This window comes from Xenopus laevis, chromosome 8L, assembly GCF_017654675.1.
Source record: "Xenopus laevis strain J_2021 chromosome 8L, Xenopus_laevis_v10.1, whole genome shotgun sequence".
Taxonomy (NCBI): Eukaryota; Metazoa; Chordata; class Amphibia; order Anura; family Pipidae; genus Xenopus; species Xenopus laevis.
In genome coordinates, this window is record NC_054385.1 from 20,167,423 (window position 1) to 20,235,363 (window position 67,941).

Here is a 67,941-nt window from a genome sequence, read left to right on the forward strand (position 1 = left end):
TATCAGTTTTACTAAACAATTCAGTAAAAGAAGATAAAAGAATGGCACATATCCTCCAGGAAGGAGAACCCTAACCCCTGCCTCCTATCCAAATCCCCATCAGTCTGTCCAACTTTCCCCCCAGACAGAGTCACAAGAAGTGAGGTAAAGTGCCAAAGGATTGTGGCAGTTACAAGTGGTCTTTGCTTATCTCCACCTGGCATAAGGCAGCGCATCATAGAAAATAGTCAATGAGTATTATTGATATGAGCCATTAATCATCCTATTTACCTGTTTATTACCTCCTCAGACAGTTTCTCAGCTAATGGCTCTTGATTTGGCTCAGATTCACCTCTTATTTCTTGTATAACAATTGGGAAAACTTCACTGATCACTTGGAGACTCGTTCGGTGGGGGTGTTTGACTCCTTCCCTGTTTGCTATGGAGTATTAATAAGGGAGCAAGATATCACACCTGACCTGGTTAGCTAGTGGAAGTGGGTTAGACTTGGGCTCACTGGGGACATGAGTTCAAATCAGCCTTAAGCCTGAAAAGTGTTTGTCTTCTCTCTAAAGTGCTGAATACAAATGTCCATGATATGAATTACCAAAGACAAGCTGATTCTTGTGCAGTGAGGTGTGCTTGATTGCGGTTAGTACTTTCCTGCACAACAGAACTTTGAGGGCCTGAGTTCAAATCCCGTCTGTGACTATGTGTAGCAATGGGGTTGTGGTCTGTTCCCACACCAAGGAGAAGCACAGGCAGATGGGGGAAGTGTGATTTGGGCCATGTGGCTGCCACAGCAGCACTCATAAGCAAGTCAAATCTCATATTAGATTGTAAGGGGGCAATAATAACATGGTTGGAACACATGGCCTTGCAGTCTGGGCCCCAGCTCTGGCTGTCTGAGGGCGGCTTCCTGATGATTGGTTGGGTTCCAAGACCCAAGGGTGATTCGTAATGAAGGTCGGAAGATAAGCTGACGGGGCCCTATCTGCAAGGCGTTTGTGTGTTCCTCTCCATGTAATAAACCAATTCAGATGAGCCCCAACTGGGGCAAACCCCTGCCCCAGTGTGCTCTCCTTCCTGGTTAAAGCAAGGGGGAAAGTACCAGGCCAAGGGAGAGAGAGCCCAGCCAAAGGGGAGTTGACCCAGGGGGTTATCAAGAAGGAATGGTTGAAAAAGTGGAACTTTGGTATAACATTTAACTATCCTATATAGGGTAAGGGCTGCCACCAAACAAGATTGCATTAACCCACTCTTTTCTGGAATGGAACTGAAACACAAGCCTTAGGAGGAGTTGGGTCTTGGCAAACCCAAGCTTCAGGGAGGAGTTCATCCTTTGTTGAGTTGACACCCAGCTATCATGGGGAATCAGACTCAGGACCCAGCCTTCAGGAGGAGTCACCCTTTTGAGTGTGGAAACCCAGCGTAGCGATTGGGAATCAGACTCCAGCCTTCAGAGGAGTCACCCCTTTTGAGTTGAAAACCCAAGCTATCATGGGGAATCAGACTCAGGGACCCAGCCTTCAGAGGAGTCACCCTTGAAGTTAAACCCAGCATCAATGGGGAATCAGATCAGGACCCAGCCTTCAGGAGGAGTCACCCTTTTAGTTGAAAAGCCAGCTATCATGGAGAATCAGACTCAGGACCCACCTTCAGGAAAAGTCATCCTTTTGAGTTGGAAACCCAGCTATCATGGGAATTCAGGACCCCAAGCCTTCAGGGAGGAGCCACCCTTTTGAGTTAAACCCTGCTATCATGGGAATCAAACTCAGAACCTTTGCATTACAAGCGGAACCAACAAGCTATTGCATCCCTTTGATACAAACCACTGATTTTTCGTAAAATTACATAGCGTAATAAGTTTAGACAACACTTAAAGGGATTCATTTACCCAAGTGCACAAGCAGGAATTCAAAGCTTCAAGAACTCCCATGCACAAGGTAAACCAACAAACCTCTGAGCTACTGCGCATCCCTTGATACAAACAATGATTTTTCGTAAATACATAGCATATACAAGTTTGGACAACACTCTTAAAGGGATCAATTTACCAAGTGCTTTAAAGGGGAATTCAAAACTTCAAGAACTCTCACGCACAAGGGAAAAACAAAAACCTCTAGCTATTGAATCCCTTTGATTCAAACCTGTGTTTTTTCGTAAATATATAGCGCATACAAGTTCAGACAATTTGCAGACATCGCTTTAAAGTGCCCAGTGCTACAAGGGCAGCAAACTCGGAAACTGGGTGCTATTAAAGAGACACCGATAGCCAGCGATCCATGGCATAGTGGCTTATAAATGTTGCTAAGAAGAATTATTAGCCATTCTATAACATGGCTAATTGCATCATGACGTTCCTGCACTTCCATAAAAGTGATTTCTTTTGGGGGTAGGGTCCAAGATGGGGACTTGAGAAGATGCTTTTATTAGCAGCTCCGTACCTCACCTGCTACCCTGACTAGCAATTAACGCCATTTTAATCTTATTTCTCGCCCAAGCTGTCTATACATCAGTGAACATCATGGGCAAAATACACAGCAAAAAGCAATGCTTCCCGGTATGGACAAAATATCTAAGGCTCATCGCAGTCGGCACCCGATCCTGAGGTAGGCCAGGAAAGCACTACTTCTAAACCCTCCGACCCTGACGGAGCATCAGCCCAACCACCCGAACCTTCTAATGCCGAAATCCTCCAGGCAATTACTACCTCACATGCCAGTATATCTAACCTATTTGGACACAATCAAGATCGACATCTCCACATCTGCGCCAGGATATGCAGAATCTTAAGGAAAGAACGACGGAGGTTGACCAGTGGGTCTCCACAATGGAGGATACCGTGCGACCTCTCCCGCTGAACTTTCCCGCCTGGCCAAACAACTAACGGAGGTGAATGCTAAGAACCGGCTACGTCGGGAACAACCTCAGGTTAGTCGGTCTGCCGGAAAACACTGAAGGGCAGGATCCCAAGCGCTTCTTAGAAGAGTGGCTGAAACAAACACTAGGCCCGGAGGCGTTCTCTTCCTATGCTGGTCATTAAGAGTGCCCATCGCGTCCCCACCAGGCGCATAGCCCAGGCCATTAATAATGAGGTTCCTTAATTATCAAGATCGAGACTCAGCTATGGCTTTCTGCAAGAAATAAGGGTCCACTCACCTACAACGGAGCGCCTTGTGTCACCATTCCCGAGACTACTCCATGATTATTCAGAAGCAGCACGCCTCCTTCAGGGGGTTTAAAGAAAGGCGACTACGCACACTAGGCCTAAACTATCCGGTCCTATTCCCAGCGGAAGCTCATAGTAGTGGACGGGGACAGAGCGCACTTCTTTACGCCATTGGAGGAGGCTGATGGCCTGGATAGTCGCCACCGGCAGAGACCCTCCCCGCAGTAGCCCTGAAGAGCACGTCCACGTAGCGAAGCTCTCTAATGGCAGGACTCAAGGTAGAACTGGCGCTTGAATATCAGTCCATATACTACATTTTAGCTTGACGGGATGACATCTCCCTCCAGAAGAAGTCACCTTAGTTCAGGGTACAGGCTCATCCATCGCTTGGGGGATGGGCAGGGTGGACAGAGGGTTTGTGGGAACTACTGTTGTTTTGATTTTTCTTTATATATATGCTTTTTCTTTCTACTCTATACTGTCAAGGTGTACACAGATCCCAACCTATATGTTAGTATAATATGCAGAGTTGATATGTTGATTTTAATCTACATGATAATACAATATGCAAAGTATAACAATTGTTTCTTGCAACATTAGGGGCCTCCAATTGCAAGTTCAAAAGGGCCCTCATTTACATCCCTCTATACTAATGCTGCAGGAGACGAACCTCACTGGCCAAAAGTTCTCTCTCAAACAATATTGGGTGGCGCATGCACCTTTCTCAACACATGCTAAGGGAGTCTCCCTTTTGGTTCGGAAGGGGATACTGTTTGATCTTCTTGAAGTTCGTACCGACTTCTATGGCTGTTACATAATTTTGCACTGCAAAATCAACAATCAACCATGCTAACCAAAATATATTGTCCAACCACCCTTTTCACTAGCAGTACTGGAACACATATACAAAATCCTGGCTTCCCTACCAGCTTATTGTATTATGGGGATTTTAATGCTACAGTGGACACCCATTTGGACAGGGCAGGCCATACCAGGGGCCACAACTCAAGGTTAAATAGATGGATGGAATCCTTAGGGTTACATGAGCTGTGCCGATGGAAACATCCAGACGAACAACAATATACCTGCCACTCTACCAGTCACGCTCCCTGTCACGCATAGATATGGCCCTGGCCCTCAGTGGACTTTGCACAACTAGTTGATTCTGCAAATTATCTACCGAGGGCCTTCTCCGATCACTCCCCGCTATCAGTGAAACTCCTGCCTAGCTCCAGAAGCCAAGCGGGACTCCTGGGGATGAACACACCATGACTCTGTCATCCCAAAGTCAGAGACCTTTCCCAGGAGGAATATATTAGTTACTGGACTACCAAACAAAATACTGTGTCTCCAGCCATTTTGTGAGAAGCTTCTAAAGCCATGGGCCGGGGTGTCCTGTAAGCAAAATCTCAGCTGCCCGAGCTGTAAGTAAGGAGGAAGATAGAGGAGGCCGAGCAGAACTTGTAATGGCCAAGAGCAGATACAAGATGGACCAGACAGAGAGTAATCATGTGCTCCTAATGCAGGCCCAAAGGAACCTTGAAATAGCCCAAACTAAACTGACCAAGAAAAGACTTCTGTACTCTAACCAGAGGGCATTTGGGAAATTGTTAGCCCGCTTAGCCACCACCAGAGAACTCAAACCTTAATACCAAGATCAGAGATGTAAGAGGTGACCTTGTAAACAGCCCCCCAAGATATATTAAACAGCTTTGCTAATTTTTATGAAAACCTCTATTGTTCAAAAGGCCACTTACACAGAGGCGCAATTGGCGGAATTTTTAAACTCCAACGCATTTCCCAAATTGACACCTGATGAGTCTAACTACCTGGATCAGCCTATCACTAAGATTGAATTAGCGGAAGCAATGGCCTCACTACCAACAGGCCAAACCCTGGGACAGATGGGTTCCAATGGCCTGGTATAATTTGCAGGGAAATCCTCTCATTCATCACCTGCATGAAACATATCTCAACTCAATTGAAGCAGGCTCCCTCCCCTCCTCATTCCATGCAGCAGTAATAGTCCTGATACACAAAGATGGAAAAGATCCAGAATACTGCAACTCATACAGGCCAATATCCCTGATCAACACAGATGCCAAGATCTTAGTGACAAGGCTGGCTAAAGTGATCTCCTCCATCCTCCATCCTAATCAATCAGGATTCATGCCGGCGAAATTCACCTCACCAACCTCAGACGGGTGTACACGCACCTACAAACTCAGCATGAAAACGTTGGCTCCAGGAGTAATGGTCTCCTTGGACGCTAACTAAAGCATTCGATTCAGTGGAATGGCCGAACCTTTGGGCAACTTTGAGACACTTTGGCTTTGGTCCCCAATTCACCAGCTGAGTCCAAGTACTATACCAAACACCCACAGCACAGATTAATGGGTCTCTTTCTCCACCCTTTCCCATGAAACGTGGAACCAGGCAGGGCTGCCCCCTGTCGCCGCTGTTATTTGCCATTGCTATTGAGCCGCTGGCCCTAAATATTCGACAGACTCCCACCATATGAGGCTTCAAGTTTGGAGGGACAAATTTTGCACTATACGCCGACGATCTTCTATTATTTTTGGCGACTATCAGGACTCCTTGCCGGCAGCCCTTGAAGCACTCCAACGATTTGAAACTTACTCGGGTCTTACAATAAACAAGGGAAATCAGTCATAATGCCCGCTAGACCCAGTTCCTAATCAACCAACAACTAAACAAGGACTAAAATGGGTCACCCAAATTCAAATATCTCGGAGTTTCCCTAACAGCTGACCTCACTGCCTATATTGAAGATAACATCGAACCCACTATAGGCCAACTTCGCTCCACAACAGCAATTTTTTCCTACCGCTTTACTGTCTGGGGAGAGTAAACATGTTTAAATAATCTATTTGCCAAAATGTTTTATATAAGCTTCATAACTCTCCGTGTGGGTTCCTAGGACAGTATTTTGTAGTGTAAACTCAATCCTTATCCCCTTCCTGTGGGCCAACAAAATGCCCCGTCTATCGTGGAATCTGCTTACAGCTCCCATAGCAGATGGAGGTCTTGCACTCCCACACCTCTACCACTACTTTTTGGCCAGCCAAATACACCACATTCATGGCTGGTTCCACGTGACGAGGCTGACAGCGGCCTAACCCTCCTAGCCCTTAGACTGGAATCTCGAGAAGCTTTTATAAACTTACCATATAGGGAGATTAAACAGACTATACCTCCTGTCCTGCAATAATCACAACCCCCTCAAGAGCTTGGACGGCTGCCTGCAAAGCTCTGGGACACCCCCAGTCTATACTATCTCCCTTTCTGCCTCTAAGGAAAGACTCCCGCCTACAACACCTTAAGGGACTTCAAGACTTCCACTACTGGCCGTTAATCGGAATTAAGCTAGTGGTGACCTCCTGGTAGACAACATCTTCCTCTCTTATATGCAATTACGAGCTAAAGTTTGGAGGACCGTCCTGTACAATTGTTCCGTTATTTACAACTGTGGCACTCCTTTCAGGATCAATTCTGCTCTCTGAATGTGGATTATAAAACCCCCTCAGTAGAACTTATTCTGCGAGATCCCCAAGCCAAAAAGCTAACATCTAGCCTTTATCGAGCCCTCCTTGACTACCCCCCCCCACCTTTTGCCAGAGCAAAGTCCAAATGGCAGCAAACACTTCCAACACTTGCAGATGAGAGCTGGGAGGAAATCACAGATACACTATATAGCGACATAATCTCTATAAAGGACAAAATGGTCCAATTTAAATGTATCCATCAGACCTATATTACTCCATCGATACTTCAAAAAGATTGGTGGTAGACTAGTGGCTGACTGACCCAGATGTCAAACTTCAAATGGCTTAATTTTCTCCACTTGGCTTGGGAATGTCCTCCTATAACAATGCTACTGGAAAAATATAACTCAATACCTTGAAAATAATCTGGACTTTCCGAACCTACGCACTCCAGAAATGTGCCTTTTGGGGCTGATTCCCAATTAGCTGACAGTCCATGCACTGGATGGGAGGCATGGCACCTGCAACTGCTCAATGGGTCAATTTGATCAATAAACTTCTACCTGCAATCAGACTAACTTACGAAGGTAGGGGTTGCCCGTCGATTTGAAAAGATATGGACTCCCTGGTTGGATATCTATGCAATAAAGGCCTCTAATCAACCAACTAATTAATCAGTTAAGTATCAGTAATGTGATATCAGCTCCTAACATCTGCAAATTAAGAGTATCTTGATGTTAAAATGGTCTTATTTCATACCAAAATACAAGGGGAGGTATAGGGACAGTTATATTGAGCAATAAGGGGAGGTATAGGGAGGGTTATATGGAGCAATAAGGGAGGTATAGGGAGGATTAAATTGAGCAATAAGGGGAGGTATAGGGAGGATTAAATTGAGCAATAGGGGGAGTTATAGGGAGGGTTATATGGAGCAATAAGGGGAGGTATAGGGAGGGTTATATGGAGCAATAAGGGGAGTTATAGGGAGCAATAGGGGGAGTTATAGGAAGGGTTATATGGAGCAATGAGGGGAGTTATAGGGAGGGTTATATGGAGCAACAAGGGGAGGTATAGGGAGGATTATATGGAGCAATAGGGGGAGCTATAGGGAGGGTTATATGGAGCAATAAGGGGAGGTATAGGGAGGGTTATATGAAGCAATAAGGGGAGTTATAGGGAGGTTATATGGAGCAATAGGGGGAGTTATAGGGAGGTTATATGGAGCAATAGGGGGAGGTATAGGAGGGTTATATGGAGCAATAAGGGGAAGTATAGGGAGGGTTATTGGAGCAATAGGGGGGAGTTATAGGGAGGATTATATGGAGCAATGGGGGGAGGTATAGGAATGATTATATGGATAATAAGAGCAATTAAAGAGATGGATTAGATGGAGATATCAGAGATCTATTTGGTGTAATATGCAGCATTAAAGGCTATTTAGGAGAATAACACATAGCAACATGGCCAGAACTAGGGATAGGCAGGGTGGGCACATGACTATGGAGCAGCTGTGGGGTGGGGAGTTACAGTTCTTTGCAAAGTTGGAGAGTGCAGGCCTGAACAGTAAGTAAGTGAGTGACAGGGGTAGTGCTGGTGGGGTTGGTGGGAGTGTGTAAGTGTACAGGGGACTATACTACTTGTCCTGGCTCTGTATAGCACCATTGTACTGTATGTCACCAATTCACCTGTGCAATGGGATGAGTTAATTCACTGACTGTCTGACGTCTTCTCAAGCCCCCCCCCACTCCCATTTGGAGGCACAGACTTTGCTCAGGGTCCCACTTAGCCGATAACAATATTACACACATACTGTTGTACCAGTCATTTAGCTATAGTTCCAACAATACCAAGGCCATCAAATATATATTTACCCCAAATCTGAGCCTCTCCACCCACTGCTCCAAGTCTCCCCAAAATTTAGTAACCACTGAGTTAATGATTTGGTGTAATAAGAAATCTAAAAACCAAGAGCATTGAGTATCAGAGATTTCCTTAGATTCTATGATACAACTGAATTCTGTACAAACCTGAATGAATTGTTATTGTTGATTTTCTCCAGAGAAGGCCCCATTCACTTTCCCACAGCAAGTCCTTGTGTGTCTGTGATATCCCTGCTCTGTGCACTTCTTTACTCCTACACAAAGAAACACCTATATAAATATATACTGTATTATTACACGGTTCATCCCCCTAATAGACACTGCTCAATGTGAAAGAGTTGGAAGAGTTACTGCCTGCTCTGCTCTAATTACCCTGCAGAAATAGAGGTTGGTAGCACCAGGTAGGTACCTAATATATTTGGACAGAGTCAAGGGGAAAATGTTGGAAGGGTTACTGACTGCTCTGCTCTAATTTCCCTGCAGAAATAGAGGCTGGTAGCACTAGGTAGGTACCTAATGTATTTGGACAGAGACAAGGGGAAGTGTTGGAAGGGTTACTGACTGCTCTGCTCTAATTTCCCTGCAGAAATAGAGGTTGGTAGCACTAGGTAGGTACCTAATATATTTGGATAGAGACAATGGGAAGTGTTGGAAGGGTTACTGCCTGCTCTGCGAAAGCTCAAAAGAGACGGCACTTCTGAAAATAGGGTTTTATTCGTGTTCCTGCAGAAAACCTTACGCGTTTCGGGAGTTATCCCTTAGTCATAGGTCAAGAGTTCACTTGTTACAGCTAAATTATTTATACACAAGGTGATGACGCCCTCTAGTGGGCTATCCATAAAAATTCCAACTTTATTTACATCCTTTAAAATCTGAAACGAAGTGAAACATAAAAACATATTAAAAAGGGGGAATTTCCTGAAAACAGTGTTCATTGGGTGATTAAAAACCAAACAAACTATCGAAACAGCTTCTGTAGTTAAAGTCGTTTGGGTATCCTGCCTCTCTACTAAAAATCACTGGCCACTAGAGGGCTAGAGTCCCTGCTATTAAGATGCGACTTAACAGATATATTCAATTGCGGCTTATCAGAAATACTAAATAGGGGCCCTTATAACAGTTTTGTTAGAATAGATAACTAATATCATGTCTATAGTTTAGACCATTCGGGATCCTTGTATCCAATTTAAGGATCCAGAACGCCTCTCTGAGGTTTAATTTGTGAATGATGTCTCCGCCTCTAATGGGGACCCATACTTTTTCAATAACTTTCACTTTTAGGTCTTTTAGACCATTGGGTGAACATATCTTGAAATGTCTACCCACCGGAGTGTTCTCCTCTCCATTATTAATACTTCTGATATGTTCTCTTACCCTTTCTTTCAGCGTGCGGGATGTACGACCCACATACTGTTTATTGCAATAGTTGCATTCCAATAAGTATATCACGTTCCTCGTATTACAATTGTAGAAACCCCGTGTTCTTAAAAGTCTGTCCTGATACATTAGATTTAAAATCAGGCCCGACTGAAACCCACTTGACATGTCTTACAGACGTTCGCCCCCGCATTTGTAAGTACCCTTTACTTTTAACCAGTTCCCTGCCTCTTTGGAAGGAACAGATGAAACTAAGCTCGGTGCCAGCATATTCCCTAGAGTTGGGGCTTTTTTTGGAACACATTTCACCTCAGTTTGGGCCAAGATTTCGGACATTTTCGCATCACCATTCAGTATAGGTAAGTATTTTTAATGATCTTACAAATATGGCCGAATTCCTCACTATATTCAGTGACGAAAAACATTTTCTGTTTATCTGGCTTAGTTGGATCAACACAAACCTGAGTCGACCGACTTTCATCTTTTTCATCCTTGCTCAATACTGGCTTTACTTTAGCCTTCTCATATGCACTTTTTATGAGATGTTTGGGGTATCCTCTAGCCTGTAGTCTATGGCCCAACTGTTGTGACTCAAGATCAAATGTGTCATTTTGACTACAGTTTCTCCGGAACCTGACGAATTGACTGTAAGGGATACTGTTTAGAGTATGTTTAGGATGACAGCTATTATATTTTAAAATTGTGTTACCTGCCGTTGATTTCCTAAAAACTTCAGTGTCTATACGGTTAGTGCTTATGTTCCCTTTAAGAGTTAGATCCAAGAAAGAGATTGTTTCCTTGTGATGTGTCAGTGATAATTGAAGGTTATAGTGATTAGTATTTAAATATCGATGAAACTCGTCAATTAAATTAGAAGGGCCATCCCATATGAATAGCAGGTCATCGATGTATCGACCGTACCAAATAATGTGATCACGAAAGGGGTTAGCACATCCAAAGACGTGGCACTGTTCCCACCGGCCCATATACAAATTAGCATATGAGGGGGCAAAGGATGCCCCCATCGCAGTGCCCCCGTCTCTGGAGGTAGTAACCCCCATCGAAGTGAAAAAAATTGTGAGTTAATAAAAATTCAAGAACCAATAGATTAAAGTGAATAAAGTCAGGTGTATAGGTAAGTGATTCCGTCAACGTGTCAAAAATAGCTTGTAGCCCCATATCGTGAGGGATCATGGAGTATAAAGATTTAACATCCATGGAAATCCAGTGGTATGTATTCAGCCAAGTGAGCGTGGATAACTTTTCGGTGAGGTGTCCCGTGTCCCTTATGTAAGAACCCATAAGGGGAACTAGAGGTTTCAGGTTCCAATCAAGCCAGTCTGAGAGCCCCTCATTGGCCGAACCAATGCTGGCGACTATGGGTCTGCCCTCTGGTGCCTGGATGGATTTGTGTATCTTAGGGAGATGGTGGAAAATGGGGACGATAGGAGTGCGTCTGACCAAATAATCTCTATCACGTATATCCACCACTCCCAAAGATATGCCATAAGACACCAGTTCTTCAATGGCTGTCATAAATTTTTCTTGAGGATTAAAAGTAAGGGCAGAATAGGTTTCAGGGTCATTAAGCTGTCTTTTAGCTTCTGCTATATAATCGGCTGTGTTCATAACAACCACACTCCCTCCTTTATCCGCCTGCCGTATAGTGATGTCAGCAGATGACTTCAAGGATTTGAGGGCTTTTCGTTCCTCAAGGGGGATGTTCCAGTTGTCTCTATATGAGACGGTGGTATACAATTTTTTGAGGTCCTGTTCCACCAGGTCCTGGAACATATCCATTGAGGAACATCTGGACTGGAGAGGGTAAAAATCAGAATCACATTTTTTGTTAATTAAGGTCGACTTGCCAATTAGGAGCTCCCCTGGGGAATTAACGTTAATGCTCTCATTTCTCAGCGTGCTTAAATCAGAGAGGCAGCAGAGCTCCTTGAACGTCTCAAAACACACATCCTGTTTGGATGTTCCTTTATCCCTCAGTTCTATGCTATAGGGTCGGTGGGGGGGGACTAAATCCACTCCTTCCCCTCCAGGCCCAAAATGTCTTCTAAGGGTTAATTTTTCGGACAAATCTATTCACATCTAATATTGTATTAAATAAGCTGAAGTGATGTGTTGGAGCAAAAGATAACCCTTTGCTCAGTACAGAGTTCTGCGCTGGGGTCAAGGTAATAGAGGATAGATTAACGACATTCAAGAGGATCTGTCCTTCTTCTTGGGGTTGGTTCTTAGTTTGTAGGGTTTTTCCCTGGAACCGTTTCCCCCCTCTTCTTGTCTTCTTCCTGACTTGTCGTTCTTCCTGTTCCAGTCTGTTCTCTCCTGTTTCTTCCGATTGGTGTACTGATCCTGACCGTGATAGTTTTTTGACTTCCTAGTATCCTCCTTTGGCTCCAAATCCTCCAAATCCGCCACTGTAGGTGCACGTCTATTTTGGCGTAAAGAGGTTAAGTCATCAGTGCAGAAGGAAGTTTCTTCCCCTGAATCACTCGAGAAGGAAACAGATTTAGTGCGATCACGTTGATAGCTTTTGGATCTTAGAATGGATTTTGGTCGTTTCCATATATACACCATGTTGTTCTCATAGTCAATTCGATCTCTATTTAGTTTTCGCTTTTTACGTATGCTGACTGTTTGTTCCAGGTGTGAAAGGTGCTCCTTTAAAGTCTTATCCAGCTCTCCCAGGTCGGGCAAGTTCTCCATGCTTGACAGGAGAAGTTGAGATTCATTAATATTCTCCCTGGTGTCAATTAAATCATTTTTCTTATGATTAATAATCAGTGCCATCAATTCAAAGGAGCATCTTGACAGAGTATCATTCCATTTATTCACAAACCCCTCATCATCCCTAGCGAACGTGGGGAACTTCCTTATCCTCAGGCCCCTCGGTATTCTGTTCAAGGCCACATATTTCTCAAGTGTTACGATATCCCAGCACAGTAACAATTCCTGTGACATATATTTTTCTAAATTTTTGAAAATTTCTGGAACAATATTGTCAACATCTTCCTCCACATTGTCGTTGTTAAAAGCTGTCTCAAGCTGGTTAAACCGTGACACCCTATCCTCAAGTTTCTCAAGGGCATATAGTTTGTTTGGTATTAAAAGTTCAGCAGGATGATTGTTTGCCATTGCTTTAAATATTAAAAAAACTTTTAGTTGGCAATACTCAAAATGACACTTAAAATAAAGTGAAAAAACCCAGAGGGGGAAAAAGAGGGAAAAAGGGGAAAAAAAAGAAAAAACGAGAGAGGTAAATCTTCCTTAAAAGCTTAGCACACCAAAAATTTGACTAGTATATGTATAGCCATGAAAACAAATGCGCTTGTTTGGCAGTAAATATGGGTATTTTCCTTTTATCCTCCAGGGATTAGCAGCCAGTGTGAGGGTTTATTTTAGGGAAACGCTCAGTACACAGAATAGATGAAATCCCTAATAGGTCGTATTCCCTTGGATCAGGATGTGTCCAGTATGGCGTTCTGTAGTAAAATCATAGGCTCAAAGGCGTCAGAAAATAGGTACTGATACAAAAACGTCCCTACCCCGACACATGTGTATTGTTAATGAGCTTGTATTATTGTGGACTCCAAACGCCACAGAATGTCCCCAAAGTTGCCAAAAGTCAGTGTAGAAAAGGTGCACACAAGCTTAATACTTGCAAGTAGCCCGCCACATAGAATCAAAAATCATTAATCGGTACAATACCTAGGTTCGGCTGGCTGTTGACAGTGCAAGCGAATAGGCAAACAGTCTCCCCTTTATCCGTATTCGGCATGCGCCTCTTTAGTTTGCGCTGTAGCTACTCCACTGGCCGACAATACGGTGCTGTTACCTCAAGGAAGCGGACGTGGTGCTGGTGCGCCTCACGGTGCGTCTGACCCCGTATAAGTAAACTTGCCGTGTTCACCGTCGGGTCATCCAAGGGCTAATCGGTTGAGTCCGTTGATGGAGGTAGTCGGCTTGCTTCACTCCATGCTGCTATTCCGAGCCCGGTACACCACGTCCGTCCAACTCTCGTCCAATTCTCGCGGGAGCGTGCAGGTCCAGGGACTGTAGGGCAATACGTAGAAAAGAGATAAGGACCGCACAGCTCACCGTTCCCCCCTCACAATTCAGGTGCTCAGTCCAGCAGTGTCCCCACTGTAGATTCCACGAAAGCTCAAAAGAGACGGCACTTCTGAAAATAGGGTTTTATTCGTGTTCCTGCAGAAAACCTTACGCGTTTCGGGAGTTATCCCTTAGTCATAGGTCAAGAGTTCACTTGTTACAGCTAAATTATTTATACACAAGGTGATGACGCCCTCTAGTGGGCTATCCATAAAAATTCCAACTTTATTTACATCCTTTAAAATCTGAAACGAAGTGAAACATAAAAACATATTAAAAAGGGGGAATTTCCTGAAAACAGTGTTCATTGGGTGATTAAAAACCAAACAAACTATCGAAACAGCTTCTGTAGTTAAAGTCGTTTGGGTATCCTGCCTCTCTACTAAAAATCACTGGCCACTAGAGGGCTAGAGTCCCTGCTATTAAGATGCGACTTAACAGATATATTCAATTGCGGCTTATCAGAAATACTAAATAGGGGCCCTTATAACAGTTTTGTTAGAATAGATAACTAATATCATGTCTATAGTTTAGACCATTCGGGATCCTTGTATCCAATTTAAGGATCCAGAACACCTCTCTGAGGTTTAATTTGTGAATGATGTCTCCGCCTCTAATGGGGACCCATACTTTTTCAATAACTTTCACTTTTAGGTCTTTTAGACCATTGGGTGAACATATCTTGAAATGTCTACCCACCGGAGTGTTCTCCTCTCCATTATTAATACTTCTGATATGTTCTCTTACCCTTTCTTTCAGCGTGCGGGATGTACGACCCACATACTGTTTATTGCAATAGTTGCATTCCAATAAGTATATCACGTTCCTCGTATTACAATTGTAGAAACCCGTGTTCTTAAAAGTCTGTCCTGATACATTAGATTTAAAATCAGGCCCGACTGAAACCACTTGACATGTCTTACAGACGTTCGCCCCGCATTTGTAAGTACCCTTTACTTTTAACCAGTTCCCTGCCTCTTTGGAAGGAACAGATGAAACTAAGCTCGGTGCCAGCATATTCCCTAGAGTTGGGGCTTTTTTTGGAACACATTTCACCTCAGTTTGGGCCAAGATTTCGGACATTTTCGCATCACCATTCAGTATAGGTAAGTATTTTTTAATGATCTTACAAATATGGCCGAATTCCTCACTATATTCAGTGACGAAAAACATTTTCTGTTTATCTGGCTTAGTTGGATCAACACAAACCTGAGTCGACCGACTTTCATCTTTTTCATCCTTGCTCAATACTGGCTTTACTTTAGCCTTCTCATATGCACTTTTTATGAGATGTTTGGGGTATCCTCTAGCCTGTAGTCTATGGCCCAACTGTTGTGACTGAAGATCAAATGTGTCATTTTGACTACAGTTTCTCCGGAACCTGACGAATTGACTGTAAGGGATACTGTTTAGAGTATGTTTAGGATGACAGCTATTATATTTTAAAATTGTGTTACCTGCCGTTGATTTCCTAAAAACTTCAGTGTCTATACGGTTAGTGCTTATGTTCCCTTTAAGAGTTAGTATTTAAATATCGATGAAACTCGTCAATTAAATTAGAAGGGCCATCCCATATGAATAGCAGGTCATCGATGTATCGACCGTACCAAATAATGTGATCACGAAAGGGGTTAGCACATCCAAAGACGTGGCACTGTTCCCACCGGCCCATATACAAATTAGCATATGAGGGGGCAAAGGATGCCCCCATCGCAGTGCCCCGTCTCTGGAGGTAGTAACCCCCATCGAAGTGAAAAAAATTGTGAGTTAATAAAAATTCAAGAACCAATAGATTAAAGTGAATAAAGTCAGGTGTATAGGTAAGTGATTCCGTCAACGTGTCAAAAATAGCTTGTAGCCCCATATCGTGAGGGATCATGGAGTATAAAGATTTAACATCCATGGAAATCCAGTGGTATGTATTCAGCCAAGTGAGCGTGGATAACTTTTCGGTGAGGTGTCCCGTGTCCCTTATGTAAGAACCCATAAGGGGAACTAGAGGTTTCAGGTTCCAATCAAGCCAGTCTGAGAGCCCCTCATTGGCCGAACCAATGCTGGCGACTATGGGTCTGCCCTCTGGTGCCTGGATGGATTTGTGTATCTTAGGGAGATGGTGGAAAATGGGGACGATAGGAGTGCGTCTGACCAAATAATCTCTATCACGTATATCCACCACTCCCAAAGATATGCCATAAGACACCAGTTCTTCAATGGCTGTCATAAATTTTTCTTGCTCTGCTCTAATTTCCCTGAAGAAATAGAGGTTGGTAGCACTAGGTAGGTACCAAATGTATTTGGACAGAGACAAGGGGAAAGTGTTGGAAGGGTTACTGCCTGCTCTAATTTCCCAGCAGAAATAGAGGTTGGTAGCACTAGGTAGGTACCTAATGTATTTGGACAGAGACAAGGGGAAGTGTTGGAAGGGTTACTGACTGCTCTGCTCTAATTTCCCTGCAGAAATAGAGGTTGGTAGCACTAGGTAGGTACCTAATATATTTGGATAGATTCAATAGGAAAGTGCTGGAAGGGTTACTGCCTGCTCTGCTCTAATTACCCTGCAGAAATTGGGGTTGGTAGCACCAGGTAGGTACCTAATATATTTGGACAGAGACAAGGGGAAATGTTGGAAGGGTTACTGCCTGCTCTGCTCTAATTACTCTGCAGAACTAGGGGTTGGTAGCAGGTCCGGACTGAGAATTTAAATAGGCCCTGGCATTTCAGGTACACAGAGGCCCAAATAAGCCCACACAGAGGCCCAAACAGCCCCCACTAGCCCTCTAAATACTAACTTTCTATGGCACATTATAGCAGCCCCTCTGGCATTTGCCAGAACCCACAGATTGCCAGTCCGGGCCTGGTTGGTAGCACTAGGTAGGTACCTAACATATTAGGACGGAGACAAAGGGAAAACGTTGGAAGGGTTACTACCTGCTCTGCTCTAATTACCCTGCAGAAATAGGGATTGGTAGCACTAGGTAGGTACCTAATATAGATGGACAGAGACAAGGGGAAAGGGCTGGAAGGGTTACTGCCTGCTCTGCTCTTATTTTCCAGCAGAAATAGAGGTTGGTAGCACTAGGTAGGTACCTAATATATTTGGACAGAGACAAGGGGAAATGTTGGAAGGGTTACTGCCTGCTCTGCTCTAATTACCTTCCAGAAATAGGGGTTAGTAGCCAGGGGCATGCCGCCAATGAGGCGAGCTGAGACGCTCGCCTCAGACGGCAACGCCAGAGAGGTTAACAGGGGCGGTAAAAAGCCGCTCCTGCACCTTTAAGAGCCGAATTTCCGTTTTTTTAAACCGGAAATTCCGCTTTACTAATGCGAGAGAGCGCAATTGCGCTCTCCACATTAGTGTTCCTGCCTCCCGACAGGTAAGTCGGTGAGGGGGGGCGGCATTGCAGGAGCCACCTCAGGCGGCCCTTAGGTAAGGATCAGCACTAATGGTAGCACTAGGTAGGTACTGAATATATTTCAATAGATAAGATGGGGAAAGTGTTGGAAGGGTTACTGCCTGCTCTGCTCTAATTACCCTGCAGAAATAGGGGTTAGTAGCACTAGGTAGGTACCTAATATATTTCAACAGATAGATGGGGAAAGTGTTGGATGGGTTACTGCCTGCTCTGCTCTAATTACCCTCCAGAAATAGGGATTGGTAGCACTAGGTAGGTACCGAATATATTTGGACAGAGACAAGAAAAAAGTGTTGGAAGGGTTACTGCCTGCTCTGCTTTAATTACCCTGCAGAAATAGTGGTTGGTAGCACCAGGTAGGTACCTAATATATTTGGACAGAGACAAGAAAAAAGTGTTGGAAGGGTTACTGCCTGCTCTGCTTTAATTACCCCGCAGAACTAGTGGTTGGTAGCACTAGGTAGGTATCTTATATATTTGGAAAGAGACAAGGGTTAAGTGTTCAAAGGGTTACTGCCTGCTCTGATCTAATAACAGTTGATAGCACTAGGCAGGAAACCTAGAATATTTTGACCATAAGACCCCCTAAAAGTATGAAGACCCCGAAAGTCATATCTTTTTGGAACGTTCTAATTCCAAGTACTTAAAATGGTTACACGTGTCTTTCTAATCCTAACGGCAAAGCTGAAAAAACATAATGTACAAAAACACAGGGATAAAAATGCAATTGGGGAGGGAAGCCTGAATACATGCAAATCAACACATATACTCTAAAAAGGGAACTTAATAACGAGATAATACTTAATGTGTCAGTGGGGCTTCTATAACATGAATGGGCACATTTGCAATTAGCTTTGGTCTCCCTACTACATGTAGAATAATAAAAGTGATTCACTGATTTGTTGCTACGGGTTACTGCACCAGGGCAAATCTACATGGCATCTGCTTGAACAGGGACTGAACACAGAAGGAAGAATGCATGGTGAAAAGTACAGGGTAAATCCTGCAAGGGAACCCGTATCAGGCAGCTAAACATATGAACATTGGGATAAAACTGATCTCTCTGCAGTACAATGATCCCAAACTCAAGGCAAAGTAACACTGGGGTTGAATGTCCCGCAACTGCCCAATCATAGTCCTGATCCCAATGAAGCTGAGGATACCATATGACAACTGAGAGTTCTTCTGTCCTCAAGACAATCTGTTTGATCAAATGCTCCAAAGAGATCACTGTATAATCAGTAGCGATCCTAGAGGGGGGCGGGCCCTGGTGCGTGACACGCAGCCGGGCGCCGCCCCCCGTACGGCCGCATTTGTTGTGGCGCACAGACTGCCGGGGGCCCTGAGGGGTGGCCCTGGCCCGCTCGCACCCCCTGCTCCCCCGGTAGTTCAGCCACTGTGTATAATTACTCCTGTATGAGAGAAATGATGTTAAGATGGGGGACTCCTCCTTTACAGTGTGCCCATTAGTGAACATAAATGAAGCAGCCACAATACACACACCAGACAACTTGTCTCAGACAATACCCGGCTACTTACCTACTAGTTGGGGAGTAGTCCAGTACTTTCTTTCAACTTCGTGGGTGGAACTCGGCAATAGCTGCAGATGCTCATTCTCCCCGAATTTCTTCTTCTCCAAAGCCTCAGCTTCCAGAGCCTTCAGATCCACCAGTTCTAAAGCAAAGAACGAGAACGTTAATGTTGCCGGATAGAAGTATAAGAGCCTGAATTTCCTCTGGTTAAGGAGAGACAACGAGCAGTAGTCTCATTAATCCCACAGGGGTCACTTTATAAAAATCAAATCTTTTTGTACAACTAACTGGGTTTTTATGTTTTGGCTTCTATGTGGAGCAAAGGGGATTAATGAATGAAAGGAAGTGCTGTCTGTACATATAACGTATATTTGCTGTTTTGTGACCCAGAAAAAATTGTGCACCTTCCTAGAAACCCGCTGCCTCATAGGTATAAATAATATACAGGATTTATAAGGTGTAATTCATGGCTGGTTTCGGGTAGTATGGAGGAAGGGGGCCATATATATAATATGCCAGTGGCCTCATACATTTATTTGTACACTATAGGTGCACTTTATTAGACCACGCGTCAAAGAACTCTGCCCGACATTTCAGCTGGGTGGAAGCTCATCCAGGGTGTAACGATACCTGAGGAGCAATATGCAAATTAAAGATTTAAAGCAAAGCATGATCACTCCAAATTAACACAAGCAAAAGAATCTGGCACAAGTCCTCAATGTGGGACAAGCATAAAAGCCTGAGGGCAGTCATAACAAGCTAAGAGACTAAACTAAGAGAACCTCCTTAGCCCCCAGGATACCAGAGAGACAGAGGAACAGCACAGTCGCTGCCACAATAATGAAGATCGCCTACTACTAGGGTTGCCACCTTTTATAAAAAAATTTACCGACTGCTGGGGGCGGGGCCTCAAAGGGGCGGGACGTGATGTCAAAAGTGGCGGGGCCACGCCACGGACACCACGGACGCTAGAAGAGGCAAAAGAAAAGGTAAGTTGCAGGGGATTGGGGGCGATTGGGGGCAGGCCGAGAGTTCCTTTTGATCGTATTACAAATTTACCGACAGCTACATTGCTGGTAAATTTGTAATACCGGCCCCGGCCTTGGCAGGTATTTTACCGGCTAGGCCGGTAAAATACCGGCTGGGTGGCAACCCTACCTACTACACAGTGCAGGCAACCATCGCCCACCCCCAATAAAGCAGGCCACGAGGCTCAAAGTGGAGCGGCGCACGGGAGCGAGGTGGCAGGAGGGCCCAAATCGGCCAAACCACTGACACCGGAGAGATGCGCTAAGGGTGAGTTACAGTCACAGCACAGCCAGCAAGGGCAGCGCGAGTGACGAGCAATCTCCACACAATCGTTGAGTGAGAACTCTACGAGCCGAGTACCGGGAAACCCCGGAGGTCAGCGAAGGGCAATAGCTGAGAAAATCTACAGAGAATATAAAGCTGGTGCCCAACCTGAGACGGACAACAGCACTTACCTCATAATTGAGGATAAATTAAGCTAACGTTGTTCTGCCACACTTCCACGGAGGGCCCCATAATGCCCCCTCTACCCACTGAATCACACAAGCACATAATTACAGTGCCAGAATTACTGGACAGGCTTAGGAACTTACATGCTCGATCACCCAGACACGGGCTGCATAAACAGGCTTTACCTCAGCCTCAGCCAGACCTACAAAAAGTGCTCAAAGAAGCACCAGAGGAGACAGGCACCTCTAGGACTATAACAATGGAAAACTCACACATTGAGAAACCAGTAAAAGACAACTGGATGCTACCGGCACTGGGCTGGATACAATTGTTAAGGAAACCCTGAGTTATAGCCTGCAAACCGGACTTACAATAGATATACTGTAACAGCTGCAAGACAAGCCAAAATATAACACCTTTACCCCCCATGACTCAACACAATGACAGGGGGCAGACAGAAACAAACAAATGCCACGACAGAGGGATCAACAGACTTTTTAAGGGTTGTGACTAGGGTTCCCACCTTTTCTGGAAAAAAATACTGGCCTTCCTATACATTTATCTTTTTTCCCTATTAATAACATTGGGATCAGCCATCATTTTTAACGGCCAGGCAAATACCGGCCAGGTGGCAACCCTAGTTGTGACTAGGGATTCACCGAATCCACTATTTTGGATTCGGCCGAATACCGACCGAATCCTAATTTGCATATGCAAATTAGGGGTGGGAAGGGGAAAACATTTTTTACTTCCTTGTTTTGTGACAAAAAGTCACGCAATTTCCTTCTCCAGCCCTAATTTGCATGTGCAAATTAGGATTTGGTTCCGCCGGACAGAAGGATTCGGCCGATTCCGAATCCTGCTGATAAAGGCAGAATCCAGAACCGAATCCTGGATTCCGTGCATCCCTAGTTGTGACACATGGCCAGAGTCGGGGAGATTTAGTCACCTGGCGACTAATTGCCTCTTCTTCTGGGTGACAATCTCCCCGAACTGCCTTTGCGTATCTTCCTGTCCGACTTCAGAAAAACGAAGCGCCTTCGCTAAAGCACACGCGGCACTTCGTTTTCCAAAGTCAGACAGGAAGACACGCAAAGGCAGTTCGGGGAGACTGACGCCCAGAAGAAGAGGCGATTAGTCGGCAGGCGATTAAATCTCCCCGTGTGTCACAACCCTTAAAAGTAGAGAGTCATCTACAAAATCTACAAAGCAACCATCTTCGACCGGAGAGAATGACCCTGAATCTCCATGCACCAAAAAAGATATAAACAAACTAAAAACTCTTCTCCTTTGTTTCAAAGACTAGATTCAAAACGAAATACCAAACTCCCTCTCTGAAGTAAAAACTGAGCTCAATGCAATAGAGTCCAACTACTAGAGCAAACCACTGACGCATGTATTAAGACAAAAAAACATACCATACAGATAGGGTTTCCCAATCAAACTTATATTTCAACAAAACGGCCTCACATACACTGTCTACATTCCCAATGACATAGAGGACACCCTACCATACCTTCAGGAAACCTCAAACACCCCACCAGAGGCAGAAACAGAAGCACAAGATCAAACTGAACAAGAATAACGGAACCACCACCTCCAGAGCTTTAAGAATGGACTGGCAACAGCTTCAAACTAACAGGCACAAGGCACAAACTAAAGGACATGACAGAAAACTGAGATCAGCCGGCCACCCAATTATAATTCTTATGATGATAACCCTCGAGGATAGCACTGGGATTGACACAGGATGGGCCCAACCTCACACAAAGTCATACAGACTGTTAACACCTTTAAAGAACACCAAAAAGCCCATTAAAAGAATATACAGCTGAATGTACAGTCCCAACCCAATTAAAACCTGAGGCAATGATCTAGTGCCACGGTCTCCCTTACACTACAGACAACCTGATTTAGGAAAAGGTCAATAGTAAAAGATGTATCCCTTATTCCATATAGAAAGGCAAAAAAAAAAAATTACATCCTACCGCCAATTACAGGGCATATAAGAAACAATAAGATGGCGGGTAATGCAGATAGGCATCTATTTTGGGTGCTATTCCATGACCCCCCAATTAGAGGTTTTCCAAGTGGTGTATAACTGAGTTAACCTCCCCCTCGGAAACCATAAGTGGACTCTGATTATGCAAGTCGACTTAAATTTCACAAGTGATTTTATTTTGTAACTGTATTTTGTTAATTGTTATTTGTTAATTGGATATTAACAAATAACCTGCTACCTACTCTCATACTCGTTTTCTCTATCGGGTTCTCTTTTAGTCTACTTAGGGTGGCAACAGCTGTGATGGACCCACGGACGCACTCCGGCTCCCACCCCTTCGATCTAAAGGTAGGCTAACACAATGTTGTTGGCCTGAACGCTCCACAAAAAACGTACAATGGCCTTCTCTGACTGTTCCAAAAAACAAATAGATATCTTGCTGCTACAAGAGACACACTTTAGTAAAACATCGACACCTAAATACATATCGAAACATTATCCTCAGGTATATCTCTTTAGCTCCAGTTCCAAAACCAAAGGAGTAGCAATTCTTATTGCCAAACAGATCAAATTCCAACTCAAACAAAAATACACAGACCAAGCAGGCAGATACATAATAGTTACAGGCCTACTACAGAATCACCTAACCACACTGGCACAAGGGTTGCCAACCGGCCGGTAAAACATCTGCCAAGGCCGGGGCCGGTATTACAAACTTACCGGCAATGTAGCTGCCGGTAAATTTGTAATACCCCTAAAAAAGGCCTAATGCGATCAAAACATACCTTTTTCGCTGCCTTCTGCCCATCGCGTGCCGTGGCCCCACCCCATTGATGTCACGACCTGCCCCTTTTGTTCCTGCCCCCACCACTGGCCCATCGCATGCCGTCGCTCCACCCCCTTTGACATCACAGCCGTCCCTATTGTTCCTGCTCTCACCGCTGGCCGGTGAAAATTTTGTAAAAAAATGGCAACCCAAACTGGCATCAGTGTACGCCTACGCCCCCAACACTTCTAGAAAAAACTTTTTTCAGAGGCTTTTTTTGCCAAATTGACAGAACTCTCAGAGGGCAGAGTCATAGTAGGCGGAGATTTCAACACCACCCTAAATAACAACATAGACAGGTCACGAGATGTGCTGGAAACCAGACCCAATAATACCCAAGACCAAGACTCCAAACACCTAGCTAAATATCTGACCGCTGAGACCCTAGTAGATATACAGTAAGGAGAGAAAAACATCCTATTGATAGGGACTACTCATACTACTCCGTCATTCATACCTCTTATTCACGAATTGATTACATATTCACATTTGTAGACTACGTCTACTTGACTGACCATGGAATGGTAAAAGCTTTACTTGCTAAATGGGACAAACGTAAGAGGTCATGGATGCTGGAGACGGAATGAATCTCTGCTATCAGATACTGAAATCTGCACACAAATCTCCAACACACTCACAGAATATTTCAAAACAAACACTACAGCTGATACATCAACAGCTATCAGATGGGACGCCCTCAAAGCTGTAATTCTGGGTATATATTTATTAAACATGCCTCAAGATGGAAAAAAAGCAGGGAGGAGAAAACCCAGCAACTGTCACAGAAACTACACGATCAGCGCCGCCCTAAAGCAAACAGCGAAAGTAAAAAACAGAAACAGAAAATGAACCAAAGGTTTCCCTTTAAACAAGACTTTCCTTATTGTTCCGGGGCTGTATACATTTAGGTTTAAGTGTTTTCAAAAACCTTCACCAATTTTGGCTAAAATGCCTACAAACGCTGGTGCTCATTCGCACTCAATAGCCAGGCGAATTTGCGCACTGGCGAAGGGACATAACTACGCAAATTCACTAAGATGCAGATTTCACTGAACGTTGCGCCAGACTTGCCTTCGCCACCTCAGACCAGGTGAAGTGCAATAGAGTAGATAGGACTTCCTCAAACTTTAGTTGTAAAGACGCTGGCGTCTTTTCCTTTTTTCAGGGTGATAGGCTGCAAAAGAGCGTATACATTTTTTGGGGTAACTGGCTCCCCCCTACATTTCCTAACATATGGCACATAAACTATACACTGGGCTCATATGTAGGGCAATATAACAACTCTATTTTTTTTATTAAGGTTCCCTTGGGCTTGTGCAATGTTATGTATTTGCTGCAACATATGCGTCCATTCCACTTTCACTTCCCGCCGTATACAAACTAGCCAACGCTAACGCAACTTCACTCTTGCTGAATTAACGCTAGCGCAACTTCGCCAGCGTTCGGTGCCCTGGGCGCAACTTCGCATGTTAGCAAATAGGCGATGTCTGAGCGAATTTTCATCTGGCGAAGTGTTGCGAAGCCGTCGCTGGCGAATTTTTGCCGTTTAGTAAATTTGCCCCTATAGTCGGGTAAAGCACCTGGGCCAGATGGATACACGTCAAAATACTACAAAAAATGTATAAAAAACCTGGCCCCACACTTGAAAGATCTCTCTCTTTCAATCATTTACAGAGGGTTCCCCCTCTATGAAACACATGCAAATGGCCTCCATCATAATGATTCTAAAGCCTGCAAAGATCCTGAAAACTGTGACAGCTACAGACCTATTTCACTAATATTGTCATTAAATGACAGAATTACTGACATTAAAATACTGACATTAAAATTTTTGCAAAAATATTAGCTTATAGACTCTCCATGGTGTTCCCGAGCCTCATTCATCAAGATCAAGTTGGATTCGTGCCAGGATGCCAGGCGGCGGATAACATCCGTAAAGCAATAGACTTGATCAGTAGGGCAACTAAAATGTCCTCTTCCTCCCTCCTTCTCTCATTAGATGCACAAAAAGCATTCGACAGAATAGACTGGAACTTTATGTTTGTGGTATTAGATAAATAAAACATACCTAAACCATTTCTCACAGGTATAAAACAACTTTACACAGCACTCTCGGCACAAGTGGCTAGCATGGGACTTCACTCCAACCACATTGGATGGACACGCCAGGGTTGCCCCATGTCCACCTTACTATTCGCCTTATCTCTAGAACCGTTGGCTCACGCCATCAGACAAAATCCCAATATCAGGATTGTCAACCTCTTCGCAGGTGAAATCCTCCTCACACTCACTTCCCCACAAACCACACTACCAAACTTGTTACAGACCCTAGAACACTTCCAACTCATCTCAGGATACAAAATAAATCACCACTGCATATGTCCAAAACAGAATTAAACTACTACAACTTAATTTTGATTACAAAAGGGAAAAAGACTCAGTAGCATATTTAGGAATACACCTAACCCCCTCTTACGACACTCTATACAAGGCCAACTATCCTAGGTTGCTAAACAAGATGAAAAAAGACCTGGCAAAATGGCATTCCTACAACCTATCCTGGTTTGTCTGGATAGCAGCTGTTAAAATGACCCTACTACCCCAACTACTATACTTATTCAGAACACTGCAAGTACATTTCCCTGAAACAATAGCCTTGTCACTTCAAAATAAGAATTCATCTGGGGGGAAAAACCCGGAATTAAAGCAGCAATCATGACCAAACTGAAATCATTAGGAGGATTAGGAGTATCCCACCATTACAGATACTATCTTGCTACCAGACTAGAGGTAATGGTACACATCCATGCCCCAACAGGGGAACCCTGGAAAGAAATTGAAAATCACTTTGCAGCCCCAGTACACTTGGCTCACTTATTTTGGATACCCAAGACAACTAGACACACCAAACCAGACCTCCTACCCCATCACAACAAGCACTAGATCTCCAGGATGCCATAGCAATCAAAATGAAACTGAGCACCCCCACTACCAGATACAGATCTGACAATACAGACAAACTTCAGCCTTACATGTCAAAATGGGAAGAGGATATAGATATTACGATCTCTGGTCAGCATTCTAGGAAACAGCCAAAAAAAAAAACATCCATATGTGCAGTCTCTAATGAAAGAGCATAAAAATGATATTTCGTTGATACTAGACCCCCTACACATATCAGTAAACTTAGCGGTAACGCAGATCACTGTAGGTGCTTCAGAGGCTGTGGAGAAAGAGGCTCCTTCCTGCACACTTGGTGGACCTGTACCAGGGCCGGACTGGGAGGAAAAAGCAGTACTGGCAAAAGTATCAAAGCAGCCCATGGATTCACGCGCATGATAAATATTTTTCAACCCCAAGGATAACTAGAACTACTGTTTATTAAAGGAAAACTATACCCCCCAAACAATGTAGGTCTCTATAAAAAGATACTGAGTAAAACAGCTCATGTGTAAAACCCTGCTTCATGTATATGAACCATTATCATAATAATATACTTTTCTTGTAGTATGTGCCATTGGGTAATCATAAATAGAAAATTGCCATTTTAAAAAATAAGGGCCACCCCCTGGGATCGTACGATTCACTGTGCACACATACAAACCACATGTAAGGTCACATGAGCCAATTAACAGACAGAGTTCTGCCTTTTGCTTCCTCACTTCTTCCTGTTACAGTTAGTGTTGTAGTATTTCTGGTCAGGTGATCTCTGAGGCAGCACAGATAGAGTCACGAAATGGTAGTTCAAGGCAAGAGATGTAAAAGGGCAATATTTATGTAAATATATATTCCAGTTTGGTAAGATTCTTTAATATGTCATTCAATTTGATATAAACTATCTGTTGCTTAAGTATTCATTTTGGGGGTATAGTTTTTGTTTAATAAATAGAGCTCTATTTCCTGGACCAAGCGGGGGTCCAGTATAGAATCCCCCACATTATTATACACCCTATGTGCTGAAATTGGCTCTTGCAACAAGTATCTCACCCCAGTTTCTATCGCGGCTATTCTTTTCATTGGATTAGTAGACTGACCCCATTTGCATTTTTAGGTGAGCAGCAGTTCGGGCCTAATCTGTACTGTAGCTCAGAAATTCTGGGGGATGGTAGTGACTCTGAGGTTCTACATTGCACTATACAAGCAGCTCCACACACATTCCTATTAGGAATGAAGATCAGAGTCATACTTTCCAAACAGCAAATTAGATACTTATATCCTCACTGCAGATCTCTATTAGCAGCAAATTGGAAACAACAACCCAAAATCACAGGGAGACAAGCACTGATTTCAAAGATAAACTGGATCAGAGCAATGGAATCCATAAGAGACAAACTTCAAGATAGAAGCTACGAGGGGGAGCTGGAGTGGTATCCGTTAGTTCAGCACCTGGAGAACTTGCAACCTAGAGGTACCACACTTTGAACACAAGATAAACCTCTCTCTCCTCTTTCTCCCCCCTGGTTAGACTTTATTCCTACTATGCCCCCCTTACCTACCCCAATTTAAACCGTTACTATATTTGTATTGATGCAGCGATATCATGAAAAAAGGAGACTCGCCCCGGCACAGATGCCTACTAAAGAAGGAATAACATGTCATGAGACAGACTGATGATGCCATTCAGGCAGTTGTATGTATACTGTTTAACAAAGCTAATCCTTTGTCAACAATAACATTTTCTTTTATTTGAAAATGAAAAACTTTAAATTAAAAAAAAAAAAAGAAGTGGAATGGTATCTTTATAGATATCCAAAGATTTCAGTGGATAAATGTAAAGCCCCAGCTACAGTGATGTTAATAATAACAATTACAATTGTAATTAATGCCTGCATAGTAAGGGAAGTAAAGAGGGAAGGTAAGAGACCTCAAGCCAACCACATTGCTGAGACTGACGCTGCATGGGTAAAGCCAAAAAAGAACCCTCCCCAGTCAAAATGACAGCATTTTGCCCCACAACCGATCCACCATTGCACAATAAAGATGGTGCATCAGAACAAAGCAATAGTCTGCGTCAAGCAGTAGATAGGGAAACAGTACCCCAGAGATATGCGACACTGCAGATACACATGCCAGTGACACTGACAATGCTTTTTACTCACCTCACTATGGTACGATATCCAGGATGATCTAAAGGAAGCTATGGCTCACATACGATCACATGTCCAGCAACTTGGCTCCTGCGTGCACCCCTCTAACAGAAAATGGATGAAATTGTGAGTTCAGACAATCAGTTAATAATAGGGTTGCCACCTTTTCTGGAAAAAATACCGGCCTTCCTATATATTTATCTTTTTTCCCTGTTAATAACATTGGGATCAACTATCATTTTTACCGGCCAGGCCGGTAAAATACCGCCCAGGTGGTAACCCAAGTTAATAAATTCACACACAAATTTAAGCGTGGAAGTGCAAAGGTTTACAAGTAATTAGCAGATACTGAGGATCACAATAGGTGTAATAATGTTAGAATAAAGGGAAGTGCTAAGTCAGTCTCACCAAAAGAGTTGCCAAACTTTCTTGCCAACATCATACTCCCCCAAAACTCCCCCTATAACTCAGCCCCACCATGTGCTCACAGGCTTCCTAAAATCAAGGCTGTGCCTGCTACAGGCCCACGAGGTGTTATAATGAGATTACACTTCTATTAATGCAAAATCAACTCTCCCGCATGAAACCAAATGATGTTTGCAGACCTCTCTTTGCGCACCTCACCAAAAAGAAAGGAATTTGCTGCGGTTACAACAGCATTAAAACAGCGCAGTATCCCATACAGATGAACCCACCCAGCAAAAACTCAGGCTTCTCAATAACAGAGAACCACTGATTATAGTTAAACTGAAACAAGACAAGCAAATACTCAAACAGTGGAAACTGGAAGATGACTCTTCTTCACTGAACTGCTGTCTAACAAGCCCATAGGCAAGAACCATAACAGAGACACACATCAAAACAATCATCGCCATTTAATACCCAAACCAAGGAGCATTGTATACATATATTTGTTTCTTTATGTTACTGACTATCAATGCCTCCTGTTTCTCTACACTTTCTCTTTACTCTCCCTGCCCCTAGAAACACCCAACAGGAATGAAGCAAGGAACAATACTCTACAGCAGAACAAAGAGAATGTGGAAGAGTTTAAAACTTTACTAGAGCATCTGACACCTCTCTACCACACCAATGTGAATAATAAACATAAATGTAAATGGACTGAATATCCCATAGAAACGGTCCTAATACAGTCACTATCAATGCAGAGTGAAGCATAACTCTGTTTATACAAGATCCCACACAATTAAAAGAACAAACCCGCTGCAACACACAAAAGCATTAGCCTAACATTTGGCACCCCCGAGTGTACAAAGCCTTTCCTTCTCTTTAAATCACATAACCTGTACAACATGTGGGGACTTTTACACAACGATGAAAAGAGATGTCACTCACTACTCGCACCCTCACCAAAGCTATTCCGTAATTCACTATATTTCTGTGAATAAAGACACCTTGCACATAACAGAATAAAGAGACACTGGAACCCATAACTTGTCTGACCACACACACACACTTCTAATGGCCCTAATAAACAACTTGACCTGCCAAAAAACCTTGGCAGGCCTCCAAATACAAACGTAGAAAAAGAACACACCGGCACAGGTGGGAACTGCTATCAGGAAAGGCCCTTGCTTTTATGCGTATGCAACGTTGGGGTACCTGCTAGCAGGAAAAGCCTTGCTCGTTTTGGATGCAACGTTCACTGAGAGCTTGACAAAGGGGGTTCACCCGAACATACGAGCAAGGCTGTATACTGCTAAGTACCACACGTTGCATCCGCAATAAACAAGCAGGTCTTTTCTGCTGTGCCGTGTGTTCTTTTTTCTTACCTATATTCAATCTCTACACTGGTTGAAAGGGTTATGCACCTAGTTGTTCACCTTGAGTTTAAAATTTCTAGTATGATGTAAGTGGAGGTACTATCCTGAGATAAATTTGCAATTGGTTGTCATTTTCTATGATTGGAGTTATTTAGCTTTATTATTTCAGGCAGCTTCTGTTTTTCAATTTTGGCAATCCTGGTTTCTAGGTCCAACATCAATTGATTTGACATACGAGACTCGCAAATGATAGGAGAGGGTTGGGTATAAGGAAAGATGAGTAATACAAAATATCCAAATTAGGAGAGGAATTTGAAGCCTTACATGGCATTTGCTTTTTAAATGGGGTCAGCGACACTCATTTGAAAGCTGAAAAAGAGTTCAGAAGAAAAAAGGGGCAAATTAATCTCTAAACTTATATAAGAAAAAAGAATGAGTTGGCCATTCCTACTAAATACTAAAGTTATTAAAGGTGAACCACTCCTTTATAAGATCCTCCATTTTCCGATCTAGGGGACATTCTGCTCTCTGACACAGGGAATTGGTCACTTGAGACAGAATGGGGCAACAGAATCACTAAATCGACCTATTTCCACACTGCAGAACTTTGAGACCTATGATGATATTCCACGAAGCTTTAAACCATTGATGAAACAGGGGGCTCGCTTCTTTCAACACTTCAAGAGGCCATTGACTTTATTGGAAGGCTAGAAAAAGGAGAAGTCACAGACTATAAAACGTTTACAATACAAAGACTCTTGACGCAGTTGTAAAATCAAATTGGAGAATCTTTATCCAGCGGTCACCACTTACCGCATTTCGTTTGTTTCCACATGTAATCATAGGTAACGTGTGGAAACACACAAAATGTTGTAAAGTGTTACCTGTGAATAAAGATTATCCGTTGATCTTACACTGCGTCGAGCAGGTCTTTGGAGTGTGTACCCAAGGCAGATCTGCCAAAGTAACCTGTTCTCCCCAAGCTACTGGTTCGGGGCACAGCACCCGGGCCACCAATGGGAGAGCTGTGAGTGCACCTGATTTAAAAGACTGTACTTAAGTTAGCGACGGGTTCGGGGCAGTGGCACCCGAACCACATCTTTATTTGGTGAGCCACGTTTAAAATTGAAAGTTGAAAATGTATAAGCGACCAAGTAGTAAATGAATAATTAAGTTAGTAGCACCTGTTCTAAATTGGTATTAGTATTCGCAGACCATAAGCCGGCCTCCATCATTGTTGGTGCAACACTGCCAGTGCAATGGCCTATCCTGCCAGACCAGCATCACCTGTCTATTGTGACTAACTTTAGTCAAACGCAGTGGGTTGCTGCAAAATAAATGCTTTTATTGAACACTACATGTTTCGAGGCTTAGCTCTTTGTCAAGTGACACTTGACAAAGAGCTGAGCTCGAAACATGTAGTGTTCAATAAAAGCACTTTTTTTGCCAGCAACCCACTGCGTTTGGACTAAAGTTCATCACCTCTTTCCTATGTGCTCTTGGCTTCATTGAACGGAAGCAGTGATTGAACAGTCTGGTTGAATCCACTTTATTTGTCTACTGTCTATTGTGACATTGAGGGTGAGATTTACATGACATTTTTACTCTGTGCATGGCCACTAACTAAGCTACTACAGCAACCCAAGCTCTTCTATAGTATACAACTTCACACCGAGACCAGGCCCTGGAATATGCCCTCAGTCAGGAAACCCAGACCACTCACAAGGTCCTCACTATTAACTGGTGCTGCAACAGACACATGACACTCTCACATGGGCCCCCCTATGTACAGCATTGCCAGTGCACTCACCATAATCTACCATCTCAATGCCGTCAGCTTTACCACCTGGACTACTGTACAGAAACGACCGTATATGCGACTGGTTGTACTAACTACAACTTCACAACTACACTTAGACTGTAAGCTCTATGGGGGCAGGACCTCCTCCCCACTATGTCTCTTTACCACATAGCCTCTTTGTCCTGATGTAAACTCTGTGTATATTTATTGTGTGAATTTGTTTTCCCTGAGTTATACTTTATATTATATTTACTTTATGCATTGTACGCGCTGCGGCTCCTTAACAGTGCTTTACAAATAAATTATACATACATAACGTACATACATACACCGGCTGTTATATGTATGTATGGTGCTGGACATTCCCCACTGCCAAGGAATTTTTCTGCTACTCGTAAACACACCATTCTAGAATCGACCTAGCTTTGGTCCCTCAGGACCTTTTCCGAGGATCAAGAGATCACATTTCTGCACAAGCAACTTGGACCCACTCGTCCCTGCTCCTCTCATTAGAACTATTACCCAATCCTTCACACAGACAATGGGAAACTGAGCCTTTCCTTGGCTAAAGATCCCCAACATAATGCAGAGACACATGTGGAGATTCGGGAGATTCAGTCGAGCGGCGACAAATCGTCCCCATTCTTTCCAGGCGACTAATCTCCCAGAACTGCCTTCCGGCCGGCTAGAATCTAAATCACCGGCGGATGGTAATCTGAGTCGCTTTGTTTTCCAAAGTCATCCGAAGTTGCCTCGCACGGAAACTTGGGCAACTTCGGAAAATGAAAGCGCTCAGAGTACCATCCCGCTGGCGATTTAGATTCTAGCCGGCTGGAAGTATTGCAGGGCGATTAGTTGCCTGAAGAAGAGGTAATTTGTTGCTGGCGCGACTTAATCTCCCCAAATCTCCACATGTGTCTCTGCCCTAACAGAGTCAGATAAATTCTAATAAACTACACTGGCAAGATAACAAAAACACAACTTCCCTTCCAGTAATTTGAATGCTTCAAAGTTGTAGTTAGGGGAATCCTGAGAGCACTAGAGCACAAGAACTAGAGGCAGCTGTGGGTCACTTTGAATCTCTGTATACCTCTAACCTACTTGTCACATAATCATAACCGATGCTTGCAGCGGCCTCAGTCACCTTTAACCTGCACAAAGAATAGACTTGACTAAAAAAAACTCCCTAAACGGCACTACGCAAATACCTTTTGCTTTATTCCACGAAAAACAGGCAACCATTTTTTCTTTTTCAGGCCACCTAGAACAGCACAGCATCCCAAAATGAAATCCTCTAGCACTAGAATTAACACTGACCTTTTCAACTGCCTGGAATTGATCAAATTCTATCTTACACTCACAAGTCCACTGCCCACTATACCAATTCAGAACTTCACGAACTTCCTTGACACAACCCTAACCAAAACTCTCACCAACCGCAAAACTAAATATATGGATTTCCCCTATTACCAATATACCTATGCGTTTTCATATTTGTCCCAGGGAAATCTCCGGGGGACAGAAGGTTTCCAGGGGATTAGTGGTGCCACTTGACACAGGCTCAGAGGATTCAATTTAAATTAAATGGCCATATCTTGGGAAGGTCATTAGTAGAACTGGCTTCAGTCCACTTAAACAAAGGTGGCTCAAACTAATGTTTAGGGGATAATGGAATCCCCCCCCCCCCCCCCCTCGTCCCACATTAACCTCACACTGGACAGCTTCCGACAAACTCTTTCACCGGCAGTTTACATAAGTCCAGCACTTTGGTGCCAAGTAGGCCAATACCTTTAAATACCTAGAATGTCCTATACATAAAGATACTGGCACAATTTCATGAACACCAAACCTATACAGCTCCTTTGCCAAATTTAAGGGGATAACTTGGGGCGGTGGTACAAAACTAACAATAATACTAGTAGGCAGAATAAATATATGTAAGATTGATCTTCTTGTCTACATTCTGTAAACACTGACACACTTCATGCCACATACCCAAGAAAATTTTGCAAGACACAGACCGCAGCCAATCTGACTTATACTTTTTCAGAGCTACTCTCAATTCTCCTCAAGACCAGTAAGAATTTTACCCAATTATGAACACTATATTACTTTGCCTCCCCAAAGCTCCCACGTAACTAACTGGAATGTATTTATCACTGAAAATCCAGCCTCAATTCTAGGAAACACTGTACTTCACTTCGGGTGGAAAAGTTTACACAATACCCTATACAGTAGCCAAAACTAATATTAGCCCGATACTACCTGTTTGGAGGGGCTACCAAAATGCTATTGGATGCCACGCAACAACTAACAAATAATACAACAACGGTACCTTTCACCAAATTGCAGGCATTCCCTGAAGCAGGAACCTGGGCTATGCTGGGTGTGAATACCTCTATACGAATGGGGTATTCATTGCAAAGCATTACTACACTCTCTGCTAAAACAATTTTCGCAGCACTGCCACTATCGGGGCGATCTTCCTTGGCCCATATACCGCCGCTGAAGCAACAGCAGTTGCTGGCTGCCGCCTCCCAGGAAATCGCTCTTAAGTACCAGGAAGGCAGTATTTTTGTGCTGCCTGGTACATAGTGGGGGGCGCTTGCTGGCCTGAAGGCGACAGCCTCAACTTGCCTATTGCGAAGCAACCTGCTCCACTACAAACTGTCAATACCCTCAGACTTAGAGTACCCAATATCCAACCTGCTAGATCAAAACTCCTCTCAAACACAATACCCAAATACTTTTTTCCAAAGAAACAACCACTGGCTAGGGTCAAATACAAGTTGGAGCGAAAGGGTCTGATTACTCAAACCTAGTACCAAAACTTGGGCAAGCACAAAGAGACAAGACCAAGGTAACAAACCGCTACTATACATTTCTGGGCACTTAACTATGGTATTGTCTGAAGGTCCAGGAATACTCCTGGGAGCAAAGTTGTGGATTTATGGCCATTGACACGATCGCTGCCACGATTCTTCTTTAACTTTTTTGTGTTTCTTCTCATCTTATTCATTCCATTTTCACACACCCCGCCCCGTCTATGTTACCCCTCCCAAATGTGACCAGTACCAGAATAAAGACACACACACAACAGCTTGGTGTTAAATCTGTGTAAATCACAGTTTTATTGATAATAATTAGATAAACTGTGCTATTTGATCCTGAGGAAGGCAAAAAACCTCTAGCAAGCTTGGCTAGAGGGAAAAATTCCTTCCTGACCCCTTAACGGCGATCGGATTTTCTCCCAGGATCAATGCACCAAATTAAAGCAAGGGAAGCAGGGTGAGGGAAAGAGAAGGGAATAGGGTAGCATACGCATTAGCACCATTAAGCTGCTAGGTGAACACTGCATTCCTTTCATTCCGTTGGACCCCAGGCAGCCTACAGACCCGGCTTTGCAGACTGTGGGATGGAGTGAAAAGAAATGCAGGGTCTACCGAGCAGCTTAAGGGTGCTACTGTCTGTGAAACCATATTTCAGGTGTAAGTGGGGGCACCGCTGGTGGAATTACAGTGGAGGGAATTGAAACAGAGGGGAATATGGTAGCATACACATGAGCGCCATTAAGCTGCTAGGTGAACACTGCATTCCTTTCATACCATTGGACCCCAAGCAGACTGTGGGATGGAGTGAAAAGAAATGCAGGGTCTACCGAGCAGCTTAAGGGTGCTCCTGTCTATGAAACCATATTTCAGGTGTAAGTGGGGGCACCGCTGTTGGAATTACGGTGGAGGGAATTGAAACAGAGGGCAATATGGCAGCATACACATGAGCGCCAATAAGCTTCTAGGTGAACACTGCATTCCATTCCATCCCATTGGACCCCCAGGTAGACTATAGACCCAGACTAAAGTCTGAGGGATGGAGTGGAAAGGAATGCAGGGTCTACCAAGTGGCTTAAGGGTGCTCCTGTCTATGGAACCATATTTTAGTTCTAAGGGGGGTGCACCATGTGTGGAATTATGGTGGATTAGAGTGGAGGCAGCACTGGTGGAATTGTGAATGGCTCACCTACCTCTCTGTCATGAAGATGACTTACACAGAGGTGCATCGGTACTTGGTAGTGCTGGGTGTTGGTGGCCGCTTGGTGGTTGCGAGGGCTGTCTGCAAAAACAAACAAAATAACGTTAAACTCATACCACAGGTTTTTACATTAGCAAGTGATATCTCTGTAGAAATTCCATTTTGGGGCATTTTAATCAGAAATATGGCAGGTACGCAAATTAACATAACTAAATGCTTTTGCACCATTTCCCTTGACTCTCTGTGATTATGGGACAAGTTGCAAATCGCAGGTTTCTCTTTATTTTTAAGCCTTTTGATCCATCCCAATTCCTTGCCAAAATGATGAAGATGCACTTCCCATTGGTTTCTATGGCATCTCAATGGGTTTCAGTTGCACAGGAGTTATATGTTCTTTTTGTGGTTGTTTTTCACAAAATCGCAGCATTGCAATGGATTTCAATACATCAGCCCCTTATACTTTCCATTACAAAATAGTAATATTTTAAGAAATATATTCATTAGACACTGTACCTGGATATCTCTCCATGTTCTTCGGAGAATTGCCCGGTTTATTGCCTCTAGTATTTTGTAGAGGTATCTCATTTGGGCTTTGGCCTTCCTCTTGTCCTGCTGGAACTCGGACATCAATCTCATCTTCCACCACCTGGTGTTTCGCATGTTGTCTTTGGCCATCCAATAGTCATACAGTGCCCATTTCATTTGGCATATGATGTCCTGCCTCATGCACTTCAAATAAAGGGCCGCCAGTGGTCCCTCAAACTCCATGATCTCACAGATCCCCTCCTCCTCCATGTAGATCCACTCTAAGCCCTAGAGAAATGTAAGAAACAAGAAGACATTAAGGTTTCCAGCAGTTTGTGTTTAATCCCCAGTAATAATGAGAGTAACAATTTCTTCCCATAGGCACAATAAGCAAAGCAATATGTATTTATTACCACTAGGGGAGCTGTTACATTGATCTCTATAGACAGAGCAAATAACATGGAATCTCTCATCAGTAAGTTCTAACACTAAATATGGAAATTGTAACAGTCAGGGCAAACACTAAGCTAAACCCTGTTATATTTCTATTTCATCACATTTACATGGAAGATACACAATGTTTATCATTGGGTTAGTATCCCCTTTAACCCCTCGGGTACCTTTATCAGCAGCCACTTTAGAGAGCAGACTTACCTTCTGATTGCCTTTTATGTAAAGGCGGTCCATGATGGCACGCAGGCCCATCTCCGACGCCCCTGTAATATAAAATAGAGATTTGGGAAGGTTAGAGTTAATGTGGAGAGGTGCCATATGTATAGGGACAGCACATAGGAACAAGCACATTTACTAATAGGATTTATTTGCCATGATATTATGCCCAGCGCAATAGTAAATGAGCCCTATTTTATTGTGCTTTTAATGAACCTGTTGAACTGGAACTTTTCTAATGCTCTGATTGGCTCCCCATCTGCTCTAAATTGCATAATACATCATTTGCCCCACCCTGGAAATTTTCCAGCGGAGCCCCATGTTAGGGGTGCCCTTTAATTGGAAAACATACAGTCCAGTTTTTAGTAGTGGAATAAAGTGCATTGCTGGGGTGGGGCTGTACAGTCAATTTCAGGGACAATAGTGGGTTTGGACCAACCGGGGGGGGGGACTGCCATGTACAGGGACAGATAAAAGATGAATCCCCCGACTCACAAATCTACAGGTGAGAATAAAGAAGAACAGTTATAGCTACATCTATAATGAGCAGCATGGCAACTCCTACAGCCAAGGGATAAGCTAATCTTACTGTTCCAAGCACATGTTATAGAGGGGGAAACACAGGAGCAGTACCTTTGTCCAGAGGATCCCAAATGGGAAGATGTTATCTCTGGCAGGTGGTCACTGAAGTCTTCTTTCTCTTCTTTCTTCTTTGTCTTCTTGTCTTCTCCTTGATTCTCTCTCTCGTCTTCTTTCGATGTCTCTCTCTCTCTTACAATAGCTGTCTCTCAAATCGCTCTCTCTCTCTCAAATCGCTCTCTCTCACAATATCTCTCTATCTCAAATTGCACGGGATATTTCACTTTTTGGGGAGAAATAAGAGACTGTTAGAAGGAGCAAATAAATGGCAATGCATAAACTACAGATCCCATAATGCACTGTGAGGTCTGTACCCACTATAAGGCTATTACTGGAAGTGAGGGAGCCTGACTGCTGTTGCGTGTGCTATTTAGCTGACAAAAATGTTGGACAACCAGGCTGTAGACTTTTATCACTGGCATGTGGAAAGGGCCTTGATCTCCCATGATGCACTATAAGGGTTGACCATAAGAGGTAGGTAGCGTTTGTATTGCTTATAATGTCATGATGAGGGCTGGCTTGTAACAGGACTACAGATCCCATCATGCTCTATCATTCCTTGGTTATATCAATACAGGGGTCATATTCTATTGAATCCATTTCCCCCTGCATGTACCCAGTGTGGCTGCTTCCCATAACCAGCTCTGCTCTGATCAGTGCCCCCTGCACCCATAATGCCAGGAATCCTAAGGGCAGACATTTATTCTTCTGATTTGTGCTACTTGTCTTTCTACTTAAGCCTCTCTGAACCGTCCCCCCACTCTAGTGCTGAGGCCACTGACTGTCGCTACGATGAGTGTGACCGTTGGCAAATGACCGTTGGCAAATGACAGTTGGAAAATGACCGTTGGCATTTACAGCAGAGGCAGAGAAAATTGTCTAATGGTTCAGAAAAAAACAATAAAAACAAGTAAACCAAACACCCGTTGCCTTAGAACTAGAAGTTTTTCTGCTCTCACTCCCATTAGAGAGGCAGATGGGGAGATTTTAGGCACTTTGACACCCACATGTGTTAGTAGATTGGGGGGCAGGGCTGCCATCAGAAGCCCATTTTCAGCTGATTCCCTGTATAAGTGTAATATGTAGGTGTCTGTATCCAAATAAAAAGACAAGTCAGTATTAATGGAATATATGTTCAGTGCCTCTCAACAGGCTGCAGTCCCAGTGTACAATTACAGACATGTCACATGTAAATAAAGTAATAGCCAGAGAGCACAATGGATCTTATACCATCATAGTGTATTTATTGCAGGAAAGTCATGCCAAGTTGCCTTAAATGACTCCCCCCTTTCCTGCTTGTCACACACATGTCATTTGGAACAGTTTCATGACAAGCAGCTCCCCAAGCAATTAGAGTGCTAGGCAATGGGACAATTTTGGCAGCGATGGCCCCACTACCCAAGCTGCTATAAATGATGGGTGACAAAACACCCGAAATTGCCCTTTATATCATCTAAATATGCCCCCCTGCTCCCCATAAATGGATCTGCTGCACTTACCTCTGAGTCCAGAAATGAAATAACGGTCATCTGTACCTGAGCCGTTACATCACCTTCCTTGCAGCTTTCAGCCAATCAGAGCTGAGCTGGGAGTGATGTCACGGAGATAAGGCATGATATCCCAGTAACTGACAGCCAATCACATGCTCAAGTACAGATCAAACTTGCACAGTCTAAAACAACACTAATAAAGTCCAAACATAAGCAGCTTTAGAAGCAGCGCCCCCATCAGATCTCCTGGGACCCCTGACTGGACTCCCCCTGTCCCCATTTAGATCTGTGTCTGTCACTGAACTACAGCTCAGCTACTAGTTATCACAGGGACTGCTGGGTAGTTTAGCAATGGCTAGAGACATACACAGATCAGTGAGACAGTGATGGGGGCAACCACTGAGGGGGTACAGGGGGTTCTGCATTCAGCGTAGCAAGTGTAACTTTAGTACCAAATGTCACATATAGAACAAAAAGTTTGATCCTGTTGTGCCACATATTCCTGTATGTTTCACTAGCAGGGAGGATGCTGGGAGTTGTATGCCCCAGTATCTAAAATAACATCTTTTCTATCGCTGCCGGCCCAGTCCGACCCTGTATGTTGTTGATCCACATCTTGGCTTTTGGGCTGGAAGCTGTAGCCCTGATCCAATGGACTGTTAATTGCCTATGACAAAACTTCAATAACCCTCAAACTGACTTTTATACAAAGGGAAGTATTCTTAGAGACTGTGGAATTATGGGAGATAAGCATATGAGCTCACACTCTGGTTTGCTTCCCCTTTATCCATAGCTAAGCATGGTGTAACTCCCATTTTCTCCACAGATGAAGGAGTATCACAGAAGGCGACCACTCCAGCACCAACGGGAGGAAAGAAAAAGTCAAGAGAATGTGAGTGAATTTGAGTCAAACTGCTCATTCATTGATCATCCTGCCCAGTGTATTTATAACTATCTCTCCTATTCATATTCCAGTCTCTTATTTAAATCAATACAATACAGATTGCTGAAATTGCAAACTAGGCAGTAACCCTTCCATTACTTTCACATTGTTTCTGTCCAAAAATATTAGTTGCCTACATAGTACTATCAATCCCTATTTCTGCAGGGTAATTAGAGCAGAGCAGGCAGTAACCCTCAATTCCCTGTGTAACTTAGCCTGCAGCCTTGTGCCTTTATATGGTCACAGAACAACCCCTCAGTGACTTCTAATATCCTTATTAACAGTAGGGGGTACATTATCCCTTATAATACACAAGTGATACTTAGCGTTCCCTGTATTACTCAGCCTGCAGCCTTGTGCCTTTATATAGTCACATAACGTCCTTATTGACTTTTAAAATCATTATCATTTCCAGTAGGGGTACATTATCCCTTATAATATATGAATGATGCTAAGAGTTCCCTGTATAACTCAGCCTGCAGCCTTGTGCCTTTATATGGTCACAGAACAAGCCCTCAGTGACTTCTAATATCCTTATCATTTACAGTAGGTGGTACATTATCCCTTATAATATACAAGTGATACCAAGAATCCCCTGTATAACTCAGCCTGCAGCCTTGTGCCTTTATATGGGCACAGACCCCCTCAGTGACTTCTAATATCCTTATCATTTACAGTAGGGGTACATTATCCCTTATAATACACAAGTGATGCTTAGAGTTCCCTGTATAACTCAGCCTGCACCCATGTGCTTTTATGTGGTCACAGAACCCTTCAGTGACTTCTAATATCCTTATCATTTACAGTAGGGGGTACATTATCCCTTATAATACATGAGTGATACTCAGAGTTCCCTGTATAACTCAGCCTGCAGCCTTGTGCCTTTATATGGTCACAGAACAACCCCTCAGTGACTTCTAATATCCTTATCATTTACAGTAGGGGGTACATTATCCCTTATAATACACAAGTGATACTTAGCGTTCCCTGTATTACGCAGCCTGCAGCCTTGTGCCTTTATATAGTCACATAACGTCCTTATTGACTTTTAATATCATTATCATTTCCAGTAGGGGGTACATTATCCCTTATAATATATGAGTGATGCTAAGAGTTCCCTGTAGAACTCAACCTGCAACCTTGTGCCTTTATATGGTCACAGACCCCCCTCTTAGTGACTTCTAATATCCTTATCATTTACAGTAGGGGGTACATTATCCCTTATAATACATAAGTGATACTTAGCGTTCCCTGTATTACTTAGCCTGCAGCCTTGTGCCTTTATATGGTCATTGAACCCTTCATCAAAGTCTAATATCCTGATATGGCCACATAACCCGCTCAGTGACTTTTAATATCCTTATCATTTACAGTAGGGGGTACTTTATCCCTTATAATACATTAGTGATACTCTGAGTTCCTTGTATAACTCAGCCTTGCGCCTTTATGTGGTCAGAGAACCCTTCGTTGACTTCTAATATCCTTATCATTTACAGTAGGGGGTACATTATCCCATATTATACACAAGTGATACTTAGCATTCCCTGTATTACTCAGCCTGCAGCCTTGTGTCTTTATATGGTCACATAACCCCTCACTGACTTCTAATATCCTTATCATTTACAGTGGGGGGTACATATCCCTTTTAATACACTACTGATACTCAGAGTTCCCTGTATATCTCAGCCTGAAGCCTTGTGCCTTTATATGGTTACAGAACCCCTCTGTGGCTTCTAATATCCTAATCATTTATAGTAGTGGGTAAATTATCCCTTGCAATACATGAGTGATACTCAGAGTTCCCTGTATTACTCAGCATGCAGCCTTGTGTCTTTATATGGTCACAGAACCCCTCAGTGACTTCTAATATCCTTATCATTTACAGTAGGGGGTACATTATCCCTTATAATACACACGTGATACTTAGCGTTCCCTGTATTACTCAGCCTGCAGCCTTGTGCCTTTATATGGTCATTGAACCCTTCATCAAAGTCTAATATCCTGATATAGCCACATACCCCCATCAGTGACTTCTAATATCCTTATCATTTACAGTAGGGGGTGATGCTTAGAGTTCCCTGTATAACTCAGCCTGCAGCCTTGTGTTTTTATATGGTCACATAACCCGCCTATGTGACTTCTAATATCCTTATCATTTACAGTAGGGGGTACATTATCCCTTATAATACATGAGTGATACTCAGAGTTCCCTGTATAACTCAGCCTGCAGCCTTGTGCCTTTATATGGTCACAGAACAACCCCTCAGTGACTTCTAATATCCTTATCATTTACAGTAGGGGGTACATTATCCCTTATAATACGCAAGTGATACTCAGAGTTCCCTGTATAACTCAGCCTGCAGCCTTGTGCCTTTATATGGTCACAGAACCCCCTCAGTGACTTCTAATATCCTCATCATTTACAGTAGGGGGTACATTATCCCTTATAATACACAAGTGATACTTAGCTTTCCCTGTATTACTGAGCCTGCAGCCTTGTGCCTTTATATGGTCACAGAACCCCCTCAGTGACTTCTAATATCCTTATCATTTCCAGTAGGGGGTACAGTATCCCTTATAATATATGAGTGATGCTAAGAGTTCCCTGTAGAACTCAACCTGCAACCTTGTGCCTTTATATGATTACAGACCCCCCTCTTAGTGACTTCTAATATCCTTATCATTTACAGTAGGGGTACATTATCCCTCATAATACATAAGTGATACTTAGCGTTCCCTGTATTACTCAGCCTGCAGTCTTGTGCCTTTATATGGTCATTGAACCCTTCATCAAAGTCTAATATCCTGATATGGCCACATAACCCGCTCAGTGACTTTTAATATCCTTATCATTTACAGTAGGGGGTACTTTATCCCTTATAATACATTAGTGATACTCGGAGTTCCTTGTATAACTCAGCCTTGTGCCTTTATGTGGTCAGAGAACCCTTCGTTGACTTCTAATATCCTTATCATTTACAGTAGGGGGTACATTATCCCATATAATACACAAGTGATACTTAGCGTTCCCTGTATTACTCAGCCTGCAGCCTTGTGTCTTTATATGGTCACATAACCCCTCACTGACTTCTAATATCCTTATCATTTACAGTGGGGGGTACATATCCCTTTTACTACACTACTGATACTCCGAGTTCCCTGTATATCTCAGCCTGAAGCCTTGTGCCTTTATATGGTTACAGAACCCCTCTGTGGCTTCTAATATCCTAATCATTTATAGTAGTGGGTAAATTATCCCTTGCAATACATAAGTGATACTCAGAGTTCCCTGTATTACTCAGCATGCAGCCTTGTGTCTTTATATGGTCACAGAACCCCTCATTGACTTTTAATATCCTTATCATTTACAGTAGGGGGTACATTATCCCTTATAATACACAAGTGATACTTGGCATTCCCTGTACATCTCAGCCTGCAACCTAGTGCCTTTATATTGTCACAGAACCCATTAGTGACTTCTAATATCCTTATCATTTACAGTAGGGGGTACATTATCCCTTATAATACATGAGTGATACTCAGAGTTCCCTGTATAACTCAGCCTGCAGCCTTGTGCCTTTATATGAACACAGACACCCCCAGTGACTTCTAATATCCTTATCATTTACAGTAGGGGGTACATTATCCCTTATAATACACACGTGATACTTAGCGTTCCCTGTATTACTCAGCCTGCAGCCTTGTGCCTTCATTGAACCCTTCATCAAAGTCTAATATCCTGATATGGCCACATACCCCCATCAGTGACTTCTAATATCCTTATCATTTACAGTAGGGGGTACTTTATCCCTTATAATACATTAGTGATACTCAAAGTTCCCTGTATAACTCAGCCTGCAGCCTTGTGCCTTTATCATTTACAGTAGGGGGTACTTTATCCCTTATAATACATTAGTGATACTCGGAGCTCGTTGTATAACTCAGGCTGCAGCCTTGTGCCTTTATATGGTCACATAACCCTTCAGTGACTTCTAATATCCTTATCATTTACAGTGGGGGTACATTATCTATATAATCTATACAGTATCAGCTCAGTAGTTATATACAGAGAATATTGGATTCACACCCAGTAACACTGCTTTTTCCATTGTTTATTGCAGGACGTTGCTTTTCTATATTCCTTACAGTTTCCCTTTTTCTTCCTGTTTTCCCCCTGGTCTCTACTTATTTCCCCCACCGCTGCGAGCCTGAGTGAAAGTGTGAGAGAGCGTGAGTGAGAGACAGAGCGTGAGTGAGAGACAGAGCATGAGTGAGAGACAGAGCGTGATTGAGAGACAGAGCGTGAGTGAGAGACAGAGCGTGAGTGAGAGACAGAGCGTGAGTGAGAGACAGAGCGTGAGTGAGAGAGCGTGAGTGAGAGACAGACTGAGTGAGTGAGAGACAGACTGAGTGTGAGTGAGAGACAGACTGAGTGTGAGTGAGAGAGAGACTGAGTGAGAGAGAGACTGAGTGTGAGAGAGACTGAGTGTGAGAGAGACTGAGTGTGCGAGAGACTGAGTGTGAGAGAGACTGAGTGTGAGAGAGACTGAGTGTGAGAGAGACTGAGTGTGAGAGAGATTGAGTGTGAGTGATTATAGTGCAGTACGTGTGCATGTGGCTGCCTGTGGCTGCAGTACTGAGGGAACCCACTAGATTGTCACTGTTGGGCTCCACGTTGGACTGAGGGGCCCATAGGGTTGTCACTTTTTCCCCGAAAGAAATCTGGGGGGAGGCGGAGCCATGATGTAGCTTGGGATGTGACTGTGCTGTCGGGGGCGGGGCTATGATTTGGCGATTGGCCGATCACAACTTCAATCTCGGGAAATCCTGCCCAGTTTTATTAATTTGGAATACTGGGCAGTCAGCTTTGACTTGAACATCCCTTCAAAAACTCTGACTGGCCGGGTCAAAACCAGACAATTGGCAACCCTAGGGCCCGGGGCCCCCCAGATGCAAATACAACACCCCACCTGCCACACACACACACACCTTTTTCTGGCAAATCAGCAGGACTGGGGTCAGGGAGGGAGAGCGAGTGCAGGGGGTCTAGGCTGGGGGCACAAAAGTGACGGGGGCCACTGGTTATTTGCCAATGTCCTGCCGGCCAGTCTGACTCTGGTTGGGCTTAATGCAGTGTAATGTCATTTATTCTTATAGCTGCAATTCACTTCCTGCTGGGAGTTGTAGTTCAGCAAGAGGGGTCTCTCTCATTCAGCACAGGGCCTCCATCATGGGGCACAGTCGTCAAGGTGGATTTTAACTTACAAGGGGCCCCTGGGAAGAATAATCTGCTACTGACACTGGAGTGCACCCCAATTCCACACTGTACCCTGCCCATTATATGTTAATAGAGGGGAGATCATTGAATCACTTTCCCTTGTGTTTCCCCTGTTTCTAGCCTGGAATATCTGGAGAAGGAAATATTTACTAACAACCTCACTGCCCAGTTCAACACTACCAGCCGCCGACTGATTGGCCCTCACCCCAGTGTTACCTCCTGTCTCCTCCATTCAGACGTCGGTGATGCACAGACCTGGGACTTGTCTTCACTTTTCTGGGTTTAAGCCCCAAAAGGGCCTTCATTTATTCTTTTTTATAGTTATAGAATTATTTGCAGTGGGGGTCACTGACCCCATCTTAGAACAAATTCTCTGTAAAGCTTCACATTTACTGTTATTGTTACTTTTTATTACTCATCTTTCTAGTCAGGCCTCTCCTATTCACATTCCTGTCTCTTATTCAAATCAATGCATGGTTGCTAGGGTCATTTGGACACTAGCAACCAGACTGCTGAAATCAGAGAGCTGATGAATAAAAAGCGAAATAACTCAAATAATAAAAAATGAAATGCAAATGATCTCAGAATATCCCTCTCTACATCATACTAAAAGTGAGCTCAAATGTAAAAAAAAAAACCCACTAAAGAGTAACATTAAGGAAAAACCCTGAATTTTCATTTCATTTGCAACATTTTGAATTAATTTCTGTTTCAATCACGTGATCCAAAAGCCCATCATCCATCTACTCGTTCTCTTCAGAATATTTAGAATATTGCAGTGAGATATATTTATTTTCCAACTCAGTATCGTAGCGATAGAGAACTAGACCATACGAGGCCCCACAGCCACATCATTTTAGCTCCAACTACATTTAGAGAATGAAATATTTGTTGTGATCAGTCAGTGCCCCCCAGCAAACTCCCCCTATAGTTACACCCCCATATTCCAAATCCTGGGGGAGCAAACATAACCGCAGGACTAGGGATCCATATAATTGGAAAAGGGAATGAGTGTCATAGAGAATAGTCACAAATCAGATTTCCCTTAGTATCAGGGGGTGAGTTATCTGACAGTTTAGAATTACAGGAAGAGGAACCCACAAAATTCTCCTCCGAAGCAGCAGATGCCCTAGTAGTTTCAGTGCTGGAAACTGTCAATCTACAGGAACCAGAGAGCAGCTGCGACTCTTCCCTATTTAAGAGGAACAGCAGAGCGTCACCCACCTTCCCGGCTCACTCTCAGTTGGAGCAGATAATCCAGCAGGAATGGGATAAGCCCAAAAGCTGTTTTCAACCGCAGGTCCCTCAAGCTGGAGGCATTTCCTACAGACAGTACAGATAAATGGTCACTCTCAGTGGATGCACCAGTCTCCAGGCTATCGAAGAACACGGCTCTTCCAGTTCCTGACGCCTCATCCTTTAAAGGATCAGTAACATTAAAAAAATTTGTAAAAAAATTCATTAGTATACAATTAAAAAAAACACAAAGACAAATGAAACTTTAAAATAGCAAAGTCTTTAATAAGAAATAACTTAAACTCCGCTTCCCCTCCTCTTCAGAAAAGGCGACAGGACGACCATCCATCCTGCGGCGCTTGATTTTTCTTCTACTGACAGCGTGTCCTCTGCCCCCGTCTCCTTCTCCAGCTCCTCTTCATCCTCCTCCCAGGTGTTCAACAGCAGCGGTAGGAAGGCGATGTCGGCAGCTCCCTATTGGCTCCACAAGAGGTGCAGGAAGGTAGAGGAGGGCAGCGCGTCCATTCCGGCCTGGCAACAGAAGATGTGCAGCCTGTGGGAGGAGCCGAGGCCAAACCGGTGCCGATACCTCCTTCTGCGCTGCCTATTTCTTCCCTTTGCTGTGACCCTGCGACATTTCTCAGATTCTGCAGGTGACAAAGTTGTCCACGCACCTGTCTGCCTGACTACATTCAACTGCTGTAACGATATCGGTGTAGATTGTGTGTTTGTTTTTTTGTGCACTCTCTATGGTTTATATTAACCTGTGTGAGTAACCTCCATCCACGCACTCTGGATTTAATTGCCGAGAAATGTCGCAGGGTCGCAGCAAAGCGTAGAATTAGGTAGCGCAGGAGGAGGTATCGACACCGTTTTGGCATTGGCTCCTCCCACAGGCTGCACACCTTCTGTTGCCAGGCCAGAATGGACGTGCTGCCCTCCTCTACCTTCCTGCACCTCTTGTGGAGCCAATGGGGAGCTGCCGACATTGCCTTCCTACTGCTGCTGTTGGACACCTGGGAGGAGGATGAAGAGGAGCTGGAGAAGGAGATGGGGGCAGAGGACACGCTGTCAGTAGAATAGCCAGGGAGGAGAAAGTGCTACAGGATGGATGGTCGCCCTAACGCCTTTTCTGAAGAGGAGGGGAAGCAGAGTTTTCTGTATTTCTTAATAAAAGCTTTGCTATTTTAAAGTTTAATTTGTCTTGGTGTTTTTTTTTTCCGTTGTATACTAACGAATTTTATTAAAAACATTTTTTGATGTCAGGCACATCCCTTCAATCCAATCCTAGCCACAGCTTGGGTTAGTAGGGCAGTACAGGCCTGGTCGGACTCCCTTCTCCAAGCAATACTCAGGAGCCCCACGCCAAGAATTATCTCAATGGGCAACCCAGAACAAAGAAGCCAACGACTACATATGCAAAGCTGCTCTCGACGCAACACAAGTTGTCAGTAGAGTATCCGCACTATCGATAGCGGCCCGTACGTCTCTGTGGATGAAATTATGGTCCGCAGACCTCTCATCCAAGAAGTAACTCACATCCTTGCCGTTCAAGGGCAAGCTCCTATTCCAGACCTTGACAAGATCATCAGCAAAGCAACAGGGGGAAAAGCACACTGCTACCTCAACCAAACGCATGGTCTTCCTTTTGTAGAGGAAAGTTCTTTGGTCCATCTTAAAGCAAAAACATGAGACACCCCCCACCTCAAACAGGGGAAGATTCTGGGGAAAGCTCAGATCCTGGAAAGGCTGTAAAACATCAACCTGAATGACAGACAAGCCCACCACAAAATGACAGGGGGGCCATTGGCCAACGGGGCACCCCTGGGAAGAAGGTTGCTCCACTTCACAGACCATTGGCTAGCGATCACAACAGACTCTTGGGTTCATGAGGTAGTATCTCAGAGCTATCATCTAGAATTTGCTGCATTACCCCCTCAATGCTTCTTTAGTGCTGGGCAAGAACCAACAAAACGCAAAGCCTTCCAAGACGCACTGGCGGCCCTTCTCCAAGCTGAGGTCATCTCTACATTTGCTCCCAGAGAACAGTTCAAAGGCTACTACTCAAACCTGTTAGTAGTCCCCAAAAAAGACGGATCGGTCCGGCCGGTGTTCGACATCAAAGGACTCAACAGGTTTATCCTCCCATGAAAATTCAAGATTCCTCTTCTCTGGCCCCATGGGACTTCAGTCTCACTTATGCATTCCCTCCTCTACCTCCGATTCCCAGAACAATCAAAAAAGTACAGAGGCAACAGACCACTCTCATCCTAATAGCAGCAAACTGGCCTCAGCTGTCTTGGTTCTCAGACCTCCTCAAGCTGTCAATAGAGGATCCATGGGTCCCACCGTCCATTTCGTATCAACTTCAACAAGGTCCGATTCAACATCGCAACCCCCACAGTCTCAACTTGACAGTGTGGCTCTTGAGACCCACATCCTAAAACAAAAGGGTTTCTCGGATGCCGTGATTCACACCTTGAGAGCTGCACAAAAGCCTACATTGGCCAGAGCGTACTACAGAGTGTGGACCACCTATAAACAATGGTGCCTCAAGCACAAAGTAAACTTCGAAGTCTGGTCATTACCAAATCTTCTAGAATTCCTCCAGGAGGGGAGTGACCTTAGGTCTCTTCCTCGGATCTCTAAAAGAGGTTAGCCCTACCATCGGACGTCAAGACCTTCCTACAGGGATTGGCCCACATGGCACCGCCGTTTAGAAAACCAGTGACAACGTGGGACCTCACTCTAGTGCCAAAGGTGCTTCAAAGAGCATCATTTGAAACTCCAGTGGATCACATTGAAAACTGCTTTCCTAATCGCAATCACCTCAGCGAGGTGTGTTTCACAGATCGGCGCCCTGTCATACAAGCCACGGTTTCTCACCTTCCATCACAACAGAGCGGTCTTACGCACAGTCCCCTCCTTTATACCAAAGGTTTTCTCGGTATTTCATACCAACCAGGATATAACCATTCCCATATTCTGCCCCAAGGAGGCTTCTCTATATTCTCTGGACCCAGTACATGCCCTTAAATTCTATCTCCACAGGGTACGTAACATCCGAAAAACTGATTTGCACTTCGTCACATGTTCAGGCCAACAACAGGGTTACCAGCCACAAAAGCTTCCATTTCCAGATGGATAAAACAGACAATCCAACGGGCAAACAGAGCTCAAGGACTGACACCTCCAGACACAGTAAAGGCTCTTCCACCAGGGGGATGAGCACAACCTGGGCAGAACAGCAGTGCAGAGCAGCTACGTGGACCTCAATCCCCTCCTTCACCAAATTCTACCATTTGACATCTTCAGTCATAGTGTAAGTTCCAAGTTAAAATTAAAGTTGTTGTTCAATTGGAACCTCCTTCAGTCCTTCTTTGGGACAAACTGGCATAGGCTCCGCCTGTAGTGGGGTGTAGCCAGCGGGGAGGAGCCAGTTTTCTTTCTTGTTGTGTCCAGCCTCCTAGTGGCATCAGCTCTACCCCATAGTTCCCTGTGTCCCCCAAGTGACCAGAGAGATTTACGGTGAATACACAAAATCTCCTTTTTCTGCTCACAGTGAAAGCTGCAGGGTCTGTTGTGAAGCACTCACTGAAGCACTTAGTTACTCATGTAACCCAGCACCTAATCTTTTGCCACTTCTGCAATATGTTTCCTTCTCAAGTGATGACAGATTCGCTTTAAGTAGAAAGAGATACAAAAGCAACAAAACCTCAATAACCCTCAAACTGACTTTTATATAAAGGGAAGTATTCTAAGAAACTGTGGAATTATGGGAGATAAGCGTATGAGCTCACACTCTGGTTTGCTTCCCCTTTATCCATAGCTAAGCATGGTGTAACTCTGTTCCATTTTCTCCACAGATGAAGGAGTATCACAGAAGGCGACCACTCCAGCACCAACGGGAGGAAAGAAAAAGTCCAGAGAATGTGAGTGAATTTGAGTCAAACTGCTCATTCATTGATCATCCTGCCCAGTGTATTTATAACTATCTCTCCTATTCATATTCCAGTCTCTTATTCAAATCAGTGCATGGTTGCTAGGGTAATTTGGATCCTAGCAACCAGATTGCTGAAATTACAAACTAGAGAGCTGCTGTATAAAAAAAACTAAATAACTCAAAAACCACAAATAATAAAAACCAATTGCAAATTGAATATCACTCTCTAATAAAAGTTATGTTAAGGGGGACAACTCCTTTAAAGGAGAACTAAACTCCCTTTAGCCAAATGTCCCCACTGCCCCCCTCCACCCCTGAATTGTGTCCCATGTAGAAATAGTGACGCACATGCAGAGTTAGCGGAGCTCACAGGCCTCATCTTCCAGTGCTTCGGTAATAATCTGGTCCCTTCGGCAATTTCCTTTACTTTCGCTGCATGCGCAGTTGTCTCGAAGCGGCAGATTTCTGCAACTCTGCATGCGCCAATACGGTGCTCACATTACTGAGAATACCAAAGATGTCGCCTGTGTGTCACTATTTCTAGAGGGGAGAGGTGGGCCATTGGGGATTTTTGACTAAAGGGGGGTTTAGTTCTCCTTTAAGATCAGTGATGGGTACCTGTATAAGGAACACCTGGGAGTAGAATAAACATGGTGGTTCCTCTTTACATTAAAATACTCAGGCCGAAAGGTTAAGTTTCATCTCCACATCTTTTCTTAATGTATTAAGACTTTTGTGATAAGGCCATAATGGGGGGCTGTTCCTGCTGAATTGTGCTTAATACAGGGGAATACATATTCTGCCATAGTTTTATGGTATCTCGATGTGCAGTTTATGAGCAAACTTAGGGGGCTGTTCCTGCAGAATTGTGCTTAGTACAGGGGAATACCTATGCTGCCATAGTTTTATGGTATCTCTCTGTACAGACTATGAGCAAACTTAGGGACTGTTCCTGCTGAATTGTGCTTAGTACAGGGAATAACTATGCTGCCATAGTTTTATGGGATCTCTCTGTACAGGTTATGAGCAAACTTAGGGGACTGTTCCTGCTGAATTGTGCTTAGTACAAGGGAATACCTATGCTGCCATAGTTTTATGGGATCTCTCTGTACAGACTATGAGCAAACTTTGGGGGCTGTTCCTGCTGAATTGTGCTTAGTACAGGGGGATACATATTCTGCCATAGTTTTATGGGATCTCTCTGTACAGACTATGAGCAAACTTAGGGGGATGTTCCTGCTGAATTGTGCTTAGTACAGGGGAATACATATTCTGCCATAGTTTTATGGGATCTCTCTGTACAGACTATGAACAAACTTAGGGGCTGTTCCTGCTGATTTGTGCTTAGTACAGGGGGATACATATTCTGCCATAGTTTTATGGGATCTCTCTGTACAGGTTATGAGCAAATTTAGGGGACTGTTTCTGCTGAATTGTGCTTAGTACAGGGAAATACATATTCTGCCATAGTTTTATGGTATCTCGCTGTACAGACTATGAGCAAACTTAGGGGCTGTTCCTGCTGAATTGTGCTTAGTACAGGGGAATACCTATGCTGCCATAGTTTTATGGGATCTCTCTGTACAGACTATGAGCAAACTTAGGGGCTGTTCCTGCTGAATTGTGCTTAGTACAGGGGGATACATATTCTGCCATAGTTTTATGGGATCTCTCTGTACAGGTTATGAGCAAATTTAGGGGACTGTTTCTGCTGAATTGTGCTTAGTACAGGGAAATACATATTCTGCCATAGTTTTATGGTATCTCGCTGTACGGGAGATTCTGTTTCTAATGGTCATTCCTGGGAATCTCCCTCCATTCCCCATCATTGAATGTAGTCTGTATACTCATGTACCCACTGGCATATACAGACATAAAGCTGGAGGGAAAGATAAAAATATATATGATTGAGTTTAAAGTGATACAGACTCTCAAATGTATTGCAGTAAGAACAAATCCTTCTAAAAGGCAAGTAAAAACACAAGACACATATTTACTGTATTTCAGTGCACAGGGATATTATCCATAAGGCACAATTCAGCAGGTACGATCCCATTCTCCCTTTCATAGTCAGACATATCTGGTGCTATCGCCATAGGGGTGAAGGTTAAAGTGCACAACACAATATTCATTGGGCAGATAAGAAGTTGCCTGTGGGTACAAAGCCTAAACCTGTCTCTGTAGGGATACTTGTGCAGTCATTGCCCCCGTGTACTCAGAAAGCAAAGCAAAAGAACAATAATGTACAGAATCCATCCATGTTATAGAACCCCCATACTAAGGGAAATTATTTCTGATTTGTGACACACAGGAAACTATTTTAGAGAGTAATATTCTGCATAATTTGCAATTGGTTTTTATTTTTTTATTATTTGTGTTTTTTTAATTATTTGGCTTTTTTTTCAGCAGCTCTCCGGTTTAGAATTTCAGCAATCTGGTTACTAGGGTCCAAATTACACTAGCAACCATGCTTTGATTTGAATAAGAGAAAGGAATGTGAATAGGAGAGGACTGAATAGAAAGAGGAGTAATACAAAGTAGCAATAACAGTAAATGTGTAGCCTTACAGAGCATTTGTTTTGAGATGGGGGTCAGTGATCCCCCATTGGAAAGCTGAAAAGGGTCAGAAGAAGAAGACAAATGATACAAAAACTATAAAAAAAAGAATAAATGAAGGCCAATTAAAAAGTTACTTAGAATTAGCCATTCTATAACATGCTTAAAGTTAACTTAAAGGTGAACCGCCCTTTAATTGGTCTGTTAAAGGCACAAACCCAGAAAAGTATAGACATGTCCCAGGTCTGTGCATCACCGAGGTCTGAATGGAGACAGGAAGTAGCACCGTGGTGAGGTCCAATCAGTCAGCGGCTGGTAGTGTTGAACTGGACAGTGGGTGGTGAGGTTGTTAGTAAATACTTATTTTTCCAGATATTCCAGGCTAGAAACAGGGGAAACACAAGGGGAAAGTGATTCAATGATCTCCCCTCTATTAACATATAATGGGCAGGCTACAGTATGCCATTGGGGTGCACTGCAAGATCTGCCAACTGAAAGATTTATTAGAATGGTGGCAGTGTCCATACAATAATGAATGTAGAACCCTACTTAGAAGTGGATTGGTATCTTTATGGATATACAGAGATTTCAGTGGATATATGTAAAGCCCCAGATACACAGATGTTAATAAAAATGAGTATTAATGTACAAGGTTGCTGCACCTAACACTATATCTCCTGTACTGAGTCCTGTGATCTACCCACAGCGCTTGTCTTCCATTGCCGGCCGTCCCACCTCCATATGATGTTGTGCATTAGGCCTAGTTAGGATTTTACCCCCCTCTTGACTAAAGTCAGCCATAGACGAGCCATTCAGGTGTATTTTCAGGTCAAACAGAAGGAACACGTATGAGGGTCGGCTTTCTGTTGTGCTGATCTTTTGTTCAAACAGCAGCTTCTCTATTTACTTATCTGCCAAAACCCCCTGAACTGAGCAACATGATGTACTGGCAGATTATATTTATACACCTATCTGATTCCCAAAGTCCATGGGGTACAAGGTAGGAGATGGATAAGGGGAGCAAGGAGAAGCAAGCAGATCTGTATTCATGGTGCAACTGCTCCGTGTGGGGAGAGGTGACCTGTACCAATTTAAATAATGAATAGTGATATAATGACGACAGTGTGCAATAATGGTGGCTTGCACTTGTTCTTTGCACTTTGCCTTCCACTTAATAAATGAACCCTGGGTCTTACTGACACATGTATGTACTATGTAGGCCAGACCATATGTACTGAAAAGGTGAAAGAGACATAACCACATCTGCATACATACATTAGTGAACAGGACCCCTACTGAAAGGTGAAGACATTGGTGGCCAAGGGAAAAAGAAACATTGGGGTTCAGTGAAACTTACCTCTAAAATTCAGCAGCAAATACTTTTTCACCCCCCTCCTGTGGCTTCTTATCCGGCGGCTCCTTCATCCTTCTCCAGCAGCAGCAGAGTCAGCAACAGCAGCAGGAACTGTGCCCCATGCTGGTGGCCCTGCGCAGAATGAGAGAAAGAGTGAGAGAGACTCCTCTGAACTACAATTCCCACAAGTGAATTACAGGTGGGAGGCACTGGGAAATCAGAATAAGTTCTGTATTCAGGCCGACAGTGGCAATCTGGTGGGTTAACTCGGTGCAGCAGCCACAGGTAGCCACGGGCACACCTACTGCACTGTAATGCTCACTCACTCACACTCCCTCTCTGACGCGCAGACAAACAAGCAGAATTAAGGTCTCACCCACATGGCAGCAGCAGCACCACCATTTTGGTGGGCAGGTAGTTGCTTCCATACATACATGCCAACATATTACTTGGGTATAATCTCCCATAACCCCCTGCTCTGATCAGACCGTGTGGGATGCAGTAGGTAGAAAATCAGTAAAGCAGAGTAAGTCAGGGCACTGAGGTTGGCAGAATATCATATCACTGGGTTGTCCATGAGCTGAATCTGAGTCTGGTGGAGAGGTGGGAAAAGATAAGTGGTACTGACTCCCCTCTGTGCTCCTCCATGTTCCACACCAGGCTTTGGTGGTAACTTTCAAAGCTTTCTCTCCAAACACTTCCAGCTTGTGGAAATGTAATCAGATTCTCCTTCATGAGTTAAACTCTGAATGAAATACATCCCCACTCTCACTTTACTGTGCAAGGTCCTTCTCAATCCTCCAGTTATTGACATCATTGTATGGGGAGCAGGTGACCTGTTGCTGGTGGGAGCTCCCACGCCCCCTTCATATCTGCACAAAGAGAAGATCTATGTAAGCCTGCAGTCCAGTCACATTTAAAGGGAAAGTATTACCAACATTACAGTGGTTTAGCAAATCTGGGTCATTTATACTGCCCTGCAAGTGAGAACAGGAGGAGACAATGAGGATTCTCATTGAGTTTCAAACTGATGGCAGAATAGATTTTCAATGTGCTCCCAAATGAGGCTGCTGGGTAAATAGTCACCTCACAGGGTACGTGTGTTTGTGCGAGTGAAGCCAAAAAGGGACAGGTTTGCCACGAGTGTTCCTGAGAGTGATCTGAGAGCCCAACACCACTTCCAATGGGTGATCTGGGAAAGGCCTCCCTGGTTTGTACAAACTGCCACTGTTTCCATGACAACACAAGTCAAGTGCAGCAAGTGAGTGCATTTGTGTTACTCTTTAGCTCCAGGCTGCCTAGAAAGGCACTGCTCATGATGTGGTTGTGGGGCCTGGAATGTGTTAGTAGTGACAGGTGGAGGTACAACAGTGGCAGCATCACAAGCAAGGCTATGCACCGTGCCAGCAGATGGAAGAGTAGGCACACCTAGAACAACACAACACAATGTGAGAACACAGACACAAAAAAACACATTTCTCTTTTTTTTTAATAAAAATAACTTTGTTGTCAGAAAAAAAAAATATTTTCTTCTAAATTATTTTCTAGCATTTTCCGTGGACAATGAAAAACAAAAATCTGGGTGAATCTGGGATACATTTTCCTGGAGAAATGATGAGGATATTAGAAGTCACTGAGGGGTTGTTCTGTGACCATATAAAGGCACAAGGCTGCAGGCTGAGTTATACAGGGAACTCTGGGAGGCCGAGACGCGTTTAGCGTTGAATCTGGTATGGGAAGGTCGGCAGCCAATCAGGGAGTGGATCCGGTGGCATCGTTGACTCCTCCCCCCTTTGCTCTCGATTGGCTTTTGATCTGTATATAAGTGCGGCTTGGCTCATTATCTCCTGCGGCAGCAACCGCGGGAGGTGGAAGAAGAGCTCCCGTCCCACCCACCCTAATATTTTGGTTATGTTACTTTTATTTGTTAAAAAGAAATAAATGAATAAATAAATATATTTATATAACTGTCGCAGTGACTTAAGTGTAAGTGGAGGAATAAGTGAAGCTCTGGGGCCTGGGGGTAAAGGCAGAGCTTTGGTGTACATAATGGCCACCGACTGGGTTGTTACCAGAGGTGGGCCTGGTCTTTGTTCATGTATTGGTTTATACAGCTTAAATTGGGCTGCTCGTGTCTATGTGGCAGCATTCTGTAATAAAGTCCCTGAGGCCTGTTTTTCTCCATTGAAGTTTCTAGTGTATGTGGTCTTTATTGCGATATTGAGTTTCAATGCATGTACGGTCTACCTTCCCATGAGTATGACTCATGTATTATAAGGGATAATGTACCCCCCACTGTAAATGATAAGGATATTAGAAGTCACTGAGGGGTTGTTCTGTGACCATATAAAGGCACAAGGCTACAGGCTGAGTTATACAGGGAACGCTGAGTATCACTTGTGTATTATTAGGGATAATGTACCCCCTACTGTAAATGATAAGGATATGAGAAGTCACAAAGGGGGTTATGTGACCATATAAAGGCACAAGGCTGCAGGCTGAGTTATACAGGGAACTCTGAGTATCACTCATGTATTATAAGGTTTAATGTACCACCTACTGTAAATTATAAGGATTTTAGAAGTCACTGAGGGGGTTTGTGACCATATAAAGACACAAGGCTGCAGGCTGAGTTATACAGGGAATTGTGAGAATCACATATATTATAAGGGATAATGTACCCCCTACTGTAAATGATAAGGATATTAGAAGTCACAGAGGGGTTCTGTAACCATATAAAGGCACAAGTCTGCAGGCTGAGTTATACATGGAACTCTTAGTATCACTTGTGTATTCTAAGGGATAATGTACCCCCTACTGTAAATGATAAGGATATTAGAAGTCACTGAGGGGCTGTTCTGTGACCATATAAAGTCACAAGGTTGCAGGCTGAGTTATACAGGGAACTCTGAGTATCACTCATGTATTATAAGGGATAATGTACCCCAACTGTAATGATAAGGATATTAGCAGTCACTGAGGGGGTTCTCTGACCATATCAAGGCACAACGCTGCAGGCTGAGTTATTCAGGGAACTCTGAGTATCACTTGTGTATTATAAGTGATAATGTACCCCCACTGTGAATGATAAGGATATGAGAAATCACTGAAGGGTTCTGTGACCATATACAAGCACAAGGCTGCAGGCTGAGTTATACAGCGAACTCTAAGCATCACTTGTGTATTATAAGGGATAATGTACCCCCTACTGTAAATGATAAGGATATTAGAAGTCACTGAGGGGTTCTGTGACCTTATAAAGGCACAAGGCTGCAGGCTGAGTTATACAGTGAACTCTGAATATCACTCATTTATTATAAAGGATAATGTACCCCTACTGTAAATCATAAGGATATTAGAAGTCATTGAGGGGTTGTAAAGCCATATGAAGACACAAGGCTGCAGGTTGAGTTATACAGGGAACTCAGACTACCACTCATGTATTATAATGTACCCCCCATTGTAAATGATAAGGATATTGGAAGTCCCTGAGGGGTTATGTGACCATATAATGGCACAAGGCTGAAGGCTGAGTTATACAGGGAACTCTCAGAATTACTCAAGTATTAAAAAGGATAATGTACCCCCTACTGTAAATGATAAGGATATTAGAAGTCACAGAGGGGGTTATGTGACCATAAAGGCACAAGGCTGCAGGCTGAGTTATACAGGGAACTCAGAGTATCACTCATGTATCATAAGGTATAATGTACCCCCTACTGTTAATGAAAAGGATATTAGAAGTCACTGAAGGGTTCTGTGACCATATAAAGGCACAAGGCTGCAGGCTGAGTAATACAGGGAAATAGGGAAGTCACTTACAGGTACATTGTTTCATGAGTCAGAACCAGCAGTGCAGTGAACGGAGAAGGACAGACAATGGCAATGACTGTTACACTTAACTATAAACCCAGTGAGAATAAGGAATACATGGATTTTGGAAGTCACTTAGAGATACATTGTTTCATGAGTCAGAACCAGCGGTACAGAGAAGGACAGACAATGGCAATGACTGTTAAACATACCTATAAACCCACTGACAATGAGGAATAAATGGATATAGGGAAGTCACAGGTACATTGTTTCATGATTCAGAACCAGCAGTGCAGAGAACAGACAAGGACAGACAATGGCAATGCCTGTTACACTTAACTATAAACCCATAGAGAATAAGGAAAACATGGGAATTGGGAAGTCACTTAGAGATACATTGTTTCATGAGTCAGAACCAGCAATGCAGAGATCAAACGGACAGACAATGGCAATGACTGTTACATTTAACTATAAAACCAGTGAGAATGCGGAATAAATGGATATTGGAAGTAACAAATTAAGATAAATTTTTTCATGAGTTGGAACCAGCAGTGCAGAAAACTGACAATGGCAATGACTGTTACACTTAACTATATACCCAGTGAGAATAAGGAAAAAATGGAAATAGGGAAATCACTTACAGGTACATTGTTTCATGAGTCAGAACCGACAGTGCAGTGAACAGAGGACAGACAATGGCAATGACTGTTACACTTAACTATAAACCCAGTGAGAATGAGAAATAAATGGATATTGGAAATCACTTAGAGATACAACGTTTCATGAGTCAAAACCAGCGGTACAGAGAAGGACAGACAATGGCAATGACACTTACACTTACCTATAAACCCAGTAAGAATGAGGAATAAATGGATATTGGAAGTCGCTTACAGGTACATTGTTTCATGAGTCAGAACCGGCACTGCAGAAAACGACAATGGCAATGACTGTTAAACGTATCTAGAAACCCAGTGAAAAAAGAAATAAATGGATATTGGAAGTCCCTTAGAGATTAATTGTTTCATGAGTCAGAACCCGCAGTGCAGAGAACAAACAAGGACAGAGAATGGAAATGACTGTTTCACTTAACTATAAACCCAGAGAGAATAAGGAAAGCATGGAAATAGGGAATTCACTTACAGGTACATTGTTTCATGAGTCAGAACTGGCAGTGCAGTGAACAGAGAAGGACAGACAATGGCAATGACTGTTACATTTAACTGTAAAACCAGTGAGAATGAGGAATAAATGGATATTGGAAGTCACTTAGCGATACATTTTTTCATGAGTCAGAACCAGCAGTACAGAAAACTGACAATGGCAATGACTGTTACGCTTAACTACAAACCCAGTGAAAATGAGGAAAAAATGGAAGTTGGGAAGTCACTTAGATATACATTGTTTAATGAGTCAGAACCAGCAGTGAAGAGAACAGAGAAGGACAGACAATGGCAATGACTGTTACACTTAACTATAAACAAAGTGAAAATGAGGAATAAATGGATATTGAGAAGTCCCGCTGACAGATACATTGTTTCATCAGTCAGAACCAGCAGTGCAGACAACTGACAATGGCAATGACTGTTACACTTAACTATAAACCCAGTGAGAATGAGGAATAAATGGATATTGGATGTCCATTAGCGATACATTGTTTCATGAGTCAGAACCAGCGGTGCAGAGAACAGAGAAGGACAGACAATGGCAATGACTGTTACACTTAACTATAAACCCAATGAGAATAAGCAAAACATGGAAACTGGGAAGTCACGTAGAGATACATTATTTCATGAGTCAGAACCAGCAGTGCAGAGAACACAGAAGGACAGACAATGGCAATGACTTCTACAATTAACTATGAGAATGAGGAAAAATGGAAATTGGAAAGTCACTTAGAGATACATTGTTTCATGAGTCAGAACCAACAGTGCAAGGAACAGACACGGACAGACAATGGCAAAGACTGTTACACTTAACTATAAACCCAGTTGGAATGAGGAATCAATGGATATTGAGAAGTCCCGCTTACAGGTACATTGTTTCATCAGTCAGAACCAGCATTGCAGGGACCAGACACGGAAAGACAATGGCAATGACTTACATCTAACTATAAACCCAGTGAATTGTGCACTGCGGATTGTGACTCATGAAACAATGTATTTCTTAGTGACTTCCCAATATCCTTTTATTCCATTGTCTGTCCATGTCTGTTCTCTGCACTGCTGGTTCTGACTCATGAAACAATGTACCTGCATTGGACTTCCCTATATGCATTTATTCCTCATTCTCACTGGGCTTATAGTTAAGTGTAAAAGTCATTGCCATTGTCTGTTTTCTACACTATTGGTTCTGACTCATGAAACAATGTATCTCTAAGTGACTTCCCAACTTCCATTTTTTCCTCATTCTCAGAGGGTTTATAGTTAATTGTAGAAGTCATTGCCATTCTCAGTCCTTCTCTGTTTTCTGTACTGCTGGTTGTGACTCATGAAACAATGTATGTCTAAGTGATTTCCCAATATCCATTTTTTCTTCATTCTCACTGGGTTTATAGTTAAGTGTAACAGTCATTGCCATTGTCTGTCATTCTCTGTTCACTGCACTACTGCTTCTGACTCATGAAACAATGTATCTCTGAGTGACTTCTAATATCCATTTATTCCTCATTCTCACTGGGTTTATAGTTAAGTGTAACAGTCTTTGCCATTATCTCTCTGTGCCTGTTCTCTGCACTGCTGGTTCTGACTCATGAAACAATGTACCTGTAAGCGGGACTTCCCTATAGCCATTTTTTCCTCATTCTCAGAGGGTTTATAGTTAATTGTAGAAGTCATTGCCATTCTCAGTCCTTCTCTGTTTTCTGCACTGCTGGTTGTGACTCATGAAACAATGTATGTCTAAGTGATTTCCCAATATCCATTTTTTCTTCATTCTCACTGGGTTTATAGTATTAAGTGTAACAGTCATTGCCATTGTCTGTCATTCTCTGTTCACTGCACTACTGCTTCTGACTCATGAAACAATGTATCTCTAAGTGACTTCCCAACTTCCATTTTTTCCTGATTCTCACTGGGTTTATAGTTAAGTGTAACAGTCATTGCCATTGTCAGTTTCTGCACTGCTGGTTCCGACTCATGAAAAAATGTATCTCTAAATGACTTCCAATATCCATTTTTTCCTCATTCTCACTGGGTTTATAGTTATGTGTAACAGTCATTGCCATTGTCTGTCCTTTCTGTTCACTGCACTGCTGGTTCTGACTCATAAAACAATGTATCTATAACTGACTTCCCAATTTCCATGTTTTCCTTATTCTCTATGGGCTTATATTCAAGTGAAACATTCATTGCTATTGTCCTTCTCTGTTCTCTGCACTGCTGGTTCTGACACATGAAATAATGTATCTCTAAGTCACGTCCCAATTTCCATTTTTTTCCTCATTCTTACTGGGTTTATACTTAAGTGTAACAGTCATTGCCATTGTCTGTCCGCTGCATTGCTTCTTCTGACTCATGAAACAATGTACCTCTAAGTGACTTGTTTCAATGCTTTCCTTATTCTCTATGGGTTTATAGTTAAGTGTAACAGTCATTGCCATTGTCTGTCAGTGTTTTTTCTCAGCACTGCTGGTTCTGACTCATGAAACAATGTATCGCTAAGTGACTTCCTATATCCATTTAGTCCTCATTCTCAGTGGGTTTATAGTTAAATGTAACAGTCATTGCCATTGTCTGTCCATGTTTGATCTCTGCATTGCTGGTCCTGACTCATGAAACAATGTACCTGTAAGTGACTTCCCTATTTCAATGCTTTCCTTATTCTCTCTGGGTTTATAGTGAAGTGTAACAGTCATTGCCATTCTATGTCTTTGTCTGTTCACTGCACTGCTGGTTCTGACTCATGAAACAATGTATATCTAAGTGACTTCCCAATTTCTATTTTTTCCTCATTCTCACTGAGTTTATAGTTAAGTGTAACAGTCATTGCTATTGTCAGTTTTCTGCACTGCTGGTTCCGACTCATGAAAAAATGTACCTGTAAGTGACTTCCAATATCCATTTATTTCTCATTCTCACTGGGTTTACAGTTAAATGTAACAGCCATTGCCATTGTCTGTCCGTGTTTGATCTCTGCATTGCTGGTTCTGACTCATGAAACAATGTATCTCTAAGTGACTTCCCAATTTCCATGTCTTCCTTATTCTTTATCGGTTTATAGTTAAGTGTAACAGTCATTGCCATTGTCTGTCATTCTCTGTTCACTGCACTACTGCTTCTGACTCATGAAACAATGTATCTCTAAGTGACTTCCCAACTTCCATTTTTTCCTGATTCTCACTGGGTTTATAGTTAAGTGTAACAGTCATTGCCATTGTCAGTTTCTGCACTGCTGGTTCCGACTCATGAAAAAATGTATCTCTAAATGACTTCCAATATCCATTTTTTCCTCATTCTCACTGGGTTTATAGTTAAGTGTAACAGTCATTGCCATTGTCTGTCCTTTCTGTTCACTGCACTGCTGGTTCTGACTCATGAAACAATGTATCTATAAGTGACTTCCCAATTTCCATGTTTTCCTTATTCTCTATGGGCTTATATTCAAGTGAAACATGCATTGCTATTGTCCTTCTCTGTTCTCTGCACTGCTGGTTCTGACACATGAAATAATGTATCTCTAAGTCACGTCCCAATTTCCATTTTTTTCCTCATTCTTACTGGGTTTATAGTTAAGTGTAACAGTCATTGCCATTGTCTGTCCGCTGCATTGCTTCTTCTGACTCATGAAACAATGTACCTCTAAGTGACTTGTTTCAATGCTTTCCTTATTCTCTATGGGTTTATAGTTAAGTGTAACAGTCATTGCCATTGTCTGTCAGTGTTTTTTCTCAGCACTGCTGGTTCTGACTCATGAAACAATGTATCGCTAAGTGACTTCCTATATCCATTTAGTCCTCATTCTCAGTGGGTTTATAGTTAAATGTAACAGTCATTGCCATTGTCTGTCCATGTTTGATCTCTGCATTGCTGGTCCTGACTCATGAAACAATGTACCTGTAAGTGACTTCCCTATTTCAATGCTTTCCTTATTCTCTCTGGGTTTATAGTGAAGTGTAACAGTCATTGCCATTCTATGTCTTTGTCTGTTCACTGCACTGCTGGTTCTGACTCATGAAACAATGTATCTCTAAGTGACTTCCCAATTTCTATTTTTTCCTCATTCTCACTGAGTTTATAGTTAAGTGTAACAGTCATTGCTATTGTCAGTTTTCTGCACTGCTGGTTCCGACTCATGAAAAAATGTACCTGTAAGTGACTTCCAATATCCATTTATTTCTCATTCTCACTGGGTTTATAGTTAAATGTAACAGCCATTGCCATTGTCTGTCCGTGTTTGATCTCTGCATTGCTGGTTCTGACTCATGAAACAATGTATCTCTAAGTGACTTCCCAATTTCCATGTCTTCCTTATTCTTTATCGGTTTATAGTTAAGTGTAACAGTCATTGCCATTGTCTGTCAGTGTTTTTTCTCTGCACTGCTGGTTCTGACTCATGAAACAATGTATCACTAAGTGACTTCCTATATCCATTTAGTCCTCATTCTCAGTGGGTTTATAGTTAAATATAACAGTCATTGCCATTGTCTGTCCGTGTTTGATCTCTGCATTGCTGGTTCTGACTCATGAAACAATGTACCTGTAAGTGACTTCCCTATTTCAATGCTTTCCTTATTCTCTCTGGGTTTATAGTGAAGTGTAACAGTCATTGCCATTCTCTGTCCTTGTCTGTTCACTGCACTGCTGGTTCTGACTCATAAAACAATGTATCTCTAAGTGACTTCCAAATTTCCATCATTTCCTCATTCTCACTGGGTTTATAGTTAAGTGTAACAGTCATTGCTATTGTCTGTCTGCTGCATTGCTTCTTCTGACTCATGAAACAATGTATCTCTATTTGACTTCTAATATCCATTTATTCCTCATTTTCACTTTGTTTATAAATACGTTTAACAGTCATTGCCATTGTCTGTCCTTCTCTATTCTCTGCACTGCTGGCTCTAACTCATGAAACAATTTATCTATAAGTGACTTCCAATATCCATTTATTCCTCATTGTCACTGAGTTTATAGTTAAGTGTAACAGTCATTGCCATTGTCAGTTTTCTGCACTGCTGGTTCCGACTCGTGAAAAAATGTATCTTTAAGTGACTTCCAATATCCATTTATTCCTCATTCTCACTGTGTTTATAGTTAAGTGTAACTGTCATTGCCATTGTCTGTCAGTGTTTGTTCTCTGCACTGCTAGTTCTGACTCATGAAACAATGTATCTCTAAGTGACTTCCAGTATCCATTTATTTCTCATTCCCACTGGGTTTATAGTTAAGTGTAACAGTCATTGATATTGTTCTTCTCTGTTCTCTGCACTGCTGATTCTGACACATGAAACAACGTATCTCTAAGTGACTTCCCAATATCCATTTATTCCTCATTCTCACTGGATTTATAGTTGTGTAACAGTCATTGCCATTGTCTGTCCGCTGCATTGCTTCATCTGACTCATGAAACAATGTATCTCTATGTGACTTCCAATATCCATTTATTCCTCATTTCCACTTTGTTTATAGATACGTTTAACAGTCATTGCCATTGTCTGTCCGTGTCTGTTCTCTGCATTGCTGGTTCTGACTTATGAAACAATGTGTCACTAAGTGACTTCCCAATTTCCATGTTTTCCTTATTCTCTATGGGTTTATTGCTAAGGGTAACAGTCATTGCCAATGTCTGTCCGTGTCTATTCTCTGTACTGCCGGTTCTGACTGACGAAACAATGTATCTCTAAGTGACTTCCAATATCCATTTATTCCTCATTTTCACTGGGTTTATAGTTGTGTAACAGTCATTGCCATTATCGGACTGTGTCTGTTCGCTGCATTGCTGGTTCTGACTCATGAAACAATGTACCTTTAGGTGACTTCACAGTTCCATGTTTTCTTTATTCTCACTGGGTTTATAGTTAAGTTTAACAGTCATTGCTATTGTCCTACTCTGTTCTCTGCACTGCTGGTTCTGACACATGAAACAATGTATCACTAAGTGACTTCCCTATTTCCATGTTTTCCTTATTCTCTCTAGGTTTATAGTTAAGTGTAACAGTCAGTGCCATTGTCAGTTTTCTGCACTGCTGGTTCTGACTCATGAAACAATGTATCTCTAAGTGGCTTCCAATATTGATTTATTCCTCATTCTCACTGGGTTTATAGTTAAGTGTAACAGTCATTGCCATTGTCTATCCGTGTTTGCTCTCTGGACTGCTAGTTCTGACACATGAAACAATGTATCTCTAAGTGACTTCCAATATCCATTTATTTCTCATTCTCAGTGGGTTTATAGTTAAGCGTAACAGTCATTGCCATTGTCTGTCTGTGTCTGTTCACTGCACTTCTGGTTCTGACTCATGAAACAATGTACCTGTAAGTGACTTCCCTATCTCCATGTTTTCCTTATTTTTACTGGGTTTATAGTTAAGTGTAACAGTCATTGCCATTGTCTGTCCGTGTCTGTTTTCTGCACTGCTGGTTCTGACTCATGAAACAATGTATCTCTAATTGACTTCCAATATCCATTTATTCCTCATTTTCACTGGGTTTATAGATAAGTTTAACAGTCATTGCCATTGTCTGTCCTTCTCAGTTCGCTGCATTGCTGGTTTTGACTCATGAAACAATGTACCTGTGAGTGACTTCCCTATTTCCATGTTTTCCTTATTCTCACTGGGTTTATAGTTAAGTGTAACAGTCATTGCCATTGTCTGTCCGTGTGTGTTCTCTGCACTGCTGGTTCTGACTCATGAAACAATATTAAGTATCAATATTACTTTTATTAATAAAAGTATTATCCTAAAAATGAATCTCTTGATATTCAAAAAACATAGGTCATAAAAAGCCTGCATGATTTGAATTGCAAATAATAGGCTACATTCTAACAAAGACACAATTAGTTTGTATGCACATTGAATTAGAGTCCTGCATCAGGTGGGGTACCAGTGGAATACCCATAAGGTCGTCGGCTACCCTTGAAATATCCATAAGGTGGTTGGGTTTTCGGCAGAAATTTCTGATTGCCTGATTGTGAGGGGAGTCCATCATAGCCCATCTGGGTACCTGGCCAAGCTGAAGGACTGGTCCCTCCCACCCTCCCCTTGGTTTATGTTAAAATTTCTTACACCAGCTAACGGATTAGGCTCCGGTGTGATGTCACTCCTGGTTAATAGTGACATCGCTTCTTGTTTGTGGGAACCAGGTTGGGGGTTAAGTGAGCTATTTGGAGGCCAGGTCAGGTAGCGAGTCTGTGTAGTGGAGCATAGTGAGTGGCTGGTGTGGGTCGGGTTGCAGGTCAGGGTGTCTCGGTTGGGCACAGGTCTGCCTAATCAGTCCCGCACAGGATTCATTGAGTCCCTGACTTAAACAGTCAACAAGAATCATTTAGGAATACAAGGTCAAGTGATAAATTGCTTTGTGCTTCTTGTGTAAAAACTGTTTACCTTGGTTTTGATGATATATATAATATTGTATGTGTTCATGGCCATGTACATGGTATATGAGTAATGTATGCCTAGTAGAAAGCCAGTTTCCCAGAAAGCTTGCACTCTAAATGACACCCAAAACTGAATCACGATAGCAACAGCCATTAATCTAATTTCTGAATGCGAGAGATTTAACAGGGTTAGATGGGGTCTTTATTGTCCACATCTGACCAGTTGGGACATGTAAGCTAGAATTGGTGGAAGGTGTTGAAAACCTAAACAATAGTTAGGGGATGCATGTGAGAATGGCATGCGACTGTAGTGAGGACAGGAGAAAGAGCCAACAGATTATCCAGAGGGAAGCCCTGATGGACCTGCTAGAGAGAGGACCAATAATCTCCATATTTTCCTCCATTTTATTACTTCGATGGCAACAATAATGCAGACTGCATAATGAATCTTTAACTGTACATTATGTCATTTTTTTTAGATTAAATAATTGTTTATTATGTACTGGTAGTATTTGTCACTGCAAAAAGGATGAGTTGTATGCATGTGCAATTTTCTCCATGCTCAGGAGCTGTGCACAGACACTTGTATTTTTCATACATGTTTACATTTCCTTTTTATAGTTTAAATATTTTCATACCCCCTGTGGAAGTTGTATCTACTACATAATGTGTTTGATTGATTTTTCTTACCATTTCTGTTTCATGTTGCACATTTTCAATTAAATTTTGTCCTTTAAACATAGCACTTCATCATTACATCTCTGCTCAAAGAAATCGTGATTTCCTTAAAAGAAGTTAATTAAGCGGACCGGTATTGTTGTTGCTTTTGTCTTTCCATTCCAGGCAAATACTGGTCCCATTGCTACCCATGACTATGGAAGAATACTATGTATTTGAGCCAATAAAGCACATCTTTATATTTACACAAATTACAGTGTGCTGCAGTATATTGGATTTCTATGGAAGAATACAGG

General features: G+C 42.9%; 1 protein-coding gene and 2 long non-coding RNA genes across 5 annotated transcripts; 1 reads left to right on the forward strand and 2 right to left on the reverse strand.

Moving 5' to 3' along the window:
- Positions 1-13,894: 13,894 nt before the first annotated feature.
- Positions 13,895-37,963, reverse strand: LOC121397276. Its single transcript, XM_041573882.1, has 7 exons — positions 37,817-37,963; positions 37,169-37,230; positions 36,503-36,802; positions 36,006-36,070; positions 33,062-33,111; positions 19,015-19,123; positions 13,895-13,979 (listed from the first exon to the last, which is right to left on the reverse strand). Exons 2-7 carry the CDS (start codon positions 37,217-37,219, stop codon positions 13,895-13,897), a joined length of 660 nt encoding a protein of 219 aa, XP_041429816.1. The 5' UTR covers positions 37,220-37,230; positions 37,817-37,963.
- Positions 37,964-38,046: 83 nt separating this feature from the next.
- Positions 38,047-56,959, forward strand: LOC121397160. Of its 2 annotated transcripts, XR_005963537.1 has the most exons (4): positions 38,047-40,204; positions 45,654-45,813; positions 50,636-50,701; positions 56,171-56,959. It is a non-coding gene; the product is annotated as an uncharacterized LOC121397160 (long non-coding RNA). The 2 variants fall into 2 exon arrangements; XR_005963536.1 differs by lacking the exon at positions 56,171-56,959 and having other exon boundaries at positions 38,052-40,204; positions 50,636-50,826.
- LOC121397162 lies at positions 52,417-56,146 on the reverse strand. 2 transcript variants are annotated; one of them, XR_005963541.1, is made up of 4 exons: positions 54,999-56,146; positions 54,626-54,754; positions 53,487-53,650; positions 52,417-52,591 (listed from the first exon to the last, which is right to left on the reverse strand). It is a non-coding gene; the product is annotated as an uncharacterized LOC121397162 (long non-coding RNA). The 2 variants fall into 2 exon arrangements; XR_005963540.1 differs by having other exon boundaries at positions 54,626-56,146.
- Positions 56,960-67,941: the final 10,982 nt, after the last annotated feature.

What these genes read in the sequence shown, in the direction of transcription:
- LOC121397276 (XM_041573882.1), bottom strand. Translation starts at nt 37,219, where the DNA reads ATGGGCCTGCGTGCCATCATGGACCGCCTTTACATAAAAGGCAATCAG. An exon ending in ACATAAAAGGCAATCAGAAG is followed by an intron (nt 36,803 to 37,168) that starts GTAAGTCTGCTC and finishes ACATTTCTCTAG; the next exon opens with GGCTTAGAGTGGATCTACAT. An exon ending in GAACATGGAGAGATATCCAG is followed by an intron (nt 36,071 to 36,502) that starts GTACAGTGTCTA and finishes TTGTTTTTGCAG; the next exon opens with ACAGCCCTCGCAACCACCAA.